A 72,089-nucleotide genomic window follows, 5' to 3' on the forward strand; every position below is an offset into this window, starting at 1 on the left:
GTCTAAGCTTAAACAATAAAGCTTGGTGGTTTTCATAGATCGAGGGGACAAAACAAAATTCAAGGAACCTTGAAGAAGTGTTCAAATAAATTAGTTGATGTTTTTGAAACATCCTCATACATCATCCAAGAGCATTCTCTTTTATATAACATGTAGCCGTGTGTAAACAAATTTCTAAAGGAGTTTTATAATTAGCAAAAATTTGTTCTGTTTGAAATAACATTTATAAAGAATCGATTCCATAAAAAATCCCTATCACAATTTTTGGGGTTCGAAAAGAGTGATGTGGATTTTTTTTTATTTTGCGAAAATAAAGGAAATAAGTTGTTTTGTTGGGAGTGATTTTATTGAAATGAGGTGTGTGGAAAAATTGTAAAAGTTGAGTGTGTAGAGTGTAAAGTAGGTGAGGGTTGAATAAAAGTGATTGGGGGTGAGTGTGGTGGAGTGGATAAGTTAGCAATGGGTATACTTCCTTTCTTGTGTGGGTAAGGAGAGTGGATAAGGATATATGCAGTAGTGGGAAAAAGGTATTTATGGAAACATTCTTTGCGTTGTAGGGGTCAACGATGAGGAAGATATACCTATATAAATGTTATTCTGTGATGAAGATGTTGTTATGAAAGAAAACTATTGAGTCACGAGAGATGTGACTGCTATAAATTTAGCTTCCATGTTATCATTAATACTGTTACTAGCTGACCTAGTTGCATAAAGAGGTTTTGGATGTTGTTTTTTAGCTGACCCAACTTCATAGAGACGATTTGGTTGTTGGTTTTCATGGCTTTTTTAAGGTTGTGGTTGATGAGTTCATTAAGACATTGATTTGTGATTTAAATAGAATCATCAAGATTTTTTAAGATAGGGTTTGCGAATTTGGGAGGCATTGAGTAAGAAGATGAAAACACCAATGATAGAAAGTTCTACAACTCCCACTAAGATTAACCATTAGACTAGAAAAACATAAAATAAAAAGAAATAAATTGGCAATCTAAATATTTATTTCAAAGAGGTAACAATAATATACTTATAAATTTAATCTCCTTAATGGAGCTAAGTATTAATGAATCAAAGACCCTTTAAAAAATTAAATGACTAATGGGTTGAAGAAATAAAATTTGCTAAAATTTATATAAAAAAATTACTTAAGGGACAAAATTACCCAACCAAATAGATTGTTTTAATTCTCTTGGACGTTGCTATCAATTTCTTTATTTGGTTTGGTTGTTGATGTAGTTTTATTAGTATTGTTATATGTTAATAAATTTTCTTTTCACTTTTTCTTTGATTGTTGCAAATTTTCAACTTAAATTTTTGTCTTCACTTTAACCTCCTAAGTTTTTAATTCAAAGTCTTCTACTGCATAGACACATTGTAATGATATGGTAATGAGGGGAACCATTGTGTTTTTTAAGTCAATATCAATCAAATTACCATATCAATCATAATAATGAAAAAGATTGTGAACTTGGCCAAAGAGATATTTGTTTCTATATTTAATGAATCCCTTTCCTTCCATGTTCTCATGTTCCTATATATCAAATCTTAGCCCAATTTTTTTTCTTTTTAAATTCATTCATTGACTCGGGAGCACATGAATGTAACAACCAAGAACTTGACACTATATATTAAGACTAATAAGTCATAGATATCCACATCCAACGCTAGTCAATGTAAACCATATGACTTTTCTTTCTTTGATGCTATAGGTGTAGTTTCCCTTCCTATAGTGGTGTGAACCTTTAGCGTTAGAAACATGCTTTTTGAGGTCTCGCGCCTTCTTCCCTGGGTTGCTCTCCTTGCCTTTTATGTAGCATTTTGTTATGGTGACCACTTTTTCTAACAAAAATGATGGCTTCTAGGCGAGAGACTCATTAAAGTATCCCATCTTGATACCAGTATGGAACGCCCCTATGGATATTTCTTGTTTTATGGGGACGACCCTTATGGTTTCTTTATTGAATTGGACGAGATAGTCCAGTAACGATTCTGAGGGACCCTGTCGCATGTTGAACAGGTTGGTGGTGAAAATTTTCCTGTGATGGCTGGCGGTGAATTAGTGTATGGTTTTCTTCACCAATTCCTGATAACTTACAATGGAAGCTCGAGGTAAAACCATATACCATCGCAAGGCGGCATCTTTGAATGTGCCAAACAATAACTTTCACTTCAGGGAGTCAGGCACTCTGATGATGGCCATCTGAGTGTTGATGGAGGAGACATGCTCCTAAGTATCAATGTGCCCATCAAACTTGACCAAAGAGGGAGTCCTAAATCCTTCGAGGATAAACTCCTCCCATATTTTTTCTGAGAGTGATTAGGGAATCAACACTTTCATCTCCTATGGGGGAACAGTCTCTTGCTTGCGCTCTCAGGTATTAAGGATATAGTCCTTTGGGGTTTTATTTTGATGGTGTAGTTCATCCATGGAGGCACACATTTTTGTCATGGTATTGGCGTCATTGTTTCCCCTAGTATATTCTAGTGTAGGGGAAAGTGCTCTTCTATAACCATGACTTTGGGTACAGAAGCGGGGATGACAATGAATATGGCGATCGTAGAAGAGGTATGACCTAAGTTAGTTTTATCGGGAACCCATTGTACTGGTAAAAAAGTATTTGTATGCTTGGTATCCCTAATATGGTAGGGGATATTCAAATGAGTTAGTAGGTTTATAATAGTTAGGGCTTGCTTGCAGCACCGAGAGGCCATGTATGATGGTGTTTATGATGGTATAAGATTTCAACTCACGTGAGGTGAGATGATCTATGATATGCTTGATAATGGTTAAGTTATGATATGTTTCGTGTCCTCAAAGGATCAAATATTTATATAGGCTATTGGGCCTAAGGTTTAAGAAACCATAAGAAGTGATAATCGTTCCCGTTTGACTAAGGGAAGATTGTTTGTCGCATATTTTCCAAGGAGTCGTGGCATGACTTATTCTTGTATGATTAGTGGGGAGATAATAGTATTTGTTAGTTCTATGTGTTGGCAGAAATTTTGGTAAAACCTAGAGTGTTCACAAGTTGTCACATGTGTTGTCTTGACATAAGATAACATGTACCTGTAGGATGTTTAAAATATGATTATGCAGGATTTTTACTGAGATGTCAGACCCTATGTCATGACATCTGTATAAAGAACATTCAGTCTGAATGTTATGTATTATGTGATTGCGTTTTTAATGCTAATTTGTGTATGATTGATGAGATGATTGAACACGCTATCAATCAGTAATTACAACTAGATTGACTTATTTTCCAAGGAGATATAATCAGCTGTCATGAGAAGATATGAATGGAAAATAGTTTTAGGGTTTTATGATGTCCAAGCCTAGCCAAATGCTTTTATATAAAGGACATGGAAAACCTGGTTTTATACACAAGAAATAACAAACGAAATATTGAGAGAGAATAAGGGTTTTAGTCTTGTGTGATCGTGTGAATTATAAGCCATTCAATTCATCCATAGATGATTGAATTGGTCTGATTTTTGAGTTGTAATTTGTCCACTCTAAGCTTTGAAGCATGAGTATGTGTTTACTTGATTGAAGCTTTTAAGTAAGATCAAGTATGTGTCTTTGAAGAGTGTCTTCTTTTCGTTGTAATTCTTGTTTATATCACTGTTGTGATTGAGGGGGAGTGAGTAGGATCTCATATCTAAGAGTTCTTAGGTAGAAGTCACATGGGTAGAGATTAGGTGAAAAGACTGTAACTTGAAGTTGTTAACTGAGAGTCTTTGAACTGATTCTATTTAGTGGATTTCCTTTCGGGCTTGGTAGCCCCCAGACGTAGGTGAGTTTGCATCGAATTGGGTTAACAATTGCTTGTGTCTCTTGCATTACTGTTCTTTATCTTTTATCTTGTTTGTATTGTTTAGATATTAGTGTTGTGACATTACCTTCGACATCTCATATCTGATACCAGAATTTCAATTGGTATCAGAGCAAGCATCCTGCTCTGGTTCTGGGTGAGATCTAGGGACGTTACTTTCTGGTAATGTGGAGAGAGATGGAGGATCTGTTCACAGACCACCTATTCTGGATGGATCCAACTATGACTACTGGAAACCTCTAATGGTAGCCTTCCTAAAATATTTGGATAATGAGGCTTGGAAGGTTGTTTTAACAGGCTGGGAACATCCAATTATTACTAATGATGGAGAAGCTACAACTGATAAGAAGGTTGAGGAACAATGGACCAAGGAGGAGGAGGATCTATCCCTTAGGAACTCTAAAGCATTGAATGCTATATTCAATGGAGTAGATAAAAATATCTTCAGATTGGTAAACAACTGTGAGGTGGCTAAAGATGCTTGGAACATTCTCAAAACCACTCATGAAGGCACCTCTAGAGTGAAAATGTCTAGACTGCAGCTGCTCACTACCAAGTTTGAAAATTTAAGGATGAAAGAAGATGAAAATATTCATGAATTTCATATGAATATCCTTGAAATTGCTAATGCCTCAGGAGCCCTGGGTGAGAAGATGTCAGATGAAAAACTAGTGAGGAAAATACTCAGGTCACTTCCCAAGAGATTTGCCATGAAAGTGACAGCCATAGAAGAGTCTCAAGACATTTCCAATATGAGAGTTGATGAGCTAATTGGATCCCTCCAAACATTTGAGATGGGAATGTGTGATGGATCTGAAAAGAAAGTCAAAAGCATAGCCTTCATGTCAAACACTGAGGAAAAAGAGGAGGAAAATGGTCAAGATATTGATGAAGATCTGGAAAATGATGTAGCATTGCTGGGAAGACAGTTCAATAGACTTCTGAAAAAGATGGATGTAAGGTCTAAGGCTAATGTCAAGAACATCGCATCTGACATCAGTGAATCCAACAATGCTGGAAGAAGAACAAGATCAGATGAAAAACCCAAAGAAGATAAAGGAGTTCAGTGCCATGAATATGATGGGTATGGACACATTAGAACTGAATGTGGAACCTACCTCAAGAAATAGAAGAAGAGTCTTGCTGCTACTTGGTTTGATGAAAGTGAAACAGAAGAGTCTGCAAATCTTGTGACTGCCTTGACTGAAAGATGGGGGTCTGATGAAGACTCAAGTGATGATGAAGTGACCTTTGATGAGTTAGCCACTACCTACAGAAAGCTGTGTCACAGAAGTGAAGAAGTGTGTTAACAAGTTGAAAGTCAGAAGAAAGTGATAGTGTAGCTGGAGAATGAGAAGGCAAAACATTTGGAAACCATCTCTAAGTTAAAAACTGAAGCAGTATTCTTGAATTCTAAACTGGATGAGATGACAAAGTATGTCAGAATGCTAAACAATGGAACTGACACCTTAGAGAAAATTCTCCAGACTGGACAAATGGTAGGAGACAAGTCTGGCATTGGGTTCAATGAATCTAAACCTGAGTGCAGCCACACTGGTAGCAAACCTAAACCCAAGTGTATTCACACTGGTAGCAAAGCAAAGATGTCACATCATATGTCACAACATCATAAAGGAAGACAGCAGAAAGGGAAACATCAAAAATAGAGATGTCATTACTGTGGAAAATTTGGCCACATAAAACCGTTCTGCTATAAGTTGTATGGCTATCCTAGTCCTTCTCATCATCAACCTAGACCTAAACATCACATACCTGTCAACAGAAAACAATGGGTTCCTAGGACTCGTGTTACAAGCCTGATAGCTCATACTTCCTTCAGAGTTTCAGCCAAAGAAGACTAGTATTTTGATAGTGGGTGTTCCAGACACATGACTGGAAACAAAAACCTGCTAACTGGCCTTGATCCTCATGCCACTAGCTATGTAACCTTTGGTGATGGAGCAAAGGGTGAAATCAAGGGAATTGGTAAGCTTAACTGCCCTGGAGTTCCTAATCTTGACAATGTCCTACTTGTTAAGGGACTGACTGCAAACCTAATAAGCATCAGTCAACTATGTGACCAAGGTTTAACTGTAAACTTCACAAAAACTGAATGTCTGATTACTAATAAAGAAAATGAAGTGATCATGAAAGGAGTTAGGTCTAAGGACAACTGCTATATGTGGAGTTCTCAAGAAACTGGTTATTCTTCAATGTGTACTCTAGCCAAAGAAGAAGAAGTGAAGATATGGCATCAAAGACTGGGCCATCTGCATCTTAAAGGAATGAAGAGGATTATATTTGTTGAAGCAGTTAGAGGAATTCCCAACTTGAAGATTGATGAAGGAATAGTTTGTGGGGAATGTCAGATTGGAAAACAGACAAGGATGTCACACCAGAAGCTCATACATGACATCACTTCCAAAGTGCTGGAACTCCTCCATATGGATTTGATGGGACCCATGCAGGTGGAGAGTCTTGGTGGAAAGAAGTATGCTTATGTAGTGGTAGATGACTTCTCCAGATACACCTGGGTCAATTTTATAAGAGAAAAATCTGATGTATTTGAAATCTTCAAAGATCTTTGTCTAAGACTTCAAAGAGAAAAAGAAAGTCAAGTTATCAAAATCAGAAGTGATCATGGGAAGGAATTTGAGAACAACAAATTTGCTGAATTCTGTGCATCAGAAGGAATTAGTCATGAGTTCTCATCTCCCATTACTCCCCAGCAAAATGGTGTGGTAGAAAGGAAAAATAGAACTCTTCAAGAATCAGCCAGAGCTATGATTCATGCCAAGAAATCACCCTACCACTTTTGGGCTGAAGCTATGAACACAGCCTGTTATGTTCACAACAGAGTAACCTTGAAGAAAGGGACTCCTACTGCCTTATATGAAGTCTGGAAAGGGAGAAGACCTATAGTCAAATACTTCCATGTGTTTGGTAGTAAATGTTATATCTTGACTGATCATGAACAAAGAAGGAAGATAGATCCCAAAAGTGATGAAGGAATATTTCTGGGCTACTCAACAAACAACGAAGCATCTAGAGTCTTTAATTCCAGAACAAAAGTAATGATGGAATCTATCAATGTTGTGGTTGATGATCAACAGACTGATGTCACAGACGATGTTGAGACATCTCTAAATGATTCCCCAGCTGATTTATCAGACAAAAATAATGAGAGTGAACCTCCTCAAGTTGAACCTGAAGCTGACAGAATCAACAAGGGACCCTCCATGAGAGTTCAGAAGGATCATCCCAAAGATCTCATTATAGGAGACCCAAATAAAGGGGTCACAACTAGATCAAGGGAAGTGATATCACATGGTTGTTTTGTGTCCAAGATTGAGCCTAGAAATGTCAAGGAAGCCTTGACTGATGAGTTCTGGATCAATGCCATGCAGGAGGAGTTAGGCCAATTCAAGAGGAATGAAGTATGGAAAATGGTTCCAAGACCTGAAGGAATAAAGGTCATAGGAACAAAATGGGTGTATAAGAATAAATCTGATGAACAAGGGGTGGTTACTAAAAATAAAGCAAGATTAGTAGCACAAGGATATACTCAAGTTGAAGGAGTTGAATTTGATGAAACATTTGCCCATGTAGCTCGCCTGGGGTCCATTAGACTATTGCTTGGAGTGGCATGTACTCTGAAGTTCAAACTATTCCAAATGGATGTAAAAAGTGCCTTCTTGAATGGCTACTTAAATGAGGAAGTATATGTTGAACAACCTAAAGGATTCACATATCCAAATCTTTCAAAGCATGTGTACAAGTTGAGGAAAGCCCTCTATGGTTTGAAACAAGCTCCTAGGGCTTGGTATGAGAGACTCACAGTGTTCCTCACTAACAATGGATACAGGAAGGGAGGTATTGACAAGACCCTATTTGTTAAGAATGAAGGAGGAAAACTCATAGTGGCTCAAATATATATAGATGATATTATGTTTGGTGGGATGTCAGATCAGATGGTCGAACATTTTGTTAAACAAATGCAGTCTGAGTTTCAAATGAGCCTTGTTGGAGAGCTGACCTATTTTCTTGGGCTATAAATCAAGAAGATGGAAGATTCTATCTTTCTATCTCAAAGCAAATATTCCAAAAACATTGTTAAGAAGTTTGGCATGGAGAATGCAAGGACACCTGCTCCTACACATCTGAAAGTCTCCAAAGATGAAAATGGTGTTAGTGTAGATCAAAGTCTCTACAAAAGCATGATAGGAAGACTGCTATATCTCACAGGAAGTAGACCTGATATTGCATTTGTTGTAGGTGTTTGTGCTAGATATCAAGCTGAACCAAAAGTCAGTCACATAAACCAAGTGAAGAGGATACTGAAATATGTCAATGGCACAAGTGACTATGGGATGTTGTATACTCATGGTTTTGAATTTATGCTGACTGGATACTATGATGCTGACTGGGCTGGAAGTGTTGATGATAGGAAAAGCACACCAGGAGGATGTTTCTTCTTGGGGAACAACTTAATATCATGGTTTAGCAAGAAACAAAATTGTTTGTCCCTATCCACTGCTGAAGCTGAATACATAGCAGCTGGGAGTAGTTGTTCTCAACTGGTTTGGATGAAATAAATGTTGACTGAATACAATGTCACACAAGATGTCATGACATTATACTGTGACAACCTGAGTGCTATAAATATTTCTAAGAATCCTATTCAGCACAGCAGGACAAAGCACATTGATATTCGTCATCACTTTATTAGAGAACTAGTGGAAGAGAAAATCATAGCCCTGGAGCATGTTACTACTGAAATTCAATTAGCTGACATATTTACAAAGGCTTTGGATGCTAATCAATTTGAATTTTTAAGAGGGAAATTAGGGATTTGTATCCATGAGAATTTATAGCAATTAATTTGGAGTGGAAAAGGTAATAAACATATTGCCTGCCCTCTTAAAAGAAAGTGCCCCATTTATGGTAAATCATTACCTAGTATTGGAACTAATATCTATAGCATTCTCACATGCAACCTCAGCTCAACCACTTCCATCTTCCTCAAACTTTATCGACCATCTCTGTTAGGGCAACAAAAATTCTTTCACAAGCTCAACAAGATGTCACAACATCCTTCATCTTCTAGTTCAAAACCTGCGCACAAAGCAAGAACACCATCCATGGATTTTCTTCATGAGAACATTTTGGAAGTGATTCCCCTATCAGTCATCCCAGGCGACGCCCCTGGTCCACCCTCCACTGCAGGGCATACTCAAGGTAACAACTCTGATAACCCTACCTCTAAAGATGACATGCATCATACTGATCGTGTCATTAGAAATTTGGTCACGAGGATCCTAAATGAAGGACACTCAGTCAAGGGAGTTTTGACCCCTCTATCTAGAAGGGACCCCTCACCTGAGGAGGAACCTAACAATGAGAAAGACATAGCTGCTGAGGGACTGTGTTCTTTAGGGAAAACCTTGCCTAGTAAGAAATCTGTAGATGCTTCTCAGAAGCATGACTCTGGTAAGAAGGTGATTGACTTGGAAGAAGAAAGCTCAGATGATGAAGATGACAACTTACTACATTGTAATACCCCAAAATTTACCCTTCATTTTTCCTGGAAGCATGGGATTATGTTTTACACTTCATTAGCATCATATTAGGTCATACTCATTGCATACTGCATTAGTGACACGGAGATCAGGTTTTGATCGATCACTCCTTAACAGAAGGAGCCCACACAAAGCAAGATTGAGAATTGGACTTCATTTTCTAAGTATACAAGTCTCAAGGGTCTCAGGGGGGGTCCTGGTATCTTATTATGGTCCTCAGTTCATCAGTGAAGGATTCAAAGCTATCAAAGTGTTCATCTGGATTTAATCAGAAATTAGGGTTTCATGGCTACCTGCAACAGACAATGTTTGGTTGGAAGTAGAGGAGCTCATCCATGTCATGATTAGAGAGGCATCTTGGCCTAGGAAGATTCACAATTATCTCAGAAAGATCCATTGACAACCAGTGCAATCAGTTCCTGATCATTTTACCCTAAAACTAGGGTTTGGTATAAAATCAGTTTATTTCTGATTCTTTGGGTGAAACTCTTTTCCATGGCCCTCCATATGTCCACAAGGGTCTACATACAAAAAATCAGCTCTTTATTTGAGCTAGAAGTGCTTCAATTGATCAATGGAATCGGGAATCAGACAGTTTGAGAAAAGTCAATTGTGGGGCTAGAAAAGTCAACTCCTGACATTTTGAGAGTGGAAGCTCAAAATCTATGCCTAGGGGACCCTACGTGTGAAATTTGATCAAGGTTGGATCATGGATTCATCATTTAATCAGGAATTGGAAAAGTTACTTAATTTGGAAATGGTTGACTTTCCATTTAGGGCAAGTTTTCATGATCGTTACACTCACTTTAACCCCATTTTGCATCAAGATAAAAGCTCCATTTGAAAATTTCTCCAACATGAAAGTTGTTCCTCTTATTCCAAGCTTTCTAGATATATAAAGTTTTCTCCATTTAGATTAGAATTGAGAAAGTTATGCTTAGTCAAAGTGAGACATTTTTTTAGGACACTTAGAAAAATTTCTAAGTCCAAAATCTTCAAAATTTGTCAAGACTTCTTGGCCAGTTTTCTTGCACTTCAAGGCATTATTTGAAAATACTTTCTTCACAACAATTGTACCTTGCCATGTCCTATTTCACATCCTTTTGGAATCATCTCATTTGGATCCATGGTTTGAGATATACATTCATTTAAAGTGGGCACCATGACTTGATTTTCTAGGCAGATTTTGGGTTTGGCTGGCCCAATCAGATTTTCTAAGCATGCTGCACAAACCAGTCACATTTTTTTTACCTCTTTTGGCCATGCATTGGACATCCATTAACTTAAGTTTGGCCCAAAATAACAACACTTTACACCTCATTTCACACTTTTATTCTTATGGATAAATCACTTATTAAAAAGCCCATGAGAACACCTAATCCACCCTATTTAAGAAGCTGAAACCCTAACCCTAAAGGAGCATTGGAATTTCGTGGCAAGGAGGCAAAGCTTCATCACATATAAAATTCCATTCCTCTTCTACTTTCCATTAGGTAATCATCTCTTCCATGGCCATGTTTTGATATATCTACGCTTGCTTACCATGTTCATCACCATTAATCCTTCCATTTTCATAATTTTATATAATTTTTTATTTTCGTATTTTTTAATATTAATATTTTATTTTAATTATTTATTCTAAATGGTCCGTTTTAACATACTTTTTTTTATTGATTTTATTTTTATGACTTAAAATTATTGTTAGCATTTGATTTTCGGGATGAAGGTTGACAACTGTCTCATGATCAACCTAACCTTTTCTTGGAATTTTATTTCACATTTTCAATTTATTTTGGATTTATTTTTTACCTAGTTTGGTTGGTTGACTTTTAATTTTACTTCTGTTTTATTTTAATTAATTCACGTACCAATTTTCGTTATTTTTAAAATATTTTTGGGAGATGATGATGTCCTGACCCCACCTTATTTAGTTTAATTTTTCATGATTTTCTTGATTAATTTACTATTCATTCTTGATTTATTTCTAACCTAGTCTTATTAATTGACTTTTGGTTTGACCTATGTTTTATTTTAACTAATTCACGTGCCAATTTTCATTATTTTTAAAATCTTTTTGGGGGATGATGATGTCCTGACCCCTCCTTATTTAGTTTAATTTTTCATAATTTTCTTGATTAATTTGCTATTTATTTGTTATTTTTTAAGTTGACTTGAATTTTCAGTTGACTTCTTTACGATCGATGTTTGACTTAGGGATTGCTTATGGCAATTGAAGAGATCTTTTGATCCTCCCTCATTCATCTCATATGCCATGTATTAGAGGCCTTTTACCTTGATTTTATTTGGTCCTTACCTCATGTCCTGATTAAATTATTCAGTGGACCCTTCGTGTGCATATTTTCATCTGTTTGATTCATCTGTTATCTTTTATACTTGTTTTTCTCATTCATGCTTTCTATTGCTTGATTATTTAACATGTTCATACTCCCATGCATTGTTTAAATGCTCCATTATTTGATTCTTTGATTTGATTATATATTGTTTATTTATTCGATCTGATTGATAACTGTTGCCTACTTGTATGATGTATGAGGCATATATTCTTATTGTTTGTTTGCCATGAACAATCCCCATTCATAACAAATGTACCCCTCTCCCATAAAGTGTATAATGTTTATTTCTTTATTTCTTTAGTCATCTGTTAATACAAGAATTAAAACGAACATCCGATAACCATTTCAAAATCAGATCAAAAGCTCGATCCAACGTCGAGTAATCATTTTTTAAACTTAACAGAACCAGCACGCATTCATCCATTCTCTTGTAAATCGATTGCCTCAGGCGTCGCCATCTACCTGTAAGTCCATTGCCTCCGGCATCGCCATATACCCTTATCCGTAACTCCTCTCCGCGCTCCATCCGTCGACTCTTGTTCCGTTTAGGTAGCACCCATTAGGTAGAACCATTTGTATGATAACATAGGTAGAATTCCCTTATTCTTTGCATGCTAACATTAGGTAAATGTTCCCCTTTGTAAATCCTAACACATAGGTCCATATTGCATGACAACTCTAGAGCAGAGCTTCCCCACTTTTAGACCTTTTGTGTGTCTCCGATCTTGTGGCATGTCAGTCCGTTCTATTGCAAAGAGGTAACTGCCTAAGACTCGATTCGGCGAGCTGCGACACCTACTGCTAGGACGTTGAACACACTGCCCACCCTCCTTTGACACAGCTGGTGTCCTCTTTTGTAAGTCCATGTTCAGATAGCAATCCTTAACCCCTAGTTAGCTGAACTACGTTTTGCTCTGATTCTCATTCCAGATGAGATACGTAGGCATAAGACGCGACGTCTTACCGAGCACACTTCTCTTTAACCCATAGGTAGCCGAGCTACGAAGACTCTGATTCTCATACTCAGATGAGACACGTAGGCAGTGGATGCGACATCCTTGCGAGTCATTTTCTTTTAACCTTCCTTTTAGTAAATAGTACTTTAGATATACCTACACCCTTTAGACTAGAACAACACTTATGAAAAGGGCTCCCTAGGAGTACCTAGGATGTTTTGGGTGCTTAAAACCTTCCCATTGTATAACCAACCCCCTTACTCAGATCTCTGACATTTTTACTAGTTTTTTATTCGATAAAACTTTTAGGTTTTTGTTCGCTTTCTAACAATTCCTTTGGATAAATAGAAGTGCGGTGGTGACTCGACTTGTATGGTTTACCTTGGATTTAGTCAATATCTCTAATGGTAACGAATACCCCACTACATACATCACTTGGAGCCAAGGGTTGCTAAGAGAATGAAGACCAGAAAGGGCGGGTTTGTGGCTGAGATGATGACAAGTTTGTGGATGTGAACGCCATTAGGATTTTCTCTACTCTTAATCTCGTTCCTACTCTGTTGGGTGACACTTATTTCTCTTTGCATATGAGGAATGCAAAGGGCGGTGGTACCATTGTGTGTTGTTTGCCTCTGTTGTACAAGTGGTTTATTTCGCACTTGCCTTAGATGCTCGCCTTCAAGGAGAACAAAGGATGTCTACGGTGGTCCACGAGACTTATGTCTCTCACTAATGATGATATCTTTTGGTACAACTGTGTATATGATGGTGTGCAGATTATCGACTCTTGTGGTGAATTCTCCAATGTACCTCTTCTTGGTACATGCGGTAGAATTAACTACAACCCTATTTTGCCACGTCGTCAGCTTGGGTTCCCCCTAAAGGATAAACCCAATAACATTCTGTTATAGGGTGTGTTCTTTCAGGAGGGTAAAGATCCCCAAAGCTTGAAGGGCAGGATGGTCCGCGCTTGGCGCAAGATCCATAAGAGAGGAAGGAAGGAGTTAGGTCCAAAGAACTGTATCGCTTTGGAACCCTATACCTCTTGGGTTAGGAGGAGAGCTTCCGAGTACCTCATGCCTTATGAGTATCCAAGACCCACACCTTTGGTTGTGGCTGGGCCTTCAACCCTCCCTAGCCAAGAAGTAGAGGAGTTGAGAGACGAAGACCGTTCGCGTGCTTGGATCCGTGAACGAGAGGAGTTGCTTCATCAGATCAGAGAGAAGGATGCTTTGATAGAGTTCCTTGAGCACCAGGTTATTGATGATCCTGATGGAAGGATGATTTGATAGTCTTCCTTGAGCACCAGGATGCTTTGATAGAGTTCCTTGAGCACCAGGTTCTCTATTTCTTCAGTCTTCCAGGTTTTGGAAGAGGAAGTATGATCGACTCGCCAAAGAGAAGGCAGATATGGAGGCAACCTATGAGAGGGAGGTGAAGAGGCTTCGTGCAGCTTATCTTCCAGTCTCGAGGGCTTTGGACGATTGCTTCTAGGGATCCATAGGATGTTCATTTTCCTTCTCTATTGTATTGTATTTGGTTACTAAGACTGTACTTCTTTGGCGTAAAAACATTTCCAAATATTAATTGACGTGATATTTACGTATGTGATAAACATTTAATATTTCCAAAATTTGCAAATAAGACTCTAAAGTTCCTCTGATATAAAAATTAAATCATAAGCATTGCATGCATCATGTTTATCTATTCCTAGGGGTTTATATCTTCTTCTTGATTCTAGTCGGGGTTTTCTTACACTGTTTATCTAATGTGAGACTGGAATCAAGGGGTAGAATACCCTTTGAAATTGATAAACATGTCATTGCATTTGCATATTCATTAGCATGTCTTGCATAACAGGTACCGCCGCAGTGTTCTCATCTTGTTTGGTATTCCATTATTAGGATAGTTGACTCAGGCATTCACCGATACGGTACCCGAAGGAATCAACAGAGAGCAATGAAAGGTTTACAAGCAGATCTCGCTGAGATGAGGATTCGCATGAATCAGTTCATGGAAGTGGTCCAAGGAGTGGCTCAGGGACAGCAGGAGATTAGATTGTTGGTACAGGGGAATCCCCCTACTACTCAACCGAAGGTTGTGGCTGATCCTCCCGCTGGAGAGGCTAATGGACCCAATGGACCGGGGCCTATCCAAATCCCACATGGCAACCTTGGTCAACAACCCATCCATGATGATCAGGAGGATCAATTCCCGCTGCTTCAGGAGGACTTTGGCATGGGCCATGGTATGGACCCTATGTTTCGGAGACTAGAAGAGAGGTTGAAAGCTGTGGAATGGCAGAATACTCTTGGCGTGGATGTTGCTGACTTGGGGCTGGTCCCAGGCGTGAGAGTTCCGCCAAAATTCAAAGTCCCCGTGTTAAGTACAATGGCAACTGTTGCCCGAAGACTCGTGTACAAGCTTACTTCCGCAAGATGGTTGCGTATTCTGATGATGAGAAGCTGCTCATGTACTTCTTCCAGGACAGTCTAGCTGGGGCATCCTTGGAGTGGTGTATGAGGTTGGACAGAGCCCATATTCGCTGCTGGAGAGATTTGGCTGAGGCCTTTGTGAAGCAATATCAATATAAGGCGGATATGGCACCTGACAGGACTCAGCTCCAGAATTTGTCTCTCAAGAGCAACGAGTGCTTCAAAGAGTATGCGCAACACTGGAGAGAGTTGGCTTCCCGTGTTCAGCCTCCGATGTTGGAAAAAGAGATGGCCAACATGTTTATGAACACACTGCCTGGATCTTATTTGGAGCGTCTGGTGGGTTGCAACGCCTCGAATTTTACTGATGTGGTCTCTACCGGTGAGAGGGTGGAGAACTACTTGAAGACATGTAAGATCCAAAATGGGGTTGGATCATCTTTGGGGTCAAAGAAGCCGTTCTTAGGAGGACAGAAGAGGAGAGAAGGGGATGCAAATGCCATATCTTCTTCTCAGAGCAGGGGTAACCGGAGGAATAACTTTCAGAATTACCATCAACAACCTTATGTTACAGCAGTGACCATTCCGGCTGTAGCACCAGTGCAACAACAACAACTTCAACATCAACAAAATCAATACCAACAACAACAGGGTAACAGACCTGCTTATCAACAGAGACAGAGGATGATGGATAGGCGTTTCGACACTCATCCGATGTCGTATGCCCAGTTGCTTCCCAACCTTAAACATTTGCAACTTGTGCAGTTACGCACTTTGGCTCCTCCCGTTGGCAGGCTTCCAGTGGGTTATGACGCCAATGCTAGGTGTAATTTCCACTCTGGGGCACCTGGCCACACTATTGAGAACTGCAAAGCTTTTAAGCACGTAGTTCAGGACCTTATTGATTCAAAGGCCATTAACTTTGCGCCGGCTCCTAATGTTGTCAACAATCCTATGCCGCAGCATGGTAGAGCAAATGTTAACGTGGTTGAAGGAGAAGTCAAATTAGTCAAGGAGGTGTTGAAGTTGAAGACTCCGCTGTTAGAAATCAAAGAATACTTGCTAAAGGCAGATGTTTTTCCCGGCTGTGGAAGCGGTTGTTTGGGTTGTGTTGCACATAGTGGGGGTTGTGTGAAGCTGCAGCAGGGTATCCAGGCCTTGCTTGACGATGGTATCCTCCAAGCTGAAGACTTATCTACCCAAAGGTCTGTTGAAGGGGTTGTTGAAGGGGTTGTTGACTGTGACGTTGCCACTATCACAATTTTCTACCCGACCGCTCAGATCAGTGCGCCAGTAGCGCAACCAGTACCACCAGTGCGACCGCATCAATCCACTATGACCATCACGACCCCTGGTCCTTTACCTTTCACCAGCGAAAGGGCCATTCCTTGGCATTATGGGGGGAGTGTGTACACGCATGATCATGGAGTGGAGCAGCCACTAAAAGTAGAAGAGGTGCAGGATCATAAGTCTGAACCTGGAATTGAGATAAAAGATCCCGCAGTGGACAATGTTGGTGGAATCGGGCGATTCACCAGAAGTGGTAGACTGTTCTCACCACCGGTTACCCAACCTGATAGTGTTGACGCCGCGTCGAAGGCCAAAGGCAAGCAAGTTGTGAATGAGGGTACCTCTGCACCACAGGCTGGCTTTGAGCCTGCTTTTGCGAAGGATGTGGACGAACTTTTAAGAATTATAAAGAAAAGCGATTACAAGGTAGTCGATCAGTTGATTCAGACGCCATCCAAGATATCTATTCTCTCACTCCTGCTGTGTTCGGAGGCACACGGGGAGGCACTCCTGAAGGTCCTTAATGCTGCATATCTGCCTCAAGAGATCTCAGTAAACCAACTAGAAGGGATCGTTGCAAATGTTCATACAAGCAACGGGTTGGGTTTTACTGATTCTGACTTGACGCCAGCTGGACGCGATCATAACAAGGCTTTGCATATCTCGATAGAGTGTAAAGACACTGTGCTATCCCATGTTCTGGTGGATACAGGTTCCTCTCTCAAGATGCTACCCAAGAGATCCATGTCAAGGTTAGATGTAGAAGGTTTGATCTTAAAGCCTTCCGATCTTGTGGTAAGAGCCTTCGATGGTTCTAAGAGGTCGGTGTTCGGAGAGGTAGAATTGCCAATTCAGATTGGATCGCAAACCTTTAACACCGTATTCTATGTGATGGATATCAGTCCTTCGTATAGCTGCTTGCTGGGTCGTCCTTGGATCAACAATGCTGGGGCAGTCTCCTCGACCTTGCATCAGAAGATCAAGTTCCAGGTCAACGGAAGAATTATCACTGTCTGTGGTGAGGAGGATATTCTGGTCAGTAACCTGTCTACATTCAAGTATGTAGAGGTAGAAGGTGAGATTCATGAGACCCTGTGTCAGGCCTTTGAGGCAGTTCAAGTCAAGGATGCAGCTCCAGGGGAAGAGGTTGAAGCAGGTGCCTCTTTGTCGTCCTTCAAGCAGGCACAGGCCTTGGTAAATTCGAGTGTTGCTCCCTGTTGGGGACGTCTGGTGGATTTACCTGTAAAGGAAGACAAGTTTGGGATTGGGTATCAGTCGGCATTGACTTCTACAACTTCAACGCCTCAGACTCGTCGGGGGACGATTACTTTCTCTAGTGCTGGCATCATTCAGTACGGCCAGGTCTCTACAATCAACAAAGAAGATGGGGATAATAATTGCGACATTGACAATTAGGTGTGTCCAAGGGTCCCGGGTGAAGTTCTCCGCCACTGGTCTTCTGAAGAGATTATCCAAGTCACTCTTCTTAAAGAGAAATTTTCTTTGTTTATTCATGCATATCCAAGTCTTACGTTCCGCCCAGGGTGTGATGACTCATTGTAGGGCTCATCTATGTGGATACCTGCATTTTTTATCATAAATAAAAGACGTCTTTTTGCATTCAAATATTTGGTTCACTATCTTTCTATTTTTGCAGTTTTCAAAAATCAAAAAATATATTTGGCAATGTTTCGTTTAGTTTTCACTCCTTGTTCACACTCATAAGCACATACCATCACTCATCCAGATGCACGTCACCGGATCCTATTGATAACAGTTTTGCTATGGCTCGCTTCGACTTTGAAAATCCAATCTTTCAAGTTGAAGAAGAGGGTGATGAAGACTGTGAACTCCCTGAAGAACTTGCCAGGTTGTTAAAACAGGAAGAAAGGGTCATTCAACCGCATCAAGAGTCTACTGAAGTGATTAATCTCGGCACCGAGGACGTCAAGAGAGAGATCAAGATAGGGGTTCCTTTGGAAGATAATGTGAAGAAGGGGCTGATTGAATTGCTGCAAGAGTATGTTGACATCTTCGCTTGGTCTTATCAGGACATGCCAGGGCGTGACACAGACATTGTGGTACACCGTTTGCCTCTCAAAGAGGATTGTCCTCCGGTCAAGTAGAAGCTCAGAAGAACAAGACCAGAGATGGCTGTCAAGATAAAGGAAGAAGTGCAAAAATAGTTGGATGCAGGATTTCTAGCGGTTATAAATTATCCGCCATGGGTTGCAAATATCGTTCCGGTACCTAAGAAGGATGGAAAGGTACGGATGTGTGTCGACTACCAGGATCTGAACAAAGCTAGCCCTAAAGATGATTTCCCATTACCTCACATCGACGTTTTGGTGGATAACACGGCTCAGTTCTCGATATTCTCCTTTATGGATGGCTTTTCTGGCTATAATAATCAAATTAAGATGGCACCAGAAGACATGGAGAAGACAACTTTCATAACCCCATGGGGCACATTCTGCTACAAGGTGATGTCGTTTGGTCTAAAAAATGCTGGGGTAACATATCAACGAGCTATGGTAACTCTTTTCCATGATATGATTCATCATGAAATCGAGGTTTATGTTGATGATATGATTGCCAAATCTCAGACGGAAGAAGAACATCTGGTGAATTTGCAGAAATTGTTTGAGCGTTTGAGGAAATTCAAGCTGAGGCTTAATCCGAACAAGTGTACTTTCGGGGTGAGATCTGGACAACTGCTAGGTTTTATTGTTAGTGAAAAAGGGATTGAGGTGGATCCGGCCAAAGTGAAAGCGATACAAGAAATGCCTGAGCCAAGAACAGAAAAAGTATGTGGTTTCTTAGGAAGGTTGAACTACATTGCAAGGTTCATCTCTCACCTAACAGCCACATGTGAGCCAATATTCAAATTGTTGAGAAAAGATCAGGCCATTAGGTGGAATGATGATTGTCAAAGGGCTTTCGAGAAGATAAAAGAGTATTTGCAGAATCCTCCAATCCTTATGCCTCCAGTCACAGGGAGACCGCTGATTATGTATTTGACAGTACTTGACAATTCCATGGGTTGTGTTCTCGGTCAACACGACGAGACAGGTAGGAAAGAGCATGCCATCTACTACATGAGTAAAAAATTCACAGATTGCGAGTCGAGATACTCAATGCTTAAAAAGACATGTTGTGCACTTGCATGGGCTGCTAAGCGATTGAGACAATACATGCTGACTCACACGACCTTACTGATCTCCAAAATGGATCCAGTCAAGTATATATTTGAGAAGCCAGCTCTCACCGGAAGGGTTGCTCGTTGGCGAATGGTACTGACAGAGTACGACATCCAGTATACATCCCAGAAAGCCATCAAAGGGAGTATTCTGTCAGACTATCTTGCTCAGCAGCCGATTGATGATTATGAGCCGATGAAGTTTGATTTTCCAGATAAAGACATCATGTTCCTCAATATGAAAGACTGTGAAGAGCCAGTTGTTGAGGAGGGACATGATCTAGATGAAAAGTGGACTTTAATGTTTGATGGGGCCGTCAATGCCAAAGGAAGTGGAATTGGTGCTGTCATTACCACTCCGAAAGGTGCCCACATGCCTTTCACCGCTCGTCTGACTTTTGAGTGCACCAATAATGAAGCTGAGTATGAGGCTTGTATCTTGGGTATTGAGCAAGCCATTGATTTGAGAATCAAGACTCTGGACATCTTCGGAGGATTCAGCTCTAGTGATCAATCAAGTGAATGGTGATTGGAATACTCTCCAGCCTAATCTGGTCCCCTACAGAGATTACACGAGAAGACTATTGACTTTCTTCACAACCGTAAAGTTGTATCATTGTTAGGGACCAATTAGTACTACTTTTTATATCATTTTATTGGTCCCTTTTACCAAGTTTTGATGTAATTACACACTTTTATTCTTATTAATTTGTATAAATGCAATTAGATTTGATTTAGTTTGTTTTGAATAGTTATTTCACAGTTTTTTCAGTTTTGTAGAACTTTTTGATGGAAAAGCTTTTGGAGTGCAACATCGCATCTTGGATGAAGCTTGCAAAACAAGGAAGCTGGATCAGCATCAGTTCGCGCCGCGAACAGTCTTCGCGCCGCGAAGGCTGCGAATCCAGCAAGCTGGTTAAGGGCCAAAAGTGTTGTCTTTCAGGAAAAAGATGTTTGCCATTTTGATGTCTGCCTTGGAATAGCTTTTCTGCATTGGATGAGAATGACCAATTAAGGAAATGTCAACCCTTTTTGGTAGAACAAATTACATTATTCTAGGGTATTCATTCATTATCAAATACACACATTGACATTGAGAGATTTTTGTAAGAGAGAAAAACAGAGTTTTTCTTCTTTAACATTCTGCTTTGTAACAATGATGATGAGGAGCTAAACTCCCTTTTGTCAAGATTGGAGGTAGTAGCTATTCTCATATGTTTATGTATTCCATTTGATTTATATATATGATAAAAATTGTTGATGTATTGAAGACTGTTTTTGCCCTAAGTTGAAAACCAGATTTGAGTAGTTGTCGAGAGAGATTATTTGAGTCTTGACATAAAACAGATTTTCAAGTAGTGAATAAGTTGTAGAGATAGATTTATTCATTACTCTTCTTTGGTATTAAGCATTAAAGATTGCTATATTGATAGTTAGGTGGAGAGATCGTCTAAGGATCAATATAGTGATTATCACAATATCATTTAGACATAAATGACTTTGAGAGGATACTTGAACATCATCAATAATCTTGAATCTATTTATTTATCATAAGGAATCATAAGCATTTGAAATAGTGAACTCCAATCTTGCCAAGCTTTTACATTAGATTAAAACCATTTTACTGTTTTTAGTGACATTTACTCACAAGATAACTTTCCAACCAAAACAACCTTGTTACTTTCTAAACTTACAACATTTGGACTATAGAACGGCGGTAATATCAACCAATCTCTGTGGATACGATATAAAAATATTTGTCAAAGATATACTTTTCAACAAATTGGCGTCGTTGCCGGGGATTGGTGTTCGATATTACAAGCATTGTAATAATTCATTGTTTTAAGTTTTGTTACTTTTATTGCTATCCCTCTTTTGTTTCACTTGGTTTGTTAGTTTTGTAGATTCTAGTGCATGCGAGGAAAAGCAACCGAGGAGCAACTTCAATTCGATCCTGAAATTGAAAGAACACTTCGGAAGCTCAATAGCAAAACACGAAGAAGAAGGAAACTAGCCGAAGAGAGGAACCGGAGAGAAGAAGCATCTACTTCCGCACTTGTTCCAATCGAAGAAGTGGTTGTAGAGGCTTGTGAAGGAAACATGGCGGAGGATAATCGTACCGAAATGTCCGCTAATAGTCCAAGAAGGAATGCTCAATTTGCCCGTGGAGGAAGAAATAAGGAGATGAAGACCGGAATCCTCTAACTTCTTTATGCTAATCCATTCACCGGAATGGATCATGAAGATCCGTATACCCATCTCATCAAATTTTATGAGATTGCGGGTTCTACGGGAATAGATGAAACGGGTGAAGAGGCATTATTCAAGAGGATGTTCCCACACTCTTTAGTGGGGAAGGCAAAAGAGTGATACCTTGATCAAGCACCGAGAGTGATGACGGATTGGAATTTGTTAGAAGAAAAGTTCTTAGAAATATATTTCCCTCAATCCCGATTCATGGAAGCCAAAACGGCTATTGCGGTATTCACTCAAGGAGGCAACGAGTCTCTAAATGAAGCTTGGGAAAGATTCAAGTCAATGTTGAGAAAATGCAAGGGTCGTGGTTTTGATGAGCTCACTCAAATCCATATTTTTCTAAATGGACTCCAATCAACTCACAAGACACTTCTGGACGCCACCGCGGGTGGCTCGCTTATGTCAAAAACTGCGGAAGAAGCTAAAGTCATTATTGAACGAATGGCACTTAATGATCACCAAAGTCAACATGATCGTAGCCCTTCACAACTTAAGCCGGGAGTTCTTGAGTTAAATACCAATGACGCCATTCTTTCTCAAAACAAGCTACTCTCTCAACAAGTGGAGTTGCTCACTCAACAAATGGCCAAGCTTCCACAGCAAATGAAAGAGATTCAAGGGTTTCAAGTTCAGCATCAAGTAGCATGTTGCGAATTATGTCAAGGGGATCACCCTACTGGTTTTTGTCCTCCACCCCAAGAAGAAGTGAGTTATGTGAACAATCAAAATCAGGGCTATCAAAGACAACAGCCTAACAATCAAGGCTACCTACCAAGAAATAATCAGGGCTATCAACCATCAAGGTTCAACAATCAAAATTTTCAGCAGCAAAGTCCTTACCAACATCCAAATTCTCAAGGACAGCAGTCGCAAGGCGGAAGTTCCAAGTTAGAAGATACTCTTCAACAATTCATGCAAGCCTCCATGGCGAATCAGAAGAGTAACGAAGCAGCCATTAACAATCTGGAAAATCAAGTAGGCCAACTTGCGAAGCAACTGTCGGAACAAAGTGCAGGATCTTCCTTTTCTGCTAACACTCAACCGAATCCAAAGGAGCATTGTAAAGCAATTGTCACGAGGAGCGGTAAAGAGTTGGTAAGTGAAAAAGGTGAAGAGATTATAGAAGAGAACAATATGGATGGGATGCTGGAAGAAGAGGACATGGTTGGTGGAAGGGAGAAGGCTGCTGGAAATGCTCAGTTCGCGCCGCAAACCACCTTCGCGCCGCGAAAAGAGCAGGTTTTGCCAGATAAGGAGAAACCTGAATTGGAAGTGAAAAAGGATGCTGAACCAAGGAAGAAAAAGAAATCAGAGAAGGATGTGAGCGTCATTCCAACTCAACACCTACCGTATCCACATGCTCCATCAAGAAAGGACAATGATAGGCATAATGCACGGTTCATGGACATCTTCAAGCAACTCCAAATCAACATTCCATTTGCTGATGCATTAGAACAAATGCCACGGTATGCTAAATTCATGAAGGACATTCTTACTAAGAAAAGGAGACACGTGGAAGACGAAACCATATTGCTTGATGCACGGTGTAGTGCCATCATCCAAAAGACTCTCCCAAGGAAGGAGTCCGATCCGGGCCGAGTTGTTTTACCGGTAACCATTGGAAGCACATACGTTGGAAATGGTTTAATTGACTTGGGCTCTAGTATAAATTTAATCCCCCTCTCCATTGTTAAAAGATTGGGGAATGTTGAGATTAAATCGATAAGAATGACTCTACAACTAGCCGACAAGTCTACCACCTCACCATACGGAATTGCTCAAGACATGCTTGTGAAAGTGGACAAATTTTTATTTCCGGTGGACTTCGTAATAGTAGAGATGGATGAGGACCGTGATGTGCCCCTAATTCTTGGAAGACCTTTTATGAAAACAGCCTAGATGATGATTGACATAGATGATGGACTAATGAAGGTGAGAGTGCAGGATGAAGAGGTGACCTTTAATCTTTTTGAAGCTATGAAGCATCCAACCGACAAGCATGATTCTTTCTGAATCGATGCAATTGAAGAGGAAGTAGTAGAGGTCGCGAACCAAATTCATATTTCTAATCCTCTAGAAAGATCCCTTATCGGAGCATACAACATGTTGACCGACAATGAGGAACGAGAGATCGAAGCAATGTTGCATGAGTTAGAATCTTGTGGTGAGCTGACTTATCAAGAAGAAATAACGGAATACTTGGATGCGAAGAAGAAAACGGAAGAGCAAAAACTAGAGTTGAAAATGCTTCCGTCACACTTGAAGTATGTGTTTCTTGGAGACGAGTGTACTAAACCAGTGATTATAAGCAACACATTCTCCACACTAGAGGAAGACAAGTTGATTCAAGTATTGAAAAAGAACAAAGGTGCAACAGGATGGGTGTTATCCGACTTGAAGGGTATTAGTCCGGCCTATTGTATGCATAAGATCACGATGGAGGAAAATTTTAAACCAGTTGCGCAACCTCAAAGGCGTCTAAATCCATCGATGAAAGAGGTAGTCCGGAAAGAAGTTGTCAAACTTTTGGAAGCCGGAATGATTTATCCTATATCCGACAGTGCATGGGTGAGTCCGGTACAAGTAGTTCCCAAGAAAGGTGGTATGACGGTTGTCAAAAACGATAAAAATGAGTTGATTCCAACGAGAACGGTGACCGGGTGGAGGATGTGTATCGACTATAGAAGGTTTAACCAAGCTATAAGGAAAGATCATTTCCCACTACCTTTCATGGACCAAATGTTGGAGAGGTTAGCCGGCAAAAATTTCTACTGTTTCCTGGACGGATATTCGGGGTACAACCAAATTTCGGTAAATCCGGCAGATCATGAGAAGACAGCTTTTACGTGTCCTTTTGGCATCTTTGCTTACCGAAGAATGCCTTTTGGGTTATGTAATGCACCGGCCACATTTCAACGGTGTATGCAAGCGATATTCTCGGACTTAATAGAAGAATGCATTGAGGTGTTCATGGATGATTTCTCTGTTTATGGATCATCTTTTGAATTGTGCTTAAAACACCTTGATGTAGTTTTGGGAAGATGCGTGGAGACCAACCTAGTGCTCAACTGGGAAAAATGCAATTTTATGGTCACTAAAGGTATCGTACTTGGTCACAAGATTTCTTCCGAAGGGCTAGAGGTGGACAAAGCCAAGGTGGAGGTTATCGAGAAACTACCACCTCCAACTAACATTAAAGGGATAAGAAGCTTTCTAGGACATGTCGGTTTCTACCGGAGATTCATACAAGATTTTTCAAAGATAGCGAAGCCATTGAGCAGCTTGCTCAACAAAGGTACGCCTTTTCTTTTTGATGAATCATGTCTTAAAGCTTTCCTAGATTTGAAAGAAAAGTTGGTCACCGCACCCATAATCGTAGCACCGAACTGGAACCTTGGTTTCGAACTCATGTGTGACGCTAGCGATTATGCAGTAGGTGCGGTGTTAGGACAAAGAAGCGATAAAATTTTCCATGCCATACACTATGCTAGTAAAGTGTTGAATGAAGCACAAGTTAATTACGCAACAACTGAAAAAGAATTACTAGCCATAGTATATGCATTGGAAAAATTTAGAGCTTATTTGATTGGTTCAAAAGTTGTAATCTACACTGACCACTCGGCTATAAAATATCTGCTTACCAAGCCGGATTCCAAACAAAGGCTTATTCGTTGGATCCTTTTATTACAAGAGTTTGATCTGGAAATTCGGGATAAAAAAGGTTCCGAAAACTTGGTGGCGGATCATTTGTCTCGGTTGGTCAATGTAGACATTACAAACAAAGAAGAGGAGGTGAGAAAAGAATTTCCAGACGAAAAACTTTATGCGATTCAAGTGAGGCCTTGGTTTGCTGATTTTGCTAACTACAAAGCAATCGGTTTAACACCGGAAGACCTCACTTGCAATCAAAGAAGGAAATTCTTGGCAGATGCAAAATATTATGTTTGGGATGATCCTTATCTATTTAAAGTAGGAGCAGACAATATTTTGAGAAGGTGTGTAACAATTGAGGAGTCAAGAGACATTCTTTGGCACTGTCACAACTCTCCGTATGGAGGTCATTATAGTGGTTTGAGAACAGCCACTAAAGTACTCCAATCGGGATTTTATTGGCCATCTTTATTCAAAGATGCGCATGAACATGCGAAGAGTTGTGATACATGCCAACGGAGTGGAGGAATAGGAAAACAGGATGAAATGCCTCTAACCAACATGCTAGAAGTGGAAGTTTTTGATTGTTGGGGTATTGATTTCGTTGGCCCATTCCCCTCTTCTTTCTCAAATGAGTACATACTAGTAGCCGTTGACTATGTCTCGAAGTGGGTAGAAGCAATTGCCTCACCTAAGGCCGATGCCAAAACAGTGATTAAATTTTTAAAGAAAAACATATTTTCATGTTTTGGTGTGCCTAGGGTGTTGATAAGTGATGGAGGCTCACACTTTTGCAATACACCTCTAGAAAAAGTTCTGCAACATTATGGTGTAAAGCACAAGGTGACCACTCCCTACCACCCACAAGCGAATGGTCAAACGGAGGTTTCAAACCGGGAAATCAAACGGATTCTTGAGAAAACAGTCTCGAATTCAAGAAAAGATTGGTCCTTAAAACTGGATGAAGCTTTGTGGGCGTATCGCACTGCCTACAAAGCACCTATTGGGCTAACTCCGTTTCAAATGGTGTATGGGAAGACCTGTCATCTTCCAGTGGAAATGGAGCATAGAGCATTATGGGCTCTTAAGTTTTTGAATTTCGACTCCACTCTAGTTGGAGAAAGAAGAAAAGGTCAACTCCATGAATTGGAGGAATTAAGGAATGATGCATACCATTCGAATAAGCTGTACAAGGAAAAGGTAAAGGCATACCATGATGGAAAGGTCCGTCATAAGGAGTTTCATGTTGGACAGATGGTATTGCTCTTCAATTCGAGGTTGAAGTTATTTCCTGGTAAGTTGAAGTCGAAGTGGTCAGAACCATTTGTTGTCAAGGAAGTACAGAATTATGGAGCCATTGTGATCGAGGATCCAAAGTCACAAGATAGCTGGACTGTTAATGGTCAAAGACTAAAAATCTATCACAGTGGTGACGTAAACCGTGATGTGTGCGTAATTTCTTTATCTGGACCGGGCTAATCAAGGTACCGTCGAGCTCTTAACGATGTTAAACAAAGCGCTTGTTGGGAGGCAACCCAACGTCGTAAGTTTGCATTTTATTTTTCTCTATTGTGTTGATTTTCAGTTCTGTTAAAATTTTAGAATTTGGGGTTTTTTTTCACAGTTCGCCCCGCAACCCCATTTCGCGCCGCGAACTGAATGAAGAGTCTCAGGTCGCGCCGCGAACACTGTTCGCCCCGCGAACAGTGCGTGACAGAATCACTTAAATTTTGTTAGGTCATTTTCATTTCTCATTTCAACACTTTTTCAAAACACCAACTTTGCCGCGCGTTCATCTCCACTCTCAAAAACCTACCAAAAACTACAAATCTTCATTTCCCAAATTCCTAATCTTCAATTTCTAGCAAAGAATTAGTGTTTCAAAAGGTATGCCTTTCTAAATTCTTCTCTTCCAATCCCTTTTGGGTTTTATATTTAGGGTTGGTTAGAAATGGAAATTTTTTTGTAGATTGCCTCTTGAAATCACTGTGCATGTTTGATTTAGATTAGGATTAGGCTAGATTTGAAAACCTTGGCTGTTGGGAGGAGATTGCTCCCCCATTTTTGGAACCCTAGGAAGCTCTGAGAGATTTCCTGGTTCGCAGAGTTCGCGTCGCGAACTGGCCTTCGCGCCGCGAACTGGAAATTCCAGAACCATGTTTTTATGTTGATTGATTGCTAACCCTTTCCATATTTGTTTTGTGTTTGCTCTGATGTTGAATGCAGATGTCGAAAAGAAATAAAACCATGGCACCTCCTCGATCCCGTTCAATAAGAAGGTTCATAAGCGATGAACACGAGGCACGATTCGAGAGCTTAATTAAGAGAACCATCTTGCCAGAGAGGTTTATCCGTTTAGCTCCAACTGGGACTTATCATAGTGTGGTTGCAGCTTTTGAACGACGAAGGTGGATGAAACTGTGCGAACCCGAAGCAGCAATCAACTATGATATCGTTCGGGAATTTTATGCAAATGCTATGCATCGAGAGGAGGGAACAGCTTTCATCTACCGATCAAGGGTAAGAGACAAGATTGTTTCTTTTGGAAGGGATGTCATTAATTCTTATCTGGGTAATCCCCTAACTCTTGGAGAGGGCGAGCGTTGTGAATACCGTACCATGGAGTCAGCTAACAGGTGGAATCTTGAAGCGATAAATGCTACCCTGTGCATTCGTGGAAAATCCTTTGACCTCAATGATCAAGGCCATCCAAAATTGTGGAAAAGAGAAAATTTTAATTTGGAAGCTAGGGCCTTTCTGGTGCTACTGTTAAGTAATATTCGGCCAAGGAGCCATACCACTACAATTCCTCTAGATGTAGGGTGTTTGCTTTACTGCATCATGGTTGGGAAATCTGTGGACGTAGCATCCCTCATTGCGGAAGAAATAAGAAAGATGGTTTTAAGTGGAACCAATTTCGGCGGTAAAGCAGGTGTACTCGCATACCCAGGGTTGATCATGGGATTGTGCCGTCAGGAAAATGTTACCATCCCAGAGGAAGTACACTTCTCCATCACCAGTGTGATCAATGACACATATCTGAATAGGTTTCTACAAAACCAAACTGATAGGACCGACGCACCTGGAACTTCTTCATCCAGAGCCCGAGCCAGACCCCGACCTCAACCTCACACTACCCCAGGCTTTGATCATATGGCGTTTGCCAACTACTGTTGCGAGAGTTTTGAGGCCTCCAGGAGGTCTCAATCGTTTATCTTCGATGCTATGCAGCAGCAGTTCCAGAACACATTCCTGGCACCTGAGGCCCGTTCATTTCCTTCTCAGGCGGAATATGTAGCATATGCTAATTGGCCTGAGGGCAAGCCAGATTTTATGGGGGGGGCAAGGGGTGGTGCAGATCCTAATGATGAAATGGAGGATGTCCTTGGTGATGTAGGTGGTGGTCAAGAGGAAGAGGATTAAGGAGTTACTGAATTTGAGAAGTTGTTGTTATTTTATTTTGAGTTCTTTGTATTAGTTTTGTCTTTGAAAACTTTTGATGTACTTTTGGGGTGACTCTTGTTCACCAAAACTTTGTTTTTATTAGTTGTTTGGATATTTGCATGAATGCTATGTGAGATTTTAAGTGTGTTTTAATCAAATTTTGGTTTACCAACATTTTTGTTTAATTGTTCTTATTCTTAAGTCAAGCTTAAAGCAACCAAGAAATGTCCGCAAAGAAAGAAGCATAGGACACTTCGAGTGGTGATGATAAGAATTAGTGTCGGTATTTCAAGGTACACTTTATCGCTTTCTAGACTTAACATGAGTAGTTTGATGGTGTGTGCAAATTCAATATCATAAACTCATTGAAATTTATGTCATTTTTGAATCAAAATAGGACTTAACCAATTGTGAGGAAGCTTTCCATTGTACACTAAAAAGCGGGAAACCGAGAATTATTTCAACTCATTCTTATCATGTTAAATCATGCATCAATCTATTTTTGTGTAAAAATTTTGAAAATGATAGAGGCATTGTTTGTTGAGAGAAACCACTTGACCAAAAAGTTTGAATCAACCAACCTTGTGAGGAGTAATCCTTAGTTAAACCCCGTTGAGCTTATTTTAGGATTCATTTGATTGATCATTGTAAATCAATTGAAAATTTTGGAGTAAATGAATCCTAATTTCTTTCGTATCAATTGAACCCTCAAACCGAGTTGTTTGCAAATTCTGCCTTTTGCTTATTTCTAAGTAGGGAGCATTATTGAATAAATTTGGTTTTGGAATCTAAAGTTGGGGAGAGAAAAGTGAAAAGTTGATTAGAAACTTGGAAAAGTGAGTTTTTATAAAAGGGTGAAAATATGAAAAGAAACAAGAAAAAGAAATCACCCTTGAAATCATAGAGCAAAGAAAAAAAAAGCAAAGAAATGCTCATGGTTGTGTGGATGTAAAAAGAAAAAGAAAAGAAAAATAGGGATCAAAGAAAGGGAAATTGTATAGAGTTGAATGTTTGGGAATGCTCCTTTAGGATGGGCAACTTTGTAAATTCTCTTAATCATATCCTTTCTTGTAACCTAAGCCACATTACAACCTTTGAAAGACGTCTTGATTCTCATTTTTCACATGATTTGATATTTGTTGTGATAACCGCATGATTTGAGTTGTTGTTGATTTAATTGCTTGGATGAGTGAAAGTAACCCTTCATGTTATTCATCATTATTATGATGTGTGTGTAAGTTTGATTCAATTTTGACATATATGGCTTTGAATTCCATTGGAATGATTTTTGCACTCAATCATTTTCCTTATTCATGTTTTGTCTAGAATTGAGATAGGTGGACTGAGAAAAATTGCCAAACACTTTTGAACCATTTGAATGTCCTTGGTAAGTCCTTGTTCCAATCTTTTGTGTCATTGTCTTGGTTGTGAGGGTGGAAACTTTTGTTTAGGGACAAACAAAATGCTAAGTTGGGGAGAGTTGTTAGAGACCAATTAGTACTACTTTTTATATCATTTTATTGGTCCCTTTTACCAAGTTTTGATGTAATTACACACTTTTATTCTTATTAATTTGTATAAATGCAATTAGATTTGATTTAGTTTGTTTTGAATAGTTATTTCACAGTTTTTTCAGTTTTGTAGAACTTTTTGATGGAAAAGCTTTTGGAGTGCAACATCACATCTTGGATGAAGCTTGCAAAACAAGGAAGCTGGATCAGCATCAGTTCGCGCCGCGAATAGTCTTCGCGCCGCGAAGGCTGCGAATCCAGCAAGCTGGTTAAGGGCCAAAAGTGCTGTCTTTCAGGAAAAAGCTGTTTGCCATTTTGATGTCTGCCTTGGAATAGCTTTTCTGCATTGGATGAGAATGACCAATTAAGGAAATGTCAACCCTTTTTTGGTAGAAAAAATTACATTATTCTAGGGTATTCATTCATTATCAAATACACACATTGACATTGAGAGATTTTTGTAAGAGAGAAAAACAGAGTTTTTCTTCTTTAACATTCTGCTTTGTAACAATGATGATGAGGAGCTAAACTCCCTTTTGTCAAGATTGGAGGTAGTAGCTATTCTCATATGTTTATGTATTCCATTTGATTTATATATATGATAAAAAATTGTTGATGTATTGAAGACTGTTTTTTCCCTAAGTTGAAAACCAGATTTGAGTAGTTGTCGAGAGAGATTATTTGAGTCTTGACATAAAACAGATTTTCAAGTAGTGAATAAGTTGTAGAGATAGATTTATTCATTACTCTTCTTTGGTATTAAGCATTAAAGATTGTTATATTGATAGTTAGGTGGAGAGATCGTCTAAGGATCAATATAGTGATTATCACAATATCATTTAGACATAAATGACTTTGAGAGGATACTCGAACATCATCAATAATCTTGAATCTATTTATTTATCATAAGGAATCATAAGCATTTGAAATAGTGAACTCCAATCTTGCCAAGCTTTTACATTAGATTAAAACCATTTTACTGTTTTTAGTGACATTTACTCACAAGATAACTTTCCAACCAAAACAACCTTGTTACTTTCTAAACTTACAACATTTGGACTATAGAACGGCGGTAATATCAACCAATCTCTGTGGATACGATATAAAAATATTTGCCGAAGATATACTTTTCAACAATCATATACCTCGTGATGAGAACCAGATGGCAGATGCACTTGCTATTTTATCCTCCATGATCAAGGCGATTCGTTGGAACTATGTTCCCAGGATTGATGTTATGCGCCTTGATAGGGCCGCGTATGTGTTTGCTGCTGAACTGGTAGTTAACGACAAGCCCTGGTATCACGACATCAGGTGCTTTTTGAAGAATCAAGAGTACCCTACAGGGGCATCCAACAATGATAGAAAGACTTTGAGAAGATTGGCAGGCAGTTTCTTCTTGAACAAAGACGATGTGCTGTATAAGAGGAACTTCGACATGGTTTTGCTCAGATGCGTGGATAGACACGAAGCAGACATGTTAATGCAGGAAGTTCATGAAGGCTCCTTCGGTACTCATGCCGGCGGACATGCAATGGCTAAGAAATTGTTGAGAGCGGGTTATTACTGGATGACCATGGAATCTGATTGTTTCAATATGCTCGGAAGTGTCATAAATGCCAGATTTATGCTGATAAGGTGCATGTGCCGCCAAATCCTCTGAATGTGATGTCTTCGCCGTGGCCGTTTGCTATGTGGGGCATTGATATGATTGGAAAGATTGAGCCGACTGCTTCCAATGGGCATCGCTTCATCCTTGTTGTCATCGACTATTTCACCAAGTGGGTCGAAGCATCGTCATTTGTGAAGGTCACCAGACATGTGGTTGCCCGATTCATCAAGAAAGAAATCATTTGTCGTTATGGGATTCCCGAAAGAATCATTATTGATAATGGTTCTAATCTCAATAACAAAATGATGAAGGAGTTGTGCAAGGACTTCAACCTTCAACATCACAACTCTTCCCCTTATCGTCCTAAGATGAACGGTGTTGTTGAGGCAGCAAATAAGAACATAAAGAAGATTGTGCAGAAGATGGTCGTTACGTACAGAGATTGGCATGAGATGCTACCCTTCGCCTTGCATGGGTACCGTACTTCAGTATGTACATCGACCGGGGCAACCCCTTACTCCCTTGTGTATGGTATGGAAGCAGTCCTACCTGTTGAAGTGGAGATTCCTTCTCTAAAAGTCCTGCTGGATGTCAAGTTAGATAAAGCTGAATGGATTCAGATAAGGTTCAATGAGTTGAGTCTTATCAAAGAGAAGCGAATGGCAGACATTTGTCATGGGCAGTTGTATCAGAGTCGGATGAAGAGAGCCTTTGATCAGAAAGTGCTTCCTCGATGCTTCCAAGTCAGAGATTTAGTGTTGAAAAGGATCCTTCCTCCTCAGACAGATCACAGGGGCAAGTGGACTCCTAACTATGATGGACCGTATATTGTCACCAAGGTTTTTGATGGTGGAGCCTTAATGCTTGCAACTATGGATGGTGAAAACTTCACTTCCCCTGTGAACTCAGACGCAGTTAAAAAATACTTCGCATAAAATAGACCCGCTGGACGATAAAAAGAATAGTCCAGGCAAAAAATAGGCATCCCGACAAACCAAGAAAATTAAAAAGGTTTGGGCAAAAGTTAGGGATTAAAAAATGAAAAAATTGTACACCCGGTAAGTTGAAAGCCTGAAAGGGCAACTTAGACAAAAATGGGTATCCCGGAGGATTGAAAACCCGAAAGGGCGATCCAGGCAAAAGTTAGGGATTAAGCAAATGGTTGCGTTCTGAGTAGTTTTGAATATCATCTCGTGTCGATAACCGGAAACTTCCGAAGGATAGGAAACAGTCCAATCACCTTTTTCGGAAAGCTGATCATCTGGAGGATCTTGAAGATGAGCGAATCATAGCAGAATTGGAACCCGGTAGAAATCCATTTCACATTGCCATTAGATTAATTTCTGTTTTTATCTGTTGTGCAATTACCTCTTTCCAGGGATTGCTTCCTGATGTAAATACCTATTCAGAGGTCACTCAATCAATAAAATCATGTTATTCAGTACATCTTTGTGTTCATTTTCATTTTACTATTTTGTTTGCAAAAATGACGTCCGAATTTTTGATAAACATTGCATCATGAAACATAAGAGCTTTACAGGTACGTGCCTAATAAATATTGAAAATTGCTGTAAATTTTAAGTGTTTTGGATCGTCTATTCAAAACAAGTACACTCGGGGCATTTCCTTAAGGTCCCCATCAAATGATCGCGGATGTTTTTCCTCGACAGTTGAAATTTGGTATCTTATCCCTGCAGAGCTGGTCCGAGCGTTGGATTCTTCAATCCCTAGCAGGCTCTCACTGTTGTACTTCCCTAAGCATTTGTTTCAGATTATGCACTCCCCGGTAGAGTCGACAGTGCCTGACTGTATATCCCCAGCGGAGTTGATAGTGCCAGACTGTATCTTCCCAGCAGAAGCGGCTGCTCCTCAGAGTTTGATGCCAGATCGATGATCTCGACGCTAGACCCATGGTCTCTTTCCTTGAAGCAGAATCTCGGTACTGTATCGGTGTTTGCTTCCCCTGCTGAGTCGTCTCTCTCGCAGATTATGGTTGCCAGAACCATTGTCGCTTTCCTCAGCAGCAACTTTTCAGTGCCGTTCTCTCCCCAGTCAGAACCTCGGTATTTTGTTATTGGCCAGAACACTGTGTGGCGGGTCATTTCCCCACAGAGTTCTTTGTGTTGTGCATCTCCAACAGCCTTGCCAGAGTACAGAAGATGGTGATCATTTCCCCAGCAGAATTCCTTGCCTCAGCTTGGCGTTCTCTCTCATCAAGCATTTCGCATCCCTGCATGTAGAATCATATTGCATTGCATCCTCCCAAATTGCGTAGCATTTCCATTTTCATGGAGCATTACGCCATTGAAAAATTCAAACATACGCATGTAAAGCATAAGGCATTCTCGGTATCCCAAGTGATAAGTCAGAAGTTATTTCTAGTACTCAGACTGAAGATTGTTCATGACTTATCTTTATTATTCCCAGCAGGGGTCGTTGGCCCACGCGCCGCCTCAATTATTATTTTCCCTATTTCTGCCGATGCTGACAGGCATGAAAGTTTCCGGTATTCAGACCGAAGTGGCATTCAGGCCAGTTTTCCGATGTTCAGATCAAAGAAGTTTCCGACGTTCAGGTCGACGCAACTTGTGGCATTCAGGACAAGTTTCCGGTATTCAACCCGAAGTGGCATTCAGGCCAGTTTTTCGATGTTCAGATCGAAGAAGTTTTCGACGTTCAGGTCGGCGCAACTTGTGGCATTCAGGCCAAGTTTCCGGTATTCAGACCGAAGTGGCATTCAGGCCAGTTTTCCGATGTTCAGATCGAAGAAGTTTCTGATGTTCAGGTCGACGCAACTTGTGGCATTCAGGCCAAGTTTCCGGTATTCAGACCGAAGTGGCATTCAGGCCAGTTTTCTGATGTTCAGATCGAAGAAGTTTCTGATGTTCAGGTCGACGCAACTTGTGGCATTCAGGCCAAGTTTTCGGTATTCAGACCGAAGTGGCATTCAGGCCAGTTTTCCGATGTTCAAATCGAAGAAGTTTCCGACATTCAGGTCGATGCAACTTGTGGCATTCAGGCCAGTTTTCCGGTATTCAGACCGAAGTGGATTAACAATTCTATTTAGTGGATTTCCTTCCTGGCTTGGTAGCCCCCAGACGTAGGTGAGTTTGCACCGAACTGGGTTAACAATTACTTGTGTCTCTTGCACTACTGTTCTTTATCTTTTATCCTATTTGTATTGTTCAGATATTAGTGTCGTGACATTACCTTCGACATCTCATATATGATACCAGAATTTCAGTATTATACATGTCATATGTCCTAAAGGCAAGACCCCATTCTTCGTAAAGATAGTGCTTGGGGGATGCCTTACTAGGCAAGGCCCTGTCGTCGCCCCTATTTGGGACTCTCACAAATATAACACCACAGTCATATAGGCAAATGATTTGGAATTGTGCTTGTATTTGGGGGGTGGTAGGTCTAGTTGGGGATTGTGGTGTTTGGGAATAGATAAATAGGTTTTTGATAATATTTCTAGGGGTAGGAAGGGCTAGGATTTTGATTTCAGGGTCTATTAAGTTTAGATTTTGAATCCTTCTATTTGGCTTCAATAAGCTTGGACAATCCTATCAGTTGTGAAATAGAGTAATGACGTGAAGGTTAATATCATTCCAAATTTCTGATTTTAAACTTATATGAAACAATTAAGAATTGTATCTAGTGGTAACTCTAATACCCTATTGTCCAATTTTTTAAAATTAGTTTGATATTTTGAAACATGGCCAAGTTGTCTAAAGCTTAAACAATAAAGCTTGGTGATTTTCATAGATTGAGGGGAGAAAACTAAATTCAATGGACCTTGAAAAAGTGTTCAAATAAATTACTTGATGGGTTTGAAGCATCCTCTTACATCATCCAAGAGCATTCTCTTTTATATAACATGTAGCCATGTGTAAGCAAATTTCTAAAGGAATTTTATCATAAGCAAAAATTTATTCTGAAATAACATTTATAAATGATCGGTTCCATAAAAAATCCCTACCACAATTTTTGGGGTTTGAAAAGAGTGATGTGGTTTTTTGTTATTCTGCAAAAATGAGGGAAATAAGCTGTTTTGTTGAGAGTGATGTTATTGAAATCGGGTGTGTGGTATAATTGTAAAAACTGAGTGTGTAAAGTGTAAAGTAGGTGAGGGTTGAAGAAAAGTGATTGGGGATGGGTGTGGTGGAAAGGATAAAGTGAGCAATGGGTATACTTTCCCCCTTGTGTGAGTAAGGAAAGTGGATAAGGGTATATGCAATAAAGAAAAAAGGTGTTTATGGCAACATTATTTGGGCTAGTAGGGGTCAATGATGAGGAAGATATACCTACATAAACATTGTTATGTGATGAAGATGTTGTTGTGACAGTAAAATATTGAGTCAGAGAGATATGACTCTGTAAATTTAGCTTCCATGTGATCATTAATACTGTTATCTAGCTGACCTAGCTACATAAAGAGATTTTGATTGTTGTTTTTTAGCTGACCCAACTCCATAGAGATGGTTTGGTTGTTGATTTTCACGACTTTTTTAAGGTTGTGGTTGATGAGTTCATTAAGACATTGATTTGTGATTTGAATAGAATCATCAAGATCTTTTGAGATAGGATTTGTGAGTTTGGAAGACATTGATTTGTGATTTGAATAGAATCATCAAGGTCTTTTGAGATAGGATTTGTGAGTTTGGAAGACATTGAATAAGAAGATGAAAGCACAAATGATATATAGTTCTACAACTCCTACTAAGTAAGATTAACCATTAGACTAGAAAAACATAAAATAAGAAATAAATTGACAACCTAACTATTTATTTCAAATAGATAACAATAAATACTTAAATATTCAATCTCCTTAATGGAACTAAGTATTAATGAATCAAGGACCCTTAAAAAAATTAAATGACTAAAGGGTTGAAGAAATAAAATTTGCAAAAATTCATTTAAAAAATTACTTAAACCAAATAGATTTTTTTTTAATTCCCTTGGACCTTGCTATCAATTTTTTTATTTGGTTTGTTTGTTGATGTAGTTTTATTAGTCTTGTTATATGTTAATAAACTTTCTTTTCACTTTTTCTTTGGTTGCAAATTTTCAACTTAAACTTTTATCTTCACTTTAACCTCCTAAGTTTTTAATTCAAAATTCAAAGTCTTCTACTGTATAGACACATTGTAATGATATGGTTATGAGGGGAACCATTATGTTGTTTTAGTCAATATCAATCAAATTACCATATCAACCATAAGAATGAAAAAAATTGTGAACTTGGCCAAAGAGATATTTCTTTCTATATTTAATGAATTCCTTTCCTCCCATGTTGTCATGTTCCTATATATATATATATATATATATATATATATATATATATATATATATATATATATATATATATATATATATATAAAATCTTAGCCCAAATTTCTTTTCTTTTTAAATTCATTAATTGACTTGGGAGCACATGAATGTGACAACCAAGAACTTGACACTATATATTAAATCTAATAAGTCATAGAGATCCACATCCAACGCTAGTCAATACAAACCATATATGACTTTTCTTTCTTTTTCCCTCGAACTTCAATTTTCTCTAGCTATATATCTCTCTATTTTCTAAACCATTAAACACCACTAATAATTTCTTTGTAGGAAAATGATCAAGATATTCATGCTATTATGTCTTCTCTTCTTAGTTTCTTCTGGATTTGTCAATGGCTCCATTAAGGATCATGATATTAAGTTGTTTGTGCTCAAGAAAGGTGATCTTACTTTGAAGGTTACTAATTGGGGTGCAACACTTGTTTCATTAATCCTTCCTGACAAAAATGGTAAATTCATATATATATATTTATTGTTTTATTAATAGTGTTCAAAATTTTCATTTTCTTTATGTTAATATTTTAAAAATATACTTATCTGTTTTATATGTTATTTAATATTTTTTTTAAATTTCTTTTGTTAACTATATGGTTCAATTTGTTTCAGGAAAGTTAGGTGATATTGTTCTAGGATATGATAATATCAAGACATACACCGTAAGTATCTTGTTAAAAAATATTTCCTTCAAATGTTTATTTTGAATTTTATTTTACTTTTATGATAATTTAGCTGGAGACAAGGATAAAATAAAACTTCTAAGTTTTTCTTCAATTATTTTATTAATCAAGATGTTTTTCTTCTATGAAGGCAAAGTTTTGTATTGGACAAATATGTTATAGCTTGGGTTTGTATTTATTATTAGATTATAAATGTTGTATCTTTGGTTTCATCATAATAATTATCGTTTTGTATTGTGGCCTCTTTTTCCTTATCTTCTTCTTTGGAATTATGTGTGATAAAATTTAGTCAAGGACCCCACTTGTGTAGTAGTCATGCATATAGAGGAGGGAAAACAAACTAATTTTTAATTAAAATAGTGAAGTTCATGTTTTGACCATTAATTAGTGAGATTCACATTTATAACATTTCTTTTTAATTTTGAAAGTGTATTAATTATTTTTTTTATTTATATATTTTTAATTATTTTACATATTTTTGTGTAATCTACATTATATACTCTTACATAAATATTAAATAATTATCTCTTGTAAAGTATTTAAACAAAGCCTCAAAAGATTCACATAAGAGATTAATGTCATGCATTTTATATAAGAATTTGTAATAGCTGCTTGGTTTTTCTCAAATATAAATGTAACAAAAGTAAAAGTAATAATTGCAAATTACAATCCCAAAAATTTGCAGAATGATACATCATACTTTGGAGCTACAGTTGGTAGGGTTGCCAACAGAATTGGAGGAGCACAGTTTACTCTAAATGGAATACATTACAAATTAATAGCAAATGAAGGAAACAATACTCTTCATGGTACACATTTTTAATTATCATATATCATTGAACACATGATAACATTTTGTTATAATGAAAACTATAATTGGAAAATGTTAATTTCAATTATTAGGTGGAACTAGAGGATTCAGTGATGTTCTTTGGAAAGTGGAAAAGTATGTAAAGGAAGGTGATAGACCATTGATCAAATTCAGTTACCATAGTTTTGATGGTGAAGAAGGTAATTAAACACTAATCAATGTCATTATATATGTTCATTCCTTCAATGTTTATTAGAAAAAATAGAATTATAACCCAAAGTTAGAGATCAAAAAAATCAAATTAGTCTTCAATTCTCTAAATACTAGTTATATATTTTTGAATGTTTGTCTCAGTGAAAAATCTAAAAGATTTACATTGTTGGGAAAAGATATTTGTATTACTTATATGTATTTTGATATGATCTAAAATTAGAATAGGGACTAAATAGGAAATTGACACTTAATAAGGCCAAGCCCGTTATGTGGCCTGTCCATGTAAGAACAATGAGATTTTTTTATAATTTCTTTAGAAACATATTTTCTTTTATAGTGCATTTCTAAGAATAAGATTATAATATTTTTGATGGCGAAATAATATATTAATAATATGAGTGGAATAAATACAAGCAAAGTATAGAAGATACATATTATACAAAATGTGTTAAATTGACCATTCAAAAAGAAAAAAAAAACAGAAAAAGAATATAGAGAAACAACCAAAATTAAATTAGAAAGTCAGCACAAATACAAGAAAAACCCAATAACTATTAGAGCTCAAACCACTAGAACCACAATTAACATAACAAAGACTTCTGAGAGAAGCTCTAAAATCACTAGCAATCTCAACACCGAACCAAAACTACCAATATGCTAATAATTAAGGTAAAATATAGGGTTCCTCGTTGATCTACCAAGAAATAATTTTTAAGTTAGAAATTTTTTTCCTCAATTTCTTTCACATTTGTTGAAGAACCAGAAACTTAAAAAGAAACTTAGGATATCTAGGCAGAACCACTTGTCACCTCAACCACGTAAAGATCATATATCACACAATCAAAGATATCTCATATGTAACAAACAAATGGGAAGTCAACTCGATTAAATACCGACAAAAAAGGACATGAGACTCCATTTGAACTAACAATCACCCTCTGCTTAAACATGTTATCTCTAGAAAGAAAACTATCTTTCTAAGTTTCCAAGAAAAAGCACCATCTTAGAAGAAGCCTAAATAACCCAAATAAGGAGAATGGCCAAATTATTAGCCGAATGGGAAAGGATGGAAGAATTATTAATATCCATTTGAGCTTGATAAGTATATGCCATCGTGAAGATGTTATCTCTTGTATGACTCTGACTCCATTTATCTCTATCTAGGGAAAAAGTGAAGTCTCAGACGACATAAATAAGATTGGTGACTACTAGATCCCCACGGACAAACAATGGTTTCCTCCACCTCAAATTTCAAATAAGATTCTCATCTACCCACCGACATATCTCTCCCACACACCTTTTTTCATTATACCTCCCATATTCCTTGAAAGATGCCATAGAAGGCTTAATAAAAAGGAAATCTATAGATATATGATCATCATGACAAGAATAAGTCCAAACAGAAAGGAGAAGATGATGTCAACCCGGGGATGAGAAGCAAGGTAATGCAGGTGGAAAAAAAAGAATAAGAAAAACACTCAAATGAAGACGAAGATAATATATTACTCATTGCCTATACCTTGGCCAGGGAGTCATTCAAGGAATGTGAGAACTTACTTATTATTATGTCCATCGAGGATGGTCCCTATAAACTGTGGACGACAACCCATGAGGAGAAAGTAAATCCATAAGGAGAATAATTTGACTGAACAACTAAACCAACTCTCTCTAGGTTTGGAAGCACTAAACAAGAGTGATGTTATTTCCAGTGGGTTCCCTCACTCAAAAAAAGCTTCATGTAACTACATAAAATGGAAAGTTATAAAAATTATGTTATAGGACCAGAAGCCACAAAGAGAAACAATGAAAAAGGGAAGGCCTCTAATCTCATTTTAGACGAGCTTGTTAATGAAGTCACAAATTCTCATGTCCCTTTCTTGATCAAATTTGTCATGGAAACCTTAGATCTACAAAGATTTTTAATAGATTAAGGAAGTTCATGCAACATAGTGTAAGTTAGATTTTTAAGAAAACTACAGATGCCCAAAAAAACTCATCTCATATAAAGGATATGGTCTCTAAGGATTTAACCATGGATTTAATGGGTAGACCACTAGACTGTGGGCATATGTAGAGATAATGGTATCAATGGGAAAGAAAGATGCCTAGAAGATAATGAAAAATCAGTTCTTATTGATTGAATTCTAGTTAGTTTACAAGTGTATAATCGAACGAACAATATTAGCCTCTTTATGAGTCATTTCCTTAATGGTTCATTTGGAAATGAAATATCACACCGATGAAGGCATTGTGGCAACAATAAGTGGATATATAGGCATGTAGGTTGTGTTTCTTAGCATCCTTGAAGATCCACTAAGGAGCATGTGATTCCCTCAATAAAGAGAAAATAACGACTAAAGAGAATCATAAGCTTCAAGAATCGTAGTAGAAAAAGAATGAAAAGGAAAATAGCCTTTGCAGGCCCTCGTCAAGTTAGATAAAGGTAAAGGTTATAACCATTCTTCTTTAAGAAGTTTGTTTTCTTATTCTAGGGAACATCCCTATTTGAGGAATCATAAATAAGAATCAATTTTAATAGAGTAAGGACCAAAGAGGTAAAGATTCCTTTGAACTACAAACCTCCATATATAAGAAATTGTAAAAAAAGCATTGTTCTTAGTCAAGTAAAACCCAAATAGGGCACACTCTTATAGGAGGGGAAAAGGGAATAACTTTTACGAGATGAGACCATTTAATGATAAAAAAGAAATTTCAGTTTTGACCAAGGAGGTGTAAAAAGTAAAGGGGAAATTTCCAATAAGATGAGGGCTACCCTCAAGTCAAGCTAATGAAAAAAAATTGGCTGGGGCTAGGAAAATACAAATAAACCTTAAAGTCATGGTCTCTACAAAAATAGGATATATTTTGAATCCATTTGAAGGAGAGATCTTAACAACCATGCATGAAAAACACTTAAAATGCAATAAAACAATATTACTTAAATAATTACATATAACCATACTAGTCCTTAATCAAATACAAGTAAAGTTTCCCCAAGACAAATTACAAAGATACCATTCTTATTCAATCTGACCTTCCCATACACTCTCACTAAGATCAAGGCCAGAAGTCACCAAGGAAACTAAGGGGTTTAAAACAAAAAGCCTTTGACTATTGCTTTTTTAAAATTTTGTGTTCTTGCATTGACCACCGCCAATTCAAATCCTAGTGGACCCTCCTCAATTCTACATTGGCTGAAGCTAAAGAATCCATTTTCTTTTTGGGCCCCTCAAATTGGTGTTTACTTGAACACCTCTTTAGAATATAATTTTCATAATGAAGCATGAACACTCTCCTTTTATAATCCAAAAATTGTGACTCCATTATCTTTTTATCTTCGAGACACATGACCACAAAAATGTCAGATTGATTCCAATCTTCACATGAAAATTGGATATGCTCTTTAAAATAATCTTCGGTTAACTGATTCTCTTTTATGACTTTCTTCTTGTCTTCGCAAAGGCGTTGAAGCTCTTATTCACATTTCTTCTTCAACTTCCTAAATCGAACCTGGGCATGTTAAAGAGCATCATTATCCAAAGTTTCCTCAGAGACATTCCTCCAACACATACTAAATCCTCATCTCACGAATAAGGGGGCGTAGGGTTGTAGGGTTCAAAGTATGGCCTAGGTTGTGGGTAGTGGAAAGAAACAAACCACCTGATCTTCATGAGGGAAAATTGTTAGAGTATTTTCTGCTATCGAAGAGACCTTAATTCAAGCGTGCTTTCAAGAAGACCCAATCCTCGTCTCGAAAATGTGACAAGTCATATTATCATAAAAAACACTCAAAGTAGATAATTCTCTCTGGAAGCAGAAAAAAGTGCAGATAATTAATAAGATGTAAGGGATTGTGTTCAACAAAAGTGTCTAGATAATTGTCGACCCTCTTATAAGAAGTTATAAGACACCGTCTAACCCCTCATGAATAAGAAGAAATTCCAAGGGGAGTAACAAGATGTGATCATTGGACCAAAAAATAAATAGTTGCATGCAACAAGAATCACAAATGGCATATATTGACTCATAGGAAGAACGCGACAAATGGTAAAGTACTACAAACCGACGGCGAAAATCTTCCACAGGCAGAGGAAGAAGTTTAAAAAGAGCCAAATTAGGTTCAAACTTCCCCAAGCCGTGATTAACTTTTGTGAATTACCAAACAACATGGAACACATAACACCTCATCCCGAGGTTTTATGTGAAGATGAACACATAAATTATGGAAAGATTGAATATAAGTCCAATAAAGAGGAAAAACCATCGAGGGGTTAACCTAAGACTCAAAAACAAATAACGTTCAAATGGTGTGAAGGGAGAGAAAAAACTATACTCCTTGAAAGTTATATCATACATAGGGAAGCGACATAACACAAAGTTCTCACAGATCCAATCATTTGGGTCGGGAGCCATACCTCATTCCTTGATCCCTCCATAAAAGGTTCAAGAATAAAATTGATATGATCCCTAAGAAGTCAGATACATGGACTGATACCCTAAATGCTTTCTATTCACGCTTCCCTCTATGTGACCTAATTCTTTAGGGATGATGAAGCCACTAGAAAAAAAACACATATAATCATCGATGATTACCTATTCAAAAAAAAAGAAGGATATCAATTGAAACATTCTTATCAAGTCTCGCGCAGACAAATTCCCACACCAACTATCACAAGAAAAGAAGAATATCTAATATATACACTTAAGTGTTTGCATTTATATATCTAAAAATATATAGAGATACTTGTAGAACTATCACCAGTTGGTTTGGTTAAGATTTCCTGAAGAATTAAACTGAATTAATTAAAAATATTTGAATTTATTTGATTTGATTTTTGTAATATATTTGTTTAAAGTAATTTTTTCTTCTTTGATACTTAAATAGGAAATATGTATATGTATGCTTGTAATTTGAAATATAACATTTATTATTTACTTTGTTGTACAGGATTTCCTGGTGACCTCAAAGTAATAGTCACCTACATTCTAGGAAAAAACTCCTTAATTATAATCATGAAAGCAAAAGCTCTAAACAAACCTACACCAGTAAATTTAGTTAACCATGCATATTGGAACCTAGGAAACCACAACAGTGGCAATATTTTAGATGAAGTGGTTCAAATCTTTGGTTCAAAAATCACACTTATAGACAACAATCTAATTCCCACTGGAAGATTTTCATCCGTCAAAGGAACACCCTATGATTTCCTAAAGCCAGAGATTGTTGGTAAAAGAATTAATCAATTACCAAAAACAAATGGTTATGACATTAATTATGTGATTAATGAAGAGAAAGAGAAAAATAAAAAATTAAAGGTTGCAGCTATAGTTATGGATAAGAAATCAGGGAGAGTTATGAAGCTTAGTACTAATGCTCCTGGTTTGCAATTTTATAGTGCTAATTTTGTGAAGAATGATAAGGGAAAAGGTGGATTTGTTTATCAGCCACGTAGTGCGCTTTGTTTGGAGAGTCAAGCTTTTCCTGATTCTGTTAACCATCCTAATTTTCCTTCAACTATTGTTACTAAAGAAAAGCCTTATAAGCATATTATGTTGTTGAAGTTTTCCACCAAAGTTCCTCGTGCTTTTTCATAATTCTAGTGTTTAGCATGATTATTATGTTCATGCAAACTATACGATTTCAAATAAATGTTTTTGTTAATTACTCTCATTATTTGTTATGCATGTTTCATCTATTTTGTATTAGAGATTAAAGGTAGTGCACTTAGTTTTACACTATCATCCAGTGAGAATTTATCAATCATATCATATAACTAACTTACAAATATCAGGGTGATTTGGCAGAATACATGGTGGTGATTCGTTGATAGTGTAAAATTATTTTATACTGTCAGTGCATATCCTTTTTTCTCTTTGTATTATTTTAAATTACTCACGATACTATTTTTATGTTTGGAACAGTTTTAGGAGAGACTTGTGAAGTTTGTTAAGTTGTGAATAACGATTTGTTGAGTTACCTTTAGGAGAGACTTATAAAATTTGTTGAGTTTGCATTAACTATTGGACAAACTTTCATTTTAATTCATGAATATGTGAGCCACTAAATACATTTTTTTAAAATTTATCACAATCGCAAACATGTCATCAAAGATCTTCTGCAAACATGAAAGGTTGGATTTTTGGCTTTTCAAAATTCATATGGAATCATACTCAGTATATATCTAGTAAAGACTCTATTTTAAATAAAATATAACATAATGTATTTATAACTTATATTTAAAAGGTGCTTTGGAACATCTTTCTCATAGATCCTATTTTTTGAAAAATATAATTTTGCTTTTTACAATTTTATTTTGTTGTGGAGTTTTAGGACATGAGAAATCTTGGAAAATACCATTTTTCATATATTTTTTAAATGTTTATTTTCATATTTTCCGCCATGATTATTTCTAATGATTGCAATTTTTAGGTTATATTCAACTTTCACTTGTGTGCAAAATACTACATTGAGAACACATAATATGAGAGTCATCTTTGTATATGAGGAATTTTATCAATGTCCATATGCTAAATCCATACTTCTTACCATTGACTGGTGGAATTTACACTGTAAGAGCTCAATTGGACAGAAAGAGGAACAAGACTTTTGGAATGAAAATGAGTTTTTTACATGTTTATATTTTCTACTTGCGTCACAGAGAGTGTATGATTGATATTTTATATTAGATAATATTTTTATGAGCTTAAGCTTGTTCAACTTAAAGATTAATCTTTAGTTATCATGCTTTAATTATGTGTGCAACAACTAGTGCTCTTTGTTCATTGACATAAGGTATTTCACATTCTCTTTTCAAGGTCAGACAACTTAATTTTATACATGTTATTTCTCCTTATTTCACTAAAGAGGTTATAACCATATTTTTGACTAATAGCTTTGCTTGATGTAATGTTATATTTATAAAAATCCAAAATAAGGGTGACGTAAGGGCCCTCGCCTAGTGAGATATCATACAAACGTTATCTATATGAAGCATAGGATTTTACCTTTAAGATATATGACATGTATAATGTTGTTATCGCCCCTCTAGTAACACAAGAACGAGTCATGTCACGACTCCCCAGAGCCTCTATAACTATCTGAACATTTGAGGGTATGAGACATATCATAACTTAAACAATATTAATCATACCACATAGCCTCTCATCTCACTGAAGTTGTTCTCTCATACCACCGTAAACACTATAAACACCATTATACAGGGTCTCTCGTCACCACCGGAAATCCCTAACTGTTATTAACCTACTAAGATCTTTGAGTATCCCCTACCCTTGTAGGGGTACCATGCACACCTGTAATTTTTTACCAGTACATTGGCGCCCAACATGGGACCCCATTAAAACTAACCTAGGTCACACCTTCTTCTATAATTTTTATATTAAGTGTCACCCCCGCTCCTTTACCCAGACACTCTCAATCATGGTGAACATGAGAGCACATTCACCTATGCTAAAATATATTGGGGGAGGTAGTGATGCCAGTGCCATAGAGGAGATGTGTTCTTCCATGGATGAACTATGTCTTCATAATCAAACCCTAGAGGATAATATCCTTAATATCCAATAACGCCAGCAAGAGACCAGTCCCCTAGAGAAGATGAAAGTGTTGGATCCCTAGTCACTCTCAGATGAAATATAGGAAACACCGTTCCCCGAAATATAGGAAACACCCTTATGAGAATGTTGCCTCCATCAACACCCAAATGGCCATCATCGAAGCGCCTTACTCCCTGAAGTGTAAGTTGTTGTTTGGAACCTTCAGGGATGCCGCCTTGCAATGATATATGTGTTTACCCCGAGATTTCATCGAAAATTTAGGAATTAGTGAGGAAACTCGTACACCAGTTCTTCATCAGCAGTCACCAAAAAATGTCCACCCCTAACCTGTTCAACATAAGATAGGGTCCCTTAGAACCATTGAGGGACTATCTCATCTGGTTCAATGAAGTTGCCATAAGGGCCGTCCCCCCAAACCAAAAAATGTTTGTGTGGGCATTCCAGAATGGTCTCAAGGAGGGATACATTAGTGAGTTTCTCATCCAGAAGCCAGTGCTTTCGTTAGAAGAAGTAGTCACTAAGGCAGAATGTTACATAAAAGGTTAGGAACCCACCTCTGAAAAGAAGGCGCGAGATGTAAAAGAGTGTGTGCCTAACACTGAAGGTTCGCACCACCATAGGAAGAACAATTACATGTCTCCCATCAAGGACAAAACTGCATTCAAGAGAGTATGCAAGGAAGTGGAGAGCTTCACGCCTCTCAACACTCACCATGAGCAGATCTGGCGTGAGGTCTTTCACTTACACAACATCCCTACGTCTCTAACTCATAAAATGGACGTGAAGAATTCCCTACTAGGTATATGGTGCAAGTTCCACAGAATGAAGGGGCACCACACCAAAGACTATTATCAACTCAAGAAAGAAATGGAGAGGTTGATCCAGGAGGAACACCTCAAAAATTATGTTAAAGGTGAATCTTCTCATGGATCATACAAGTTCAGCTCCCGCGGGGAGATGGCGTAGATATCCTTAGGAACAATAAGTAAAAAGAAGCATCAACATGCGAGGATAACAAATTTGTGTGCCACACGCTCAACACTATTGTATGAGGATTTACCGGAGGCGGGGAGACTAGCTATGTCCATAAAAGGTATGCTGGCCAAATTCTGAATATAGAAGAAGACCCTAATAATGAAGACAAATGGGGGATGAAGACGTTAGAAGCCGAAATTTCCTTCTTGGAGAAGGACACGACTAACATCCATCCTTATAATGATGACCTCATGGTCATTACTATGCGATGCGATGAATGGGAGATCAAAAGAGTTCTCGTAGATCAAGGAAGTTCTGCAGACATCCTATACTAGGATGCATTTGAGAGTCTTCACCTTGACCCATATGGCCTAAATCCATTCAATTCCTCTCTAGTTGGATTCTCCATGGAGCAGGTGCAAGTGAAAGGTTACATCACGCTAAAGACAACCTTTGGAGAGCAGGAACATGCCAAAGAAATTAAGGTCAAGTATTTGGATATTGATGCCTCCTCTTATTACAATATGATTATAGGGAAATCATATTTTAATCAATTGGACATCCCTTTCTCCCTTTTGTATTTGTGCATGAAATACCTAGTCAATGACGGGTTGGTAGGATTTATCCAAGGAGAACAAGAAATTTCTAGAAAGTGTTACGTAGAGAGCCTCAAGCTGAAAAAGGTTTTCACTTTAGGCACGAACACCAAGAAGGTGGGCTTAAGAATAAAACCACCAGAAGAATCTTGTAAAGTCAATGAGGCTCCCCTTCAAGCTAGCAAGGAGATCAATTACTAAAATCTCGGAGGGAATGCCCTCCGGCGCCACTTTCTTTATTGTTATTTATTTATTTGCCTTATTTTAAATTAGTTACCTTATTGTTAATTTTGATTAGGTGAGTATTACATCTCTCATGTTTGTAAGTACATGATATTTTTAGGGGTGCATTATTTTCCCTATGTACCTTATAGGGGGTTTAATGAAACAAACCAGCTTGTACCTTGTTAGATCATATGGTTATTTGATATTTATTGAATTCGTTCACGATATTTTTATTATTTAATTTTCCTTGATATTAATGTTTTTTATATGTTGACGAATGCATGAAATAATATTAGATGAGTAGGGACTTCTGGCCGTTAGTCTAACGATATGATCTATGGAGATTATTCAACTTTGTAATTAACTAAGAATAGGTAATTAGAAGCGGTAGCTTTTGAATTAATGAAGAAGAATGCCAAAGATAACTTTGAATTAGCCTAAGGAATTAGGGAATTATTGTGTAATTTAATGACTTGTACACCAAGGAATTGGATGCAGTGGCCTTTTTAATTCGCCGTAATACATAACATATTAGAAATTCAGTAAATGCCTAGTTCATCAACAGGTAGAATTAGGGAGTTGAAATAAATATCTAATCACCTCTCATTATTTAATTTTCTTCCGTCTATTTTCTCGTTTTATTTGCAAATCAAATAGACTATGAAACCCCCTTGTTACTATATCAATCTGCACAATAGTTACCTTGTTAAAATTCACAATCCATATGAAGACAAATTTTATTTATTACTTCGACGATACAAATACACTATCTAGAGTTGTCATCAGCCTTTCAAAACTTTGGCCTGGTCATCCTTCTTCTGCTGAATAGTTGTTCGATCTGCTTCGAACTCATGGCACGCCTTCACCGTAGCTTCGGAAGAATTGTTTCCAACGTTCCTCTCCCTTGGCAAGATAAGCCTTAAAATTTGCTATTTGAGTAGTCAAAGTCGAAGGAGAGCCATGTTGATCCACCTTCTCCCGTAGAGAATCAATAAGCCTCACCCTTTGTCTATAACTCAGGCAATTCCTTCTCACCTGTGGAATTCTCATGCTTAAGAGTCTTACACTTCTCCTTCAATTCATCTCCCTCCCTGACAAAGTCACCAAATCCTAATACATCATCCTAGCCCGCAACTACCATAGAAACCAAGGACCTAGCCAGGAACAGGGTACGAGAAGCATCTTCAAAAGGACCTCACCTGTCAGCCGCATATAAGTTTCAAACGAAAGCTAGGTCCTTAGTGGCCATAACAGAAGCAAGTTCCTTAAGGGTTCAAGGTAACTGAGATGGAACAATGTTAGGAAGTCGGATCCTCCGATAAATAAGCATGTTTGAAAATACCCTCTTCAACAAGAGTAGACAAGAAATCACCTTGATTCCTCTTGATAGAAGAAGGAGATGGTGAAATCTCACAGGCAGGGAGTTTAGCCATCCAAGGAAAAATGTTCCACCTTCGGAGTTATACCCAAGGTGGTAGTCACAACTACTATTTGGGAAGTGACTTTAGCTAATGACTAGACCACTGAGCAACATAAGTCGCCATCACTCAACCCGATGAGTTGGTCGTAAGACCCTAATCCTTGGTAAGCACGAGAAACTTCTACAATTGATCCATAGTATCTACATTATACGAATGACAATTGTCAAAAATGTACCCCAGGTCCACATCCTAACTAAAGAGTTTTTGCATATCTACATGACTGGGTGCATTGAGAATCGTATAAGTGTCAATTCGCTTCTTCTTTCGTTGAGAAAGGGGTATTATGCCAGGACTAAATCCTTCTTCAAAACCATCCTTTATATCAAGCATACAGACCCTCCTTCATTTCCACCTCCTCGAAGAGAAGAGGAATCAACCAGGTGCGGTTAAAAGAAATAGGCCGAAGAAAATGAGCTCGAGACCATTACCTCAAGAAACCACTCTTGTAGGAACAAGCATACCCCATCAGGGCCAAAGACGAGTAGAGGGAAAAGTGAGCCTCAAAAGTAATAGGTTTAACCAATATGAAACTCTCAAGAAAGTTACCACAATTGATGGCAAAAGACTCAAACCAAGGCACCTGGGGTAAAGGAAGACCAAAACCTAATCCCGACATCATCATGAGAGGTGCTAGCCACCTAAAAGAGATAAAAAGAGCTCCAGAAGGTTTCCAAGATTTACACTCAGCGGAGAGATGGAACACCTTCATATAAGCCCAAGCTTCCAGGTGGAGTTGCAAGGGGGAAACCCTGAAACGGTTTATCATAGCTACCTTGAAATCAGAAAAGGGCATACGTACCCCTAAACTAGTAAAGAGGCTTTCATACAAAGGAACCGAACAACCCTTAAAAGAGTTGCATATCCTCTCTACCATGCCTATGGGGAAAACCAACGAATTTGAGGATCTTCAGATCATAAAGTCATCATTGGTTTTAGCCTCGATAGTATTTATAGTGGAATGAGTCCCTACCATTTCAGCAGCCACCCAGTGGTATCTATTGGAATTATTCGGCTCAATTAACCAAAGTCCCCTTTGGGATAGTTTATCAGCTTTAAAGTTATCACTGGGAATAATCCAAGACACAATATCGTTGGGCTCACGACCATTCATTCGCCTATACATCCAGACAAAGCTACCAACACATTCCCTTATTTGACGGATAACTTCTATTTTCGCCTCAGCCAAGACAGGGGGAGGCAATAATTTCTCAACACAACTCTCAACCCCACCAACTTTCTCTAAAAAATAGAGCCTCTGAAGGATCCGTGGAAGGAGCTTCTCCTGAAAGAGAATCTCCAAACACTCCCTCTATTTTCGAATCATCAACCAGAGAAACGATCTTCGATTTAACATCCCCACTAACAGAGAAAATGGCATGTGATTCAGACTCCATTCCCCTTTTTGAAGAAGAAGAAATGTTACTTTCCAAATCGCTCTCTATGATAATAGGTTATCTCTTATCTTAACAAATAAAATGCAAATGCTTGAAGAAAAAAGTTTGAGTTGGATGGGAGTACCTTAAAGTGGGAGGTCAAAGACAAGGATGTGAAGGGTGAAGGTTAGAGCTTGAAAGCTTTGAATGTTTGATGACATTTACTCAAAAAAATGCTCTCGGATAAGAGGGAAACGTTTAAAGGTAATAAGGGATATTCAATCTAATAGGCTGCAAAAATTCCCTCAATTTCTTCTACCCTTATATAGGAAAACACAATCATAAAGATTAGATCGAAAGTAAGAAACAAGCTCTGACCAACAGTTAGATTTCACCTTGGGAACATAACCAAATTCAAGTGCACAACAAGTAACTATTGAAAATTATATTTCCAGAAAATATTTTTATATTGTATCCACAGAGATTGGTTGATATTACCGCCATTCTATAATCTCAATTGTTGTAAGTTTGAAAAGTAACCAAGTTATTTTTGAGTGAATTGTTATCTCTTAATTAAAATGACACTAAGACAATGAAATTAGTTTTAAATCAAATATAAAAGACTTGCCAAGATTGGAGTTCACTATCCCAATTTCTTATGTTTCCCTAGTGACAACTATATGGACTCAAAATTATTGATAATATTCAAGTATCCTCTCAATAAAATTTATTTCTAAATGAGATTGTGACAATCACTATATTAATATTTAGACGATTTCTCCATCTAACTATTAATATAACAATCTTTAATGTTTGATACAAAAGAAAAGTAGTGTATAAATCTATTTCTACAATTTATTCACTACTTGAAAGCATACTTTAAGTCAAGATTTGAACAACCTTTCTCAACAATAACTCAAATCTGAATATTCAAAATAGGGTGAAAGTATCAATCCATACATCAATAATCAATTGTCACATATAAGAGTTAATAGGAATACATAATCAATAAGGGATAGCTACTACCTTCAATCTTGCCAAAGTGGGGTTTATCTCCTCATCACCATGTTTGACAGCAATAAAAAATGGAATGAATCCAAAAATGACCTCTAGATTATTTTTACAAAACTTGTGATAATCTCTCCTTTTCTCCCCATGTGTGGTTAAAAAGTTCATTCTTTCTCTAATAATCTCCTTTTGGTCTAAAACAGAAAAGTGGTCTCAAAAGGTTCTAAAAATGGCACACTTAAGTTTGGCTTAAAACATAACAAGTGGCCCAAACTAATTAAAAGACTTGTTGTCTTCACAGGGTTCGCGGCGCCGACATGGGTTACGGCGCGAACTGAAGGAAATGCAGCTTCTTTGCCTTGCAAGCTTCCTCAACACTTTTTCTTCCAAACTTTATTCTTCAAGTGTGCTTCCAAAATGCCCATCAAGCTCCTTCCAAATTTTGCTCATGCAATCCAATTCTCTCTTGTCCACAATTTCTATAAAACTAACAAATAAGTGAAATATCTACTCAAAACATAATTAAAATAAACTTAATTGCATATATACTAAATTGTAAGAATAAAAGTGTGTAAATTCGATAAGAAAATGGTAAAAGGGACCAATAATAATATATGAAAAGTAGTGATAATTGGTCCCTAACAGTAACGCCACTCTTTGCCTTTTCAAGTCACACGTCAAGAGAAAAACGACAAAACACTTCCATGATGGGACTATATTTAATATTCATGTTCCCCATTACTCTTGGCAAATCAAAGTGGTACATGTTCGCTAACGCACAGACAAACATTCTTGAAGGCCGACCACAAATGATAAAAGTCTCCCCCGACATCTAGAGTGCTTGACGAGTCTTGGGGGAAACTGTTCCGTGTCGGCCAAAGGCCCAATAATGCAAGGCCCATTTATCCTGCTCACTCCATTGAGCCCAAGGTATAAATATCTCCACATGGTGTTTTCAAGTACACAATCTCTAATCCCCACTTTCACAATAATTATCTTGAACCCTAACTGACTTGGTTGTTGGAGTTCTAACCATATAGGTACCCCCTAGGTCCACCATATAAGAGTTTAGCAACACCAATTCAAGATCAACACCTCAGATTCAAGATGTGTCACAATCGCAACCTTCGGATTGAGACGTTGCGACCTTGAATCGCCTGGGAAGCTTTGCTCCATTGTAGCTTCCACAATCTTCTATATTCCTGGTTCCACCACAGAACAGTAAATTTCCAACTTTTCCCTCACCCAGAATAAATATCTTCATTCAGACTCAAGAATACTCTCAATATACTATGGCTAAAATATGTGAGAAAATATGAGAGATTTAGAGATGTGGTGAGAGAAATGAAGATTTTTCATGTTTTCTGGATGTTTAGAATTGATAGATAAGCTCTGTATTTATAGGCCAAGGAAAAGTATAAATTTGGAAACAATCCATGACCCAATTAACTCACCTAATCGATTAAGCTAATCAAATAGGAAACCTAAATAATTGATTGTTAAGCCCTGAAATAGAAGGTTTTGATATATAGTCATTACCAAACATTAAGAGACTATCATAATTTATTATAGATTAAATTAAGAATCATCTATTTGGTTATGGAAAATATCTAAACGATTAGGAAGTTAGAAAAAGTCTCTTAATCAATTGAAGACTTCCCTAATTGACTGGTTAGGCTCCAAAAACATTTTTTGTGATTTTATTAAAACATGATAGGCTTCTCAAGAGTTTTTATTGTGTGTGTGTGTGTGTGTGTGTGTGTGTGTGTATGTTTTTATCCATAATGTTTCCAGAAGTATCCTTGTGTCTTTATAATAGACTAGTCACTCAGACAAACACAACCATGCGAGCTTTCACAACTCCCCCTTTTCACACTCTAAAGCTTTAAGTATTAGCATCGTTATCTTTGACATTAATATCACACAAGATCCTTGAGTCTTTTTGATGAGGCTTAAGGTATCTTAATTTTGATTACCATCATCAAAGAGTTTGAAAGGTTAAACCATTAGTGACCCTTGAAATCTAAATCTTCATTTGAAAGTCGTTGGACTATAATGTTGACTTTAAATAAGTGGCTAGATTGATTCTGGAGAATAACTTGATCATTCATCTTGTGCATCTTTGACTGCTTAAGATATCTTTATTAGTTTATTAACTTCAATTTTTATCATCATCAAAACTAAGGATCTACTAGTTAATTTTCCTCCTTGCTATCCATAAATTTCACCATCTTGGATCACTTCTTGACTATACATGCAAGCACATAGATCCACATAAAAGGCAATCATAGTAGAACAAAGGTGAAAACACAACATAAATAAACATTGAGAATATAAATAGATAAGGTGTAGCACCTCAAATTTGCACCTATCATTGTACATAAATTCTCATATTAAGTCATAACATATCATGGTCCACTGCATAGCATTGCATTGTCCCATTTGCCTCAAGTGCAAGCCAATCAAGAAATTAGGTCAAACTGGTCAGGAAATCAGTCAACCAAGCAAGCAAGTGCAATTTCCAAGGAGCTAAGGCCCTAGGGTTGGTCCAACATGTTCACATGACTTTGGGATCCATTTGAAGTGTTTAGGTCAAAGATTGGATGTTCAGAAGTCAGCAGTCAATGCACAGTCAGTCAGAAACCCTAAAAGTCAACTGTTGGTCAACTGTCCATTTAATCAGTAGTTTGATGGTTGGATTTGGTTTGAGAGGTCTCATTCATGTCCAAATAGGCCTCATATATCATGTCAAACACCATCATGGAAGAATTTGAAGCCAGATCAGAAATTTCCAAAAATGGAAACTGGACCTGTAACTGAAACTTACCAAAAATGGAAAGTCTTGATCCTCAAATGTACATCATGATACAAGCTTCAAATGAATTTTTTCCCAACATGAAAGTTGAAGATCTTGTTCTCCCATTTCCAAAAAGTCCAAGAACACTCAATTCCCATGTATGGTTGGCAAGTTATGATCGAATCATTTTCAGAAATTCTTGAACTTCAAAAGGCCATATCTCTCAAACCATTTGGCCAATTTGGGTGGGGTTTTTTCCTACAAGTCACATTTGATCCCCTCTTTCCAAATATGTCACCCTCATGCACCAAAACCTCATGGATCAAAATGGCCTTTTTGAACTTGCCTTAATTAATTTCAAGTGAAGTGAAATTTTGACTTTCCAAAATAAACCTTTTCCATCATTTTGGCCAATTGGAACTTGCTTAGAATGTTATTTGCAGCATGTTCAAAGTCAAATTCGTGCAAGTACATGCACCCATACTAACTTGCTTGAAACTTGAAAAAAAAAGTACATTTCTCACCAAATCTATCCCACCATTTCATGGACCATGCTTGGTACTATCAAACAGCAGAGATAAACATCATTTTCTGTCACTTAGAAACACTACTAGCTGCAGCCATCAAACAGAACCTCACTCATTCTAAAAAACTCATTTTTTGTGCATTTCTCAAAGTCTGTCAAAAACTCAAAAGAGACTAAGCCTTGCCTTGCCTAAAACAACATTCATGCAACATTGTGGACCTATTGCAACCATACTTTTCCAACTGAAAGCTCCTTTTCCACTGCTGTTTTAAAGAGGCATCAGCCATGGCAGTCCAAGTGTGAAGCCATTCCAAGCTATTTCAAGCCAAGCCAACTTCACCATTCATCATTTAAAGCCCTCTAGCACATCTGTTTCAGGCCAAAAACATCAAACAACATCTGTATCTCGACTGTTCTTCCATTTTGGTAAAAATTCGATCTCCTTATTTTGTTAAATTAGTGCATGCTTTGGATAGGTCTCTTAATGCTGAGTTCACTGATGGTTTTAGTTTTGAAAATGATTAAGTTTACTGAAAGTTGTGGTGGTTCAAAGGTTGATGCTCGATTTTGTTTTTGCTTATTTCTTCTTGCTTAGCTCGATTTAATGAAAATGGAGTTTGGAATGTTGATGTGTGTTGCTTGATGATTACCATGATGTGTTCGGTTTACATTTCTGGGCATTTTTATTTTCCACGATTTTGGGAGAGATGAAGCTTCATACTGCTACAGTAAACCCTAGCCATTTTTCCAGTTTTTTTCCCATTTTTCACGTGCATGAGCTTGTGTACTGTGTCATTAGCCAGCAACCAATAAAAACATTTCCTCCCCGCGTCCAAAACGACTGTGTTTGGATAAGTGGCTTGGGTAATTACAAGTCTGCCATCAGCGTGGCATGTCCCATTGAATAAATGTTGTTTTTCTCATTTTTATTTCATTTGTGATCTTCATCTTACAAAAATCATTGCGCATCCAATTTTAATCCAAATTTCATGGGATTTTTTGCATCATGTTCATCACAATCTCTAGTTTTTTATCATATTTTTTCCAGATTTTTTTGATGAGTGGATTTTAATTGGTATTAGGGTTTGTGACATGTATGCATATTTTGTACACTTTGCCAAAACATTTGTGAAATGATGATGCTTTATCCAAAGGCTCCCAAATGTTTTGTGCTTGAACTAGACACATTCATGGTGATTTTGGTGTATAGTTTGTGAATTTATCTTATGTGGTTTGAGAGTTGTGAATTTTTGAAGTAGGGTGTGACAATTTGTGTCACACCATTGATGTGCAAATTGTTGATTTTTGTACCCATGCTTCTTGACCTCCAAGTGAGCTGATTTTTTGCATGAACCTACTCTTATATGTCTAGTTCACTTGTGATTTTTCTTGGAATTAATTATGCCATTTCCTAATTGTTTGAGATTTTCTCCCCTGTTTGACCAAAATGTGGACTTATTGTGATGCATGTTGCCATTTCATTTGTGAAATTCTCATACTTTATTGGATGGACATGAAATTTTACATGAGATAACTAGACATCCTCATCTTTGCCATGGTTTTAGTCCCATTCATTTATCATACACCATCTCTGACTTATGATTTTTCTAAGTTGATGCATGTTTGGTTGACTTCTTTGAGCATGTTCAAAATTGCTTTGACTTTCTGATTTTCATTGACTGCCTTCCACTTGTCCAAATGAGATGAAATTTGACATGCTTACCATGCTATGTGTTGTGATTGGTCATGATTTATTTGGTGATTTTTGGAAATGTTTAAGATTGCTTTTGAGTTAAGTCTTGCTGTTGACTTCTATGAGCTTCTGTTTGCAACACTTTGACCTAAATTGTTCATGAAATGATGATGATGATTGATAATGAATGTGAACCCAATTGGTTGCGTTTCTTAATTGTTTGAACATGATTTTGGATGCTTGCCCTTTGCTGTTTTGACTTTCTCATTCCTTTTTGACCCTAGGCTTGCCCTAGTGGTCCTGTTACTCACCTTTGAGCTCATGTTTTCAGGTTGACCAACAAATGACCAATGAGACCAATTCTTTTTGATCGAGCTTGCTTGAATATCATTGTCTAACTTGTTTGTTTTGTAGGTGGCTCGGCTCACATGCCTTAAGCCTTGTGCCTTGCACATCCATTTGCCTCTAATTAACTGTGGATGTCTGTTTCTTTTTGCTTTGTCTTGAAGTTGCATACTAACATCTGCTTGACTGTTTCAGGTGCTTTTAGTTGCTCAGTTCCTTGTGAACTTTTGCTTTGCTTTGCTTGTATAAGCAATTTTCATTGAGGTATACTTCTAATCTTCATGTAGTCTGGAAGACCTGGCCTGTTACTTGGCCAGGCAACTGTCTGAAGTCCTCCTTAAGAGGCAATGTTTGTGGATGTTTAATTTTGTCCTGTACATATTCAAAGACCTCCTAAGTGAAGAGGCAATTGGCAGAACCCAAGGGATATGCAACCTATCCCCTGCTATTCTGTGTGTCATCTGCTTTGCTCACACCACTGTGTTGATGCATGGCAGATACAAACCCAAGATCTTGTACAATTGTACAGTTGAGTCAGTTTCAAATGTGTAGAAGGGTTCCCACTTTCTGAACCCACACATTCTTGTCTTAAGCTCTCCCAGGCCAGGGATAAGAGCTGTGAAGTCTTACCTTCACTCACCTTTCATCTGCTTCACCTTAGCCCCTCAATGGCAAGGTTAAGAGCACATTCACCCAGTTCCACAGGTTTGTTTGTTGAGGTTGATATGACCCCTCGACTAAAACCTAACCCTTGTTTGAGCCACTTGCTTGTGTATAGTGTGTGCTACCTGTGCTTGTATGTTTGTTTGACTTGCTTCCTGTGCAAGTTAGGGTTAGTTTAGACTTGCTTCCTGTGTAAGTTAGGTTTTGCTTGGCTTGCTTCCTGTGCAAGTTAAGTGTGTGTGTGGCTTGCTTCCTGTGCAAGTCATGATTAGGATAGGCTTGCTTCCTGTGCAAGTTAGCTAGAAACCTTAACTTAGGGATGATTTGCATGATAACATCTAGGCTCGAGTCGTAGTCTCCCTAGTTGTGTCTCCCTCTGTTATCTGGTTAGGCTAGTCCTTTATCCCTCCGTAGGGGAACTACATCGCCCTGATCTTCATACCAGATGAAGTATGTAGGCAGGAGATTGAGCTGATCTCTCCGGGCGCCTGTGTCTTTGTTTTGTCTTGCGTGTGTAGGAGATGGATGTAAGCCCAGCGATTGGCATTCCACATCCTGTGTCTTGTTGTGTGCTTGGAAGCTGATGTAAGTCCATCGAGTGGCATTCGGGTTCCAGTGTTGGTGTGTGTTCTTGGTTCGGATGCTGATGTAAGTCCAGTGATTGGCATTCAGGCTCCACGTTTTCCTTCTTGTGTGTGTTTTGGTTCGGATGCTGATGTAAGCCCAGTGATTGGCATTCAGGCTCCACGTTTGCCTTTGCCTGTGTTAGTTTGTGTGCGTGTTAGCTGAGCTACGGATGCTCTGATTCTCCTTCGTCCAAAGGAGATACGTATGCATAGGATGCGACATCCTAGCGAGCATGTGTCGTTTCCCCAGTCCGAACTACTTAGACTCTGACGTCTATGCTTGATAGACTAAGTAGGCCCAGGATACGACATCCTGCCGAGTCAGTTTCAGTCAGTCTCTTGTGTCTCTTTCAGCCAGTTGGGTGTGTTTGAGCAGTGTTTTAGCAACCATTTTCCCTTCCTATTGTGCGTGGATCCCGTAGAGTACTACGGATGCGTAGGGGTGCTAATACCTTCCCTTCGCATAACCGACTCCCGAACCCATTCTCTCTGGTCGCGAGACCATGTTCTTTCCTAGGTTTACTCTGAGCGTTTCCTTTCCCTCTTTTGGGATAAATAACGCACGGTGGCGGCTCTGTTGTTCTTGTTTTCCCGCCGGTTTTTCGCGTGATGCGACAGCTGGCGACTCTGCTGGGGATATATCAGAGAAGTTGACCTGTGCTGGTCCGTCTTCCCTAAGCGAGTCTCTCCTAGCGCTCTCTAGGTTAGGGTTTTGGTTGCTGTTTGCTGTTGTATTTTATTGCATTCATTTGTATATATTTGCATTTACTGTTTGCATTTATTGTTCGCATTAATGTTTGCATTCATTCATATTCATTTGCTGGCTGTGCTGTGTTTCTCTGTTTGGGGTGGGAGTTACTTGAGGTAAAAGGCCCAATACCCAGGCTATGAGTGAAATCTAGGAACCTTAGGAATAGAGTGATTCATGGGAAGCGGGTGGTATTGCGCCACTTAGCGGAACATTGATATCACGAGCAGTTCAGACCTTGGTGGGATATTATCGGTGCATACATCGGGTGTGCACAGGATGATATTCTGCGAAAGGTTATTTATGCTGCGTTTCTCTCGACTTTACCCTGGCCTAGATGACACCCGTGAGTGGGGAGGGAATGATCATTTTTACAGGTACTGTAGCTGACTTGTTGGTGACTTGTTGGTGACTCTGGGTACTGTTGGTGACCGAGATTTATGGACATTTATTTCTGGGACGCCGGAGTTCTGTCCGTGGTTTATCAGCGGGTTCCGTTTATTTCGGATCCCCGGGTTGAATTGAGAGTACCGGTTCAGAGGAGCTGGCTGTCATCCGTTCAGTGGATGTTCCTGTGATGATAGTGATGTAATCTCCAGTTCCGTTTATTTCGGAACTTCCCAAGTCGGATTTATGGTGACTCAGTTGACTGTGACTGGTTCAGAGATTGGGTCTTCAGATGACTTGGTGGCACAGTAACCTGCATTCATGCATTTGCATCATATCATTTTGCATTCATCTGCATTCAAATCATGCCTGTCCATACTCAGGGTCCTTTTTTATTTTAATTAATTGAAACTCAGGTTGAGAGACATCCAGATGTCAGAATGTTGTTGATAAAATTTTATTTGTCTCGATGAAACCGGAATCAAAGGACAGAATTTTCCTGGTATGGATAGACATTGCATGCGTGAGTCATACTAACATTCTTGCTGTTTTGTAGGTGTCAGTGACTAATTGGTGCGCATAGCTCTTCCGTTCAAGTAGCTCAGACTAATGGATCCTCCCAACGTCGATATCTTCGAGTTGAAAGAAATGATAGGGGAGTTGTTCAAAGCCGTGCAGGGGCTCGCCTGGGGGCAGAAGGCGATTGCTGAGGGGTTGGATAGGATTGAAAGCTGGATGACAAAGGAGAAAGTTCAAGGGGATGTTCCGTCATCTGTGGTACAGAAATCCTCTGGCGGTAGTCAGCTTAAGAAGGTCGAATCAGGTGGTATGCCTGTCCGAAAAGAGCGTGGTAAAGATCGTTATCACCCTTATGCTACCACTGTATCCACTCCTGTCAGCAAATCACCTGTTCAACAGCAACAACTGCCACCTCAACAGAAGACACCGAGGGCTGAAAGCCAGGTGGAGAAGAAGAAAGAGGATCGTCAGTTTGAGGAACCACCCGTGACTTACGCCCTTCTGTTCCAAAGGTTGATGGATCTTGCTTTAGTACGGCCAAGGATATTGATTCCCCTAGAACGGCAGAAAAGGCCACCAAACTATGATGAGAATGCCAAGTGCGAGTTTCACTCTGGGGCACCCGGACACAACATTGAGGGCTGTAGAGCTTTTAAGCATGTCGTCCAGGACATGGTGGACTCCGAGACCATTAACTTGGCACAGATTATGAAGGGGGATGTCAACCCTGTGCCCAGGAAGGGTCCTGTAAAAGTCAAGATGGTGAAGAAGGCCAAGAAAGGAATGGAGATGACTGAGGAGGATCAACTAAAGGTTCCAATGGCTGTGGTCCCAAAACCTCTGGAGCAGGATGGAGTTTTCCCTGTTAGTGATAATTCTTGTGCGACCGTCACCATAGAGGGGTGTGTATTGATGAAAGACACGACCCAGAAGATGAAGGAAGTAGAAATGGACGACGTAAGGTGTAGAGCACCCCGTCTGGCAGTTGAAACCGTCCAGGTGGAGAAGACCCTTGTTGCGGAGAAAGAGAAGAAGCTGTCCATTTCTTCTTATAAACAAACTCTGGAAGTGGTGAAAAACAAAGAGGCGCAAGGCTGGGGAAGGATCATTGACATCGTGATAAAAGCAGACATGTTTGGGGTCGGTTATCAGCCGGGTCAAGAGTCGTCTAGACCAAATAGAGGATGTCGCCCACCATACACCTTCGTCAGTGCAGGGATGTTGGATCCTGGTGATGCCCGTTCAGTGGGTGAAGATGTTGACAGCAACCGCGAGCTTGAGGCGTGGATAAAGTCGTGCGTACCAGGCAACTGGAAGGCCTCCAAAAGCATCACTGTCACTCATCCAGAAGTGTAGTATTTCTGTGTTTTAATCTTATTTGCATGAAAGCCATACGTTTTGCCCGAAGCGTACTGGTCCATTGTAAGGGCCACCTCATGTTTCATTTTGCAACATTTCAGCATCATTAATAAATGGATGTTTTTGTAATTAAAAGCAGTGTTCCCTGTCTTTCACTTATTTTGCAGTTTTAAAAATAAAAATAAAAATAAAAATGGCAATGTTTTTATTCTCTTTCCTTTTGATTCATTTGGTTCCGACCTTAAAAGTGATTCTCCTGAGCTCATCGATAACGATTTGGTTACACCTCTATATGACTTCGACAATCCAAGCTATCATGCCGAAGAAGAAGGCGCAGAAGATGGTGATCAGCTGGAATTAGCCAGGTTGTTGAAACAAGAGGAGAAGGTGATTCAACCGCACGAGAAGCGAGTCAAGTTTGTCATCCCAGGTACCGCCGAGGTCAGAAGGGAAAGTTGAGGCCGCTTCAGAGGCAAGTCGAGAACAGAATGGTAGCCCTGTTAGAAGAGCAGGTTGATACGTATGCCTGATTGTATCTAGATACACCAGGGCGGAATACCAATGTCATGGGGCACGAGCTACCCTTAAGAGAAGACTGTCCTCCAGTGAAGCGGAAACTGGTGCTGAAAGATGAGAAGGTGTATGGACCACCAAGATGTGAACAGAGCTAATCTGAAGGATGAATTCCCGGTACTTCACAATGAGGTATTGGTTGATTATATGGCTCAGGTCTCAGCGTTTATCTTCATGGATGGCTTCTTGGCCAAGACCAGATTGAATTGTTGCCAGATGATATGAAGTAAACCGGGTCCATCACGCAAGGGGCACCTTCTTTTTCTAAGTTGATATCGTTCCGTCACATGAGGCCGGTGCCACGTATCAGAGGTCTACGGTGACTTTGTTTCATGATATGATTCATCGTGAAAGCAAATGCCATGTTGATGACATGATGGCAAAGTCCCAGGCAGAACAGGGGCATCCGGTGGACTTGGGGCAAGTTGGTTGATTGGTTGAGATAACTCACACTGTTGAGCCCGAGTCAGTACACTTAGGGGGTGCTGTTCATCAAGCTACCGAGACTTGTTGTGAGTAAATCAGAAGAATCAAGATTGATCCTGCAAAAAAAAAAAAAAAAAAAAAAAAAAAGGGATAAATTGCAGGAACTTCTGATTCCGATGCTTCCCAGGGGGATGATTGTTAATCTGGTACTCGGCAGCCCTCGAGGGGTCTATGAGGTGCGTACTGAGTCAGCATGGCTAGTCTTGTCGAAAAGAGTATGCAATTTACCTAAGCAAAAAGTTTATCGACGGTGAAACAATACACTCACTGTTCGAAAAAACTTGATGTACTTTGGCATAGGCTGCTCGCCGACTGAGACAGTGTATGCTGATTCATACCACTTCGTGTATATCCAAAATGGATTTGGCTAGGTATGTGTTTGAAAAGCTAGTAGCAACCCATGAAAGGTTATCAACCAAGGAAGTTTGAGGTCCCTGATGAGGACATCTCGAGGTACTCAAATCGAAAGATTGAGAGTGACCGATCCCGGAGGAGGGGCCTGGCCCTGAATCCGAACGGATTCAGATGTCTGATGGGGAAGTTAGGGTAAAAGAGGTAGTGCTTCCCGGATAACTTTTAAATGCACCAACGATGGTGACCGAACATAAAGTCTGTATCGTGGGTGTCGAACCTCGGGATGTGCATCTACCTGGGGCAGTGTCTTCCACACAGATGTATGAGAAATCAGAGAACGCTAAATGGATAAGGACTCGGTATGACACGTTAAGCCCAACTGAGGAGAGAGGGCTGACAGTTACTTGTCGTGGGGCGTTGTACCCAGTGAATGAAGCGCATTGTTGACCGAGAAGTGTGACCTCGAGCGTACCACGTGGAGGAATTGGTTGAAAAGGATCCTTCCTTCTCAAGACGATCATAGGGCAAATGGATAAACAGTTATGAGTGTCTCGTTCGTGGTCAAGAAGGTTTTCTCAGACCAGACCATGTGGTTGATGATCGCGGATGACGACGATTTTCCATTCCCTGTGAATGCGGACGCAGTTAGAAAATACTTCGTGAAGGAGACCCGCTGGACGAAAAGAATAAAGAGTCCAGGCAAAAAAGGGGCATCCCGGCGAACCAAGAAAAAAGAGAAAAAAGGTTCGGGCAAAAGTTAGGGATAATAAAAGAAAAGAACGGTACACCCGGCAAGTTGAAAACCCGCGAGGGCGACTTGGGCAAAAAAGGGTATCCCGGTGGACTGAAACCCGAAAGGGCGGTCCAGGCAAAAGAGGGAATGAAACGAACAACTGCGTCCAGCATGATCGTTTTTGCTCATGATGACTTGGATAATCTCCGACAGAGACCGATCGGAAGCGTCTCGTTCAGAAGACAGAAAGTGTGGAAAGTCTCGAGGACATATGAGGTGTAACCGAATTGGAACCCGATGAGATCACGGTTCCGCATTGCCAATAGGATAGATTTTTTCCTTTGTGCGCAATCACCTCTTTCCAGGTTTTGCTTCTTGTGTGTTGCTCAATTCTGAGCCATCTTTTTGTTTCAGTCAATAAAGTGTGTGTTCAGTCAAATAGTTTTGTTTTTGTTTTCATTACCGCTTTGATTACGAAAACATCCGTTCGTTTTGATAAAGAATACTTGCATTTTGAAACATAGAGGTCCTTTCCGACGCATGCTTGTGAGATTAAAATCTGGAAATCTTACTCGGAAGTTTTGAGTGACCTAAGTGTAAAAATATTGAAACACCTGAAGGCATACCTGGGGCACGCTTTTATCTGACGATTTCTGATGCAGGTACTGTTAGATATCTTCATTCACTTACCGGTGGTACTGTGAACCCTCGTTGACAAAAATCCCGGCAGAGCCTGATCAGGGGCAAGGGATAGTTGAACGGTGAAAAGACAGTGAAGAATTACGACGACGGTCCTGGAAAGTTAATCAAGAAGACTCTTCAAAGTCTGATGATTGGAAAGTTTGTATGAATACCAGGAGTTCGATCTCCGTGGAGTACGGACGAGATTGGGAATACAAGATGATGGAGCAGAAAAGTCCAGAAGCGTCTGAAAGTTCGTAAAAGAGGAAAGCCGACACTATGGGTGGACGATGGATGCCGCTGTTCGGCGACTCGACAGGTGTTCCGTGTCTAATAAGCTGTATTTCCCCAGTAGGTGTGAGAGTGTTACCTCCATAACAGATTCGAGATCAGTGTCTCCTCAGCAAGCCTGAAGGTTGCCGTATCCCCAGCGGAGTTGTAATTGTTTTCCAAGTCTGAAGTTGTCTTCCCAGCAGAGGTTGTGTTGATGGTTTTTCCCCAGCAAAAGTTTGTCTTTCCCCAGCAGGATGGAAGTTGACATGGTTATAGGATCCCCAGCACAGTTCCTGGAGTTCCCCGGTGTTGTCTCTGGAGGAGACGTGTGTTTATGCATTCGTCATTTAGATAAGCATAGCATATCGCATCATTAGTGCATAGCATTTCCATGATCATGGGGCATTGTGTAAAACAAAAAAAAACTCATGCATCAACATTGCAAACATATCCATTAGCCCTAGGCCGTGGTGACCAGCCAAGCTCGGGTTGCTGGAAAGAGTTTAGCACCGCGCCATTGGATCGGTTTCAGAATTGGGTTCATCAGCATGATTGAGAGGTCGGTGTTTTCCCAACAAGTGATTCCTCAGTCGAGTGGGTATCCCCAGCAGTGTTACTCCCCAATTGTTAGCGTCTTGCCAGCTTGGGTCTGTTTCTCAAGCAAATATGGGTGTGTCTGATCTCTCCATGTAGAGCCAACCCTTAAGCAGAAAGTGTCTATCCTTTCCTGCCATTTCCCCACTGAGATACACCCTCGTGGATGACGGTTGTTTCCGTTCCCTCCCTAACGGGATGGGTTTTCCCTATTGAGTTATTTCCTCATTAGGATGAGTCATGTTTCAGTCTGCCTTTTTGGATCGATCCTAAATTGGCTTCCTGTTGGCTGTCTCCTGTGCTTCCCTGGGGCATAAATGAATAGTCGCTCACTAACCGGCACTCATTCATCTTATCCTCAGTGGAATTTGTTGGCTTCTACCTACGAACCGGTAGCTGTAAGTCCTATCTTTGTGGTTTTCTACCCACTAGCTGGTAGTTGTAAAATCCCACATTCTCCCCTTGGTGGAGTTAACCCTTTGTGCTCATCCCGATGATGACTGGTTACTTTTCATTGGCTTCTACCTACGAACCGGTAGCTGTAAGTCCTATCTTTGTGGTTTTCTACCCACTAGCTGGTAGTTGTAAAATCCCACATTCTCCCCTTGGTGGAGTTAACCCTTTGTGCTCATCCCGATGATGACTGGTTACTTTTCTATGGTTGTCTGCCTACAAACCGGTAGATGTAATCCCCTCTCTGTGGTTTTGATACTCTTTTCCCCTTTGGATACTTGCCTTGATCAAGCAGTATTGTCCCCATTGGGTCTGCCCTTTCTTTTTGGATATTTGCTCCGAGTTAGCAACTTTATCCTCTTTTGATTGGTCATCTTTGCATACCTAGTCCTGGTACCGATGCCTTTGATGTCGGTCGATTATTCATTTAACAACCTACAACCCGGTTATGGATAATCTTCCATACGAGTGTATTATCTACGTTTTGACGGCCATAGATAATATATCTCATGCACTCTTTGGTCAATCTTTCGATTGTTATCTCCAGCAGAGTAAGATTCGTATTTCTTGTGGAATCGAATGTCCATCCTCTAACAAGTTTGCCTTCGCTCTCTTCAGGATGATGTCGGTCGATTATTCATTTAACACCTACAACCCGGTTATGGATAATCTTCCATGCGAGTGTATTATCTACGTTTTGACGGCTATAGATGATATGTCTCATGTCTTTCCGGTATTCAGACCGAAGGAGTTTCCGACGATCAGGTCGATGTACTCATGGCACTCAGGCCAATTTTCCGGTGTTCAGACCGAAGGAGTTTCCGACGATCAGGTCGATGCACTCATGGCACTCAGGCCAATTTTCCGGTGTTCAGACCGAAGGAGTTTCCGACGATCAGGTCGATGCACTCATGGCACTCAGGCCAATTTTCCGGTATTCAGACCGAAGTGGCGTTCGGGCCAATTTCCGATTTTCAAATCAAAGAAGTATTCCTCCTCTCTGTTGGTGTCGATAAACGTCGAGTTTTTCCCGATCATCCGTTGATGATTTGCTTATGTCCTTCTTCCCTAGTGAAGTATTTCTCCTCTCCGTTGGTGTCGATAAACGTCGAGTTTTTCCTATTCGTCCTATGACGTCTAGTTGTACCTGTCCCCACGTGGATTTACCTCTCCGTTGGTCTTGGTAAACGTCGAGTTTTTCCTATTCGTCCTATGACGTCTAGTTGTACCTGTCCCCATGTGGATTTACCTCTCCGTTGGTCTTGGTAAACGTTGAGTTTTTCCCATTACGTCCGCTGACGTATGGTTGCATCTTTTCCAGTCATTCATTAATGTCTGGTTACCTCTCCGTTGGTCTTGGTAAACGTTGAGTTTTTCCTAGTTGTCCGTTGGCATCTATTTGTGATTTCTTTTCCCATTCATCGTCGTTGCGATGTCTGGATGTGGCTGTACCCTTTGAAAGCAAGAAACAAAAATACCCAGTAATAAGTATCAGATCCCAGTGGACGTTTCCATTATTGGATCCCTGCATTGTGCAAATTCTACGGTTCTTGGTATTCAATCCCTGTTTACCCTGAAAGTCTGACAGCCGCTGCTATCATCCATTCGGGTTCCCAGCTGATTGAATAGGGGCAGCTGTAGCACCTCAAATTTGCACCTATCATTGTACATACATTCTCATATTAAGTCATAACATATCATGGTCCACTGCATAGCATTGCATTGTCCCATTTGCCTCAAGTGCAAGCCAATCAAGAAATTAGGTCAAACTGGTCAGGAAATCAGTCAACCAAGCAAGCAAGTGCAATTTCCAAGGAGCTAAGGCCCTAGGGTTGGTCCAACATGTTCACATGACTTGGGGATCCATTTGAAGTGTTTAGGTCAAAGATTGGATGTTCAGAAGTCAGCAGTCAATGCACAGTCAGTCAGAAACCCTAAAAGTCAACTATTGGTCAACTGTCCATTTAATCAGTAGTTTGATGGTTGGATTTGGTTTGAGAGGTCTCATTCATGTCCAAATAGGCCTCATATATCATGTCAAACACCATCATGGAAGAATTTGAAGCCAGATCAGAAATTTCCAAAAATGGAAACTGGACCTGTAACTGAAACTTACCAAAAATGGAAAGTCTTGATCCTCAAATGTACATCATGATACAAGCTTCAAATGAATTTTTGCCCAACATGAAAGTTGAAGATCTTGTTCTCCCATTTCCAAAAAGTCCAAGAACACTCAATTCCCATGTATGGTTGGCAAGTTATGATCGAATCATTTTCAGAAATTCTTGAACTTCAAAAGGCCATATCTCTCAAACCATTTGGCCAATTTGGGTGGGGTTTTTTCCTACAAGTCACATTTGATCCCCTCTTTCCAAATATGTCACCCTCATGCACCAAAACCTCATGGATCAAAATGGCCTTTTTGAACTTGCCTTAATTAATTTCAAGTGAAGTGAAATTTTGACTTTCCAAAATAAACCTTTTCCATCATTTTGGCCAATTGGAACTTGCTTAGAATGTTATTTGCAGCATGTTCAAAGTCAAATTCGTGCAAGTACATGCACCCATACTAACTTGCTTGAAACTTGAAAAAAAAAGTACATTTCTCACCAAATCTATCCCACCATTTCATGGACCATGCTTGGTACTATCAAACAGCAGAGATAAACATCATTTTCTGTCACTTAGAAACACTACTAGCTGCAGCCATCAAACAGAACCTCACTCATTCTAAAAAACTCATTTTTTGTGCATTTCTCAAAGTCTGTCAAAAACTCAAAAGAGACTAAGCCTTGCCTTGCCTAAAACAACATTCATGCAACATTGTGGACCTATTGCAACCATACTTTTCCAACTGGAAGCTCCTTTTCCACTGCTGTTTTAAAGAGGCATCAGCCATGGCAGTCCAAGTGTGAAGCCATTCCAAGCTATTTCAAGCCAAGCCAACTTCACCATTCATCATTTAAAGCCCTCTAGCACATCTGTTTCAGGCCAAAAACATCAAACAACATCTGTATCTCGACTGTTCTTCCATTTTGGTAAAAATTCGATCTCCTTATTTTGTTAAATTAGTGCATGCTTTGGATAGGTCTCTTAATGCTGAGTTCACTGATGGTTTTAGTTTTGAAAATGATTAAGTTTACTGAAAGTTGTGGTGGTTCAAAGGTTGATGCTCGATTTTGTTTTTGCTTATTTCTTCTTGCTTAGCTCGATTTAATGAAAATGGAGTTTGGAATGTTGATGTGTGTTGCTTGATGATTACCATGATGTGTTCGGTTTACATTTCTGGGCATTTTTATTTTCCACGATTTTGGGAGAGATGAAGCTTCATACTGCTACAGTAAACCCTAGCCATTTTTCCAGTTTTTTTCCCATTTTTCACGTGCATGAGCTTGTGTACTGTGTCATTAGCCAGCAACCAATAAAAACATTTCCTCCCCGCGTCCAAAACGACTGTGTTTGGATAAGTGGCTTGGGTAATTACAAGTCTGCCATCAGCGTGGCATGTCCCATTGAATAAATGTTGTTTTTCTCATTTTTATTTCATTTGTGATCTTCATCTTACAAAAATCATTGCGCATCCAATTTTAATCCAAATTTCATGGGATTTTTTGCATCATGTTCATCACAATCTCTAGTTTTTTATCATATTTTTTCCAGATTTTTTTGATGAGTGGATTTTAATTGGTATTAGGGTTTGTGACATGTATGCATATTTTGTACACTTTGCCAAAACATTTGTGAAATGATGATGCTTTATCCAATGGCTCCCAAATGTTTTGTGCTTGAACTAGACACATTCATGGTGATTTTGGTGTATAGTTTGTGAATTTATCTTATGTGGTTTGAGAGTTGTGAATTTTTGAAGTAGGGTGTGACAATTTGTGTCACACCATTGATGTGCAAATTGTTGATTTTTGTACCCATGCTTCTTGACCTCCAAGTGAGCTGATTTTTTGCATGAACCTACTCTTATATGTCTAGTTCACTTGTGATTTTTCTTGGAATTAATTATGCCATTTCCTAATTGTTTGAGATTTTCTCCCCTGTTTGACCAAAATGTGGACTTATTGTGATGCATGTTGCCATTTCATTTGTGAAATTCTCATACTTTATTGGATGGACATGAAATTTTACATGAGATAACTAGACATCCTCATCTTTGCCATGGTTTTAGTCCCATTCATTTATCATACACCATCTCTGACTTATGATTTTTCTAAGTTGATGCATGTTTGGTTGACTTCTTTGAGCATGTTCAAAATTGCTTTGACTTTCTGATTTTCATTGACTGCCTTCCACTTGTCCAAATGAGATGAAATTTGACATGCTTACCATGCTATGTGTTGTGATTGGTCATGATTTATTTGGTGATTTTTGGAAATGTTTAAGATTGCTTTTGAGTTAAGTCTTGCTGTTGACTTCTATGAGCTTCTGTTTGCAACACTTTGACCTAAATTGTTCATGAAATGATGATGATGATTGATAATGAATGTGAACCCAATTGGTTGCGTTTCTTAATTGTTTGAACATGATTTTGGATGCTTGCCCTTTGCTGTTTTGACTTTCTCATTCCTTTTTGACCCTAGGCTTGCCCTAGTGGTCCTGTTACTCACCTTTGAGCTCATGTTTTCAGGTTGACCAACAAATGACCAATGAGACCAATTCTTTTTGATCGAGCTTGCTTGAATATCATTGTCTAACTTGTTTGTTTTGTAGGTGGCTCGGCTCACATGCCTTAAGCCTTGTGCCTTGCACATCCATTTGCCTCTAATTAACTGTGGATGTCTGTTTCTTTTTGCTTTGTCTTGAAGTTGCATACTAACATCTGCTTGACTGTTTCAGGTGCTTTTAGTTGCTCAGTTCCTTGTGAACTTTTGCTTTGCTTTGCTTGTATAAGCAATTTGCATTGAGGTATACTTCTAATCTTCATGTAGTCTGGAAGACCTGGCCTGTTACTTGGCCAGGCAACTGTCTGAAGTCCTCCTTAAGAGGCAATGTTTGTGGATGTTTAATTTTGTCCTGTACATATTCAAAGACCTCCTAAGTGAAGAGGCAATTGGCAGAACCCAATGGATATGCAACCTATCCCCTGCTATTCTGTGTGTCATCTGCTTTGCTCACACCACTGTGTTGATGCATGGCAGATACAAACCCAAGATCTTGTACAATTGTACAGTTGAGTCAGTTTCAAATGTGTAGAAGGGTTCCCACTTTCTGAACCCACACATTCTTGTCTTAAGCTCTCCCAGGCCAGGGATAAGAGCTGTGAAGTCTTACCTTCACTCACCTTTCATCTGCTTCACCTTAGCCCCTCAATGGCAAGGTTAAGAGCACATTCACCCAGTTCCAGAGGTTTGTTTGTTGAGGTTGATATGACCCCTCGACTAAAACCTAACCCTTGTTTGAGCCACTTGCTTGTGTATAGTGTGTGCTACCTGTGCTTGTATGTTTGTTTGACTTGCTTCCTGTGCAAGTTAGGGTTAGTTTAGACTTGCTTCCTGTGCAAGTTAGGTTTTGCTTGGCTTGCTTCCTGTGCAAGTTAAGTGTGTGTGTGGCTTGCTTCCTGTGCAAGTCATGATTAGGATAGGCTTGCTTCCTGTGCAAGTTAGCTAGAAACCTTAACTTAGGGATGATTTGCATGATAACATCTAGGCTCGAGTCGTAGTCTCCCTAGTTGTGTCTCCCTCTGTTATCTGGTTAGGCTAGTCCTTTATCCCTCCGTAGGGGAACTACATCGCCCTGATCTTCATACCAGATGAAGTATGTAGGCAGGAGATTGAGCTGATCTCTCCGGGCGCCTGTGTCTTTGTTTTGTCTTGCGTGTGTAGGAGATGGATGTAAGCCCAGCGATTGGCATTCCACAT

The 72,089-nt window shown here is 39.0% G+C and overlaps 1 protein-coding gene across 1 annotated transcript; it reads left to right on the top strand.

Moving 5' to 3' along the window:
* Window positions 1-37,614: 37,614 nt before the first annotated feature.
* On the top strand, window positions 37,615-44,850 carry LOC127122374 (uncharacterized). The gene is made up of 5 exons (XM_051052717.1): window positions 37,615-37,927; window positions 38,085-38,134; window positions 38,841-38,964; window positions 39,059-39,166; window positions 44,128-44,850. Exons 1-5 carry the CDS (start codon window positions 37,753-37,755, stop codon window positions 44,772-44,774), a joined length of 1,104 nt encoding a protein of 367 aa, XP_050908674.1. The 5' UTR covers window positions 37,615-37,752; the 3' UTR covers window positions 44,775-44,850.
* The last annotated feature ends 27,239 nt before the right edge of the window (window positions 44,851-72,089 follow it).

This window comes from Lathyrus oleraceus, chromosome 1 (genome assembly GCF_024323335.1).
Source record: "Lathyrus oleraceus cultivar Zhongwan6 chromosome 1, CAAS_Psat_ZW6_1.0, whole genome shotgun sequence".
NCBI lineage: Eukaryota > Viridiplantae > Streptophyta > Magnoliopsida > Fabales > Fabaceae > Lathyrus > Lathyrus oleraceus.

What these genes read in the sequence shown, in the direction of transcription:
- LOC127122374 (XM_051052717.1), top strand. Translation starts at nt 37,753, where the DNA reads ATGATCAAGATATTCATGCTATTATGTCTTCTCTTCTTAGTTTCTTCT. An exon ending in AATCCTTCCTGACAAAAATG is followed by an intron (nt 37,928 to 38,084) that starts GTAAATTCATAT and finishes AATTTGTTTCAG; the next exon opens with GAAAGTTAGGTGATATTGTT. An exon ending in TAGTTTTGATGGTGAAGAAG is followed by an intron (nt 39,167 to 44,127) that starts GTAATTAAACAC and finishes TTTGTTGTACAG; the next exon opens with GATTTCCTGGTGACCTCAAA.